At 40.0% G+C, this 71,024-nt stretch overlaps 5 protein-coding genes and 1 long non-coding RNA gene across 9 annotated transcripts in view; 3 read left to right on the forward strand and 3 right to left on the reverse strand.

The window, feature by feature from the left end:
* LOC129168137 (solute carrier family 2, facilitated glucose transporter member 4-like) overlaps nt 1-760 on the forward strand; it is a 17,507-nt gene extending 16,747 nt beyond the window's left edge. Inside the window, exon 11 of the mRNA XM_054753053.1 lies at nt 296-760. Within this exon, the coding sequence (XP_054609028.1) occupies nt 296-520 (225 nt within the window). The 3' untranslated portion in view covers nt 521-760. The remainder of the gene's footprint in view (nt 1-295) is intronic.
* A 3,439-nt stretch (nt 761-4,199) lies between these two features.
* Nucleotides 4,200-11,514, reverse strand: LOC129168003 (Y-box-binding protein 2-A-like). The gene is made up of 10 exons (XM_054752755.1): nt 11,368-11,514; nt 10,420-10,483; nt 10,311-10,344; nt 10,143-10,232; nt 6,742-6,990; nt 5,885-5,964; nt 5,634-5,808; nt 5,453-5,566; nt 5,312-5,388; nt 4,200-4,669 (listed from the first exon to the last, which is right to left on the reverse strand). The coding sequence occupies exons 1-9, from the start codon at nt 11,468-11,470 to the stop codon at nt 5,350-5,352; spliced, it is 948 nt and encodes a 315-aa protein (XP_054608730.1). The 5' UTR covers nt 11,471-11,514; the 3' UTR covers nt 4,200-4,669; nt 5,312-5,349.
* Nucleotides 11,515-15,711: 4,197 nt separating this feature from the next.
* Nucleotides 15,712-35,770, forward strand: LOC129195057 (eukaryotic translation initiation factor 5A-1). Of its 2 annotated transcripts, none has more exons than XM_054800766.1 (6): nt 15,712-16,030; nt 24,478-24,650; nt 26,653-26,757; nt 31,047-31,178; nt 33,425-33,501; nt 33,889-35,770. In XM_054800766.1, exons 2-5 carry the CDS (start codon nt 24,483-24,485, stop codon nt 33,485-33,487), a joined length of 468 nt encoding a protein of 155 aa, XP_054656741.1. In that variant the 5' UTR covers nt 15,712-16,030; nt 24,478-24,482; the 3' UTR covers nt 33,488-33,501; nt 33,889-35,770. The 2 variants fall into 2 exon arrangements, with proteins under 2 accessions (XP_054656741.1, XP_054656740.1); XM_054800765.1 differs by having other exon boundaries at nt 24,481-24,650.
* gps2 (G protein pathway suppressor 2) lies at nt 35,680-44,964 on the reverse strand. Of its 2 annotated transcripts, XM_054800764.1 has the most exons (11): nt 44,803-44,964; nt 39,943-40,060; nt 39,762-39,871; nt 37,798-37,910; nt 37,636-37,715; nt 37,432-37,511; nt 37,181-37,352; nt 36,537-36,620; nt 36,150-36,226; nt 35,965-36,060; nt 35,680-35,892 (listed from the first exon to the last, which is right to left on the reverse strand). In XM_054800764.1, exons 2-11 carry the CDS (start codon nt 40,034-40,036, stop codon nt 35,800-35,802), a joined length of 999 nt encoding a protein of 332 aa, XP_054656739.1. In that variant the 5' UTR covers nt 40,037-40,060; nt 44,803-44,964; the 3' UTR covers nt 35,680-35,799. The 2 variants fall into 2 exon arrangements, with proteins under 2 accessions (XP_054656739.1, XP_054656738.1); XM_054800763.1 differs by having other exon boundaries at nt 35,680-36,060.
* A 704-nt stretch (nt 44,965-45,668) lies between these two features.
* gabarapa (GABA(A) receptor-associated protein a) lies at nt 45,669-47,775 on the reverse strand. The gene is made up of 4 exons (XM_054800767.1): nt 47,551-47,775; nt 47,008-47,086; nt 46,337-46,455; nt 45,669-46,247 (listed from the first exon to the last, which is right to left on the reverse strand). Exons 1-4 carry the CDS (start codon nt 47,638-47,640, stop codon nt 46,164-46,166), a joined length of 372 nt encoding a protein of 123 aa, XP_054656742.1. The 5' UTR covers nt 47,641-47,775; the 3' UTR covers nt 45,669-46,163.
* A 5,367-nt stretch (nt 47,776-53,142) lies between these two features.
* LOC129168070 (uncharacterized) lies at nt 53,143-56,567 on the forward strand. Of its 2 annotated transcripts, XR_008566217.1 has the most exons (4): nt 53,143-53,246; nt 53,734-53,866; nt 54,006-54,089; nt 54,182-56,567. It is a non-coding gene; the product is annotated as an uncharacterized LOC129168070 (long non-coding RNA). The 2 variants fall into 2 exon arrangements; XR_008566216.1 differs by having other exon boundaries at nt 53,734-54,089.
* The last annotated feature ends 14,457 nt before the right edge of the window (nt 56,568-71,024 follow it).

A 71,024-nucleotide genomic window follows, 5' to 3' on the forward strand; every position in this document is an offset into this window, starting at 1 on the left:
AAGTGGTTCATATCATTCACAAATAATTCACAATTCAATTCAATATCAATAAGATAATTACACGTAATTCCTCAATAGGTGGAAAATAGCTACGTAGCGTGCCTAACACAGCCACCCTACAGAGGAAAGTCAACCCAAAGGTCATGACCATGGACAGGTGAGGGTGGGATCAAAGAACGTACAGTAACGCACAGTATACTGTACAAGTATATACACATGTATGCGCGCATAGAAAATGTAAATGGCACAGAATAATTCCACATTTAAAAACAAAAGTATTCTGTTTTTATTTTAGGATCTTTGTGGTCCGTACGTCTTTTTGATCTTCGCTGGTCTGCTGCTGTTCTTCCTGGTATTCACGTTCTTCCGTGTTCCTGAGACGCGAGGCAAAACATTTGACCAGATTGCGGCCAACTTCCTGCAGCACTCCGCTGACGGCATGATGGACATGAATCTGGACCTGAATATGGACAAGGCCAGCACGGAACTGGACTACTTAGGGGAGGAAATCATGGACTGAGAACGTTGCAGAATAAGAGAGAAAGAGAGACTCCCTTGTAGTGAAAATGTGTTTCGCATTGTATTGTTTCTAAATGGTGTGTGGTGTTCTCCAGATACTTAAATATTCTTTAATTCCACAAATGGGATTTCCTGCACTTTAACGCCAGATACTGGAACTTATAGCAGCTTTTTCAACTTATGCATGTCTGCCTATTTTTTGTATTCCATAACATAGCAAATAAAGATGGGCATCAAACCATACGAGAATCTTACTGAAGCAGCACTGGCATGGAAACAGGAGTTCAGAACATTGAAAGAAATTTTACTTCCCCTTTAAATACGGTATACACGCATACATACACTCCCGATCAATATTATAAGACCAGTTGAAAAAAATTGCAAAATAGGTATTTTGCACTGTTGGAAGTAGCGCTTCAAAATGCAACATAACGAAATTCCAGTGAGACGAAAAATGTTTTTAGTACGTAAGCAATTTATTGCAAACAAGCATCAAAGTTCAATAGGCTGTTCATCAGCTGATGAAAAGTTTAAAACCATAGCTAAAAAAAAAAAACCAAAACCCTGGAATCCCCCTATAATAGAAATAAAACGCATTCAATAACGAGTAGCTGTCCCATTCTTGTTAATCAGCTCAAAAATGGCTTTGGGCTTGCTTGATGCGACTGTTTCCAGGAGGCTAGTGGGAACATTGCTCTAAGTGGTGAAGATGGCTTCACGTAGGGCATCCACGGTCTGGAACTGATGGCCATTTTTCCTTACCACCCATCCCCAAATGTACTGAATTGGATTTAGATTAGGGGAACACGTAGGATGGCCCAAAAGAGTGAGCTTATCCCTCTGGAAGAAGTCCTTTGTCAAGTGCAGCGTTGTCCTGTTGAAAAAGCCAGTCATCACCACACAGACGAGGGCCTTCATGAGGGATGCCCCCTGCAACATCTCCACATAGCCAGCTGCCGTTTGACACCCCTGCACAACCTGAAGCTCCATTGTTCCATTGAAGGAACATGATGGCGCCCCCTCCACTGTGCTGTGTGGAAAACATCTCAGGTGGGATCTCCTTGTCATGCCAGTAACGTTGGAAGCCATCAGGACCATCAAGGTTACATTTTTTCCTCATCAGTGAATAAAACTTTCTTCCACCGATCATCGTCCCATGTTCGGTGCTCTTGTGAAAATTCTAAACGGGCAATTTGGTGCCGTTGAAGGAGACCAGGCCTTTGAAGACTGTTTTTGTTCTCAAAAGCCTTGGCTCGCAGATAGTGTCTGATGGTTATTGGACTGCACTCGACACTAGTAACAACCTTCATTTGGGCTGAGGATGGTCCCGTGTCTTGATGGACAGCCAATGGAATCCTCCAGCTCAGGGCAGGTGACAATTTTTTGGGTCTACCACTTGACTTTTTTGTTCCATAACCCTCAGGATCTTTGAAGAACTTTCCAATGATGACTGTCTTACTGCGCCCAAACTCAGCAGCAATGGCGCGCTGTGAGAGGCCTTGCTTATGCAGCTCAACAATCCCACTGCATTCAAAGAGAAAAAGCTTTCGCCATCAAGGGATCATGACAGTGTGAATACCTGACCGAAAACTACATTGAGTCCACAGATTTTGGCTTTTAAAGGCTGTGCACTTAAACTTGTGATCAGCTGAACAGCCTATTTTACTTTAATGCTTCTTTGCAATAAAATTGCTTACTCAAAATTGTTTCGCTCCCAGTTTTAAAGCTGTACAGTGCAACCCGCTGTGATTGGTCACACTCCCAAGCGCTCCCGAGGACCTCTGGACAGCTGCCTAACCCCTTTTGTCCGATTGCTTACACAAAACAGTCATAAATTGTTACTTCCAGCTTGCTCTTCTGACTCTTCAACACGACCAAGTCACGTTGGAAAGGTGTCGGACTTCAGCAACAGTGTGGCGGATAGTCCAGCTTCGTATTGGCCCATGTTCACAAAACAGTCCCATGTGAAAACAGATGAGCGTATTTTTCTTTTGCTGGCTGGGAATCAGCAACTCCAACCACTTCTGCCTGATGTCTGCCTCTTTAAGCACACATGAACAAACATTTCCTGGGAGCCTTACATGCTAACAGTTAACAGAGCAAAGCACACTACATGTACACACACACACAGGATGTCAGATATTGGCGATATTTTGCCGGTAAGTGTCAACTCAATTTCCGATAACAGACCACATAACATCCGTCATGAAATTAACACGACCCACAATGTTGTTTTAGACATTTCTCTTGGAGATTAATAATCTACCCACCAAGTGTACTTCCATTTCAGGGTCATGAGGTTGTTGTAGCCACTTAGCTATTACTCAAGAGTTGTTGCGGAGTGGAGCGTAAACTGATTGGTGCCACCTACCTCGACTCCCGTCTCGTCGTGAATCGCATCTCCACATTTGGTGACCCTCCATGTGGACAAAAATGTCAACTGAGAGACGAGACCGTGCCGGCGCCGCTACAAGCTAACAAGTTAGCTAATGTCGGTGCCATCTGCGGCACACCCACGGTCGTGGTTTCAACATATCAGGCCCAGCTCCGACTGCGAGGAATAACAGGACGTGACGAAGTATTTCCACGTATCGGCACCGCTGGATGCCTCGGTGACGCAAGTACGGGAGCCCATAGATATACAGCAGTTTATCGGCTGTCATTACAGGTAAAAACCCAATACAGATAAACAGTTTAGGACCACAGGCTATAAAATCTGCTAAAAATGTTCATTTTCTGTCAGGCATTCACACTGCCATGCCCTCCTGATGGCTAAAGCTAAGATACTCTCTTTTTCAACGTGGTTGGATTGTGGAGCTGCATAAGCAAGGCCTCTCGCAGCGTTCCATTGCTGCTGACGTTGGGTGCAGTAAGTCAGTCATTCTAAATGTTTTCAAAAATCCTGAGCATTATGGAACAAAAAGTCACGTGGTAGACCCCAAAAATCACATCTGATTGGCTGTCCATCAAGACACAGGGCGGTCTTCTACCCAAATTAAAAAGGCCGTTACTGGTGCCGACTGCAGCGCAATAACCATCAGAATCTGTGTGAAAAGGGTTTAAAAAAAAAAAAAAACCCAAACAAATTCAAAGACCTCGCCTCCTTCAACGCCACAAAACTGCATGAAGCCATCTTCTCCACTTGGAGCAACGTTCCCACTAGCCTCCTGGAAACACTCACATCAAGCATGCCCAAACCCATTTTTGTAGTGAAGAACAAGAACATTTTTTGTTCTGGTTTGTTTATTTTTTTTTGAGCGATGGTCTTAAACTTTTGATCGGCTGATAAACAGCCTTTCAATTTTTTTATTTTGGGTTTTAATTAGAAGCTCCAAATGTTTTTTGTCTCACTTCCCCTTCTTGCTTTTGCATATTGTAGCTCTACTTAAAACCTCATTAAGATCCAAATGTGCAAAATGCTAATTCTAGCAATTTTTCAACTGCTCTTAAGATTTTGATCAGGAGTGTTCCTGTATGTATACGTGTGTGTGTGTGTGTGTGTGTGTGTGTGTGTGTGTGTCCTGGATCTTAACATTTTCTGTTGTATAGAAATATTTTACAAGCCTAACCATTTCATACATAAATTGAAAATATTCTTTAATAAAAATTGCCCACATCTGCTCAAGGAAAAAGAAACAAGCAAAATGGTCACAATTGCAAACATTTATTCACATGGTTTTGTCATTGCACATAATCCCCCCCATATAAAGAAACAAAACATTCACAAATAAGCAGAAAAGTAAATAGTCGGGCGGTGGTAACAACTAATCCAAGCCCTTTAAATGCACCTGCTTTGTCCCTTGTCCCCCCCATTTTTTTATTTTATTTTATTTTTTTTTAAACAAAATTTAAAAAGTGAAATAAAAATCAAGCCTCTAGTTGCTACTTGATGCGTTAAAGAAAACAAATATTTAAATAGGGGGATAGGAACAAGCGTCTGTTTAGTGCATATGTTTTTTTTTTTTTCTCTTCACCTTTTTTCCCTTTTAAAGATTTTCTATGTAAACGCACACCCCTCCACCCACCTGTGTTGCCTTTAAATGGCGAGGACACAGGTAGCAGGGGGTGGTGGGGGTGAGGATGGGGGAGTGCAAGGAGGGGAGACACGTGCGGTGTCCTCAAAATAAGGCCAGACCTTCAACCCTGGAACCTATTGGGGGGGAGAAAAATAAATAAAATCATACACGAGGTGCAACGTTACAGTAAAAAGGTAATTTCAGTAGTATATCTATATATACACACACACACACACACACACGATCCTAAAATATTTTAACTTCATTCTCATATAACATTTTTCCATCCCTGAAAAAAATCTGCATAATATGCTTTGTGCTTTTTTCTTTTTTTTATGCCAAACTTAAAATGAGGTTCCCGAACAGTTTGAATGGGAACTCATAGCTAACTTGCAGTTACTTGTATTTTGGCAAAAACTGTTCGGAAATTATGGCCGGAGATGTGGGAATGGGTAATGCCAACAAGGCTAACAAGCTGGTACGCCAACATGTAGCATGCTAGCAACTTGCTAATGGCGAATCTCGTGGAAATGTGTGTTAATGGACAGGTGCTCATGTAGCACTTTTGTTTACTCAAGATAAGATTCATCTTGCGATGATTTCTAGTAGTGATGTGCAATTTCAGGTATCATTTTTCAAAAACGCTATGCTAAGACAAAAACGCTAAGTGCAAAAGGCCCATCAGATGTCACATGGGTACTCAAAAGGCTTACGAGCGGCGAAAACGCTAACTGGGATGCTAACATGCAGCAAGGTACTAACATGCAAATGCCCACCTCTTCCCACGGGTCACATGACTGTCCGCTAGGGATTGTCACTCAGTTGGTGCCGGAACAGTTGTGGTGGCAGGTCCCTGTTTGAGAGTTAACGTTTGTTTTTGTTTTTTTATTAGCTAGAAGTTAGCTTTAGTACCTTACCTCTGGTGATTTTGGCCTTTTGGGGGAGCGTTTTGGGGATTTCGACTTCAATTCGACTGACTTTGACATCTGAGGCGGGGTACCGGGTTCTGAAGCGGACTTCTCGGTACCGTTCTAGGAAGACAAAAGCGATACGTTTATATGAAGTTAACTTCCTGTCCAGGTTATCATGGTGACTTACTTTAGAAGCTGACGACTCAGAGTTCCTTGGCCGGCGCCGTCGCATTTGGCGGCGACGTTTGGCGTCTTCGCTGTTTGACGTCTGGGAAGATTCCGGTTGCTCATCCGATGTCGGTGGAGGAGGCGCAGTCGTAGGGACATCAGTCTGTTCCAACGCGGGACGTGAACGGAATGGTCTGGAAACAGCAACAATTAGCAAGTCCAAGGCTTTAAAATGTAAAAAAATAAATAAAAATAACGTCTTCTAGTTACCGTCGATACGGCCGCCAAAATCGACGCCGCGGTGGTCTTTGCATTTGATCGCCTTCTGTTTTTGTTTCACCCGCTTCCCCCTGCAAATAAATAAATAAATAAAATTATTCACTACCGCTGCTAAACTCTAAAGCTAAAGATATTTTTGCAGTATAGCGCCAAAATTAAGACGGATTTCCACAAAACCGCGGCGTGGCAGTGCGCGTGCCGAGCGACAGCTCGTCCGGCCCGCGCTTTGACCACATGTGCGCTGAATGTTTAGTTTTGCCCCCTACTTTTGTCAATAACGTAGCATGCCAGCTACCGTGGATTATTTTTAACATTAACAAGAGCCCATCCCTTCCTAGAATGACAACCGTATCGTCCCGTCTCCACCGCTTAATCGGCATGGACCACTAACTAATGGAAGCCCGTTTCCGCCATGAATAGAAACAAAATATCCAATAAGTCATTATTAGATAAAAACCTGAAGTGATGAGAAAGTCCCAATGATACGAAAAGTTGAAATGATGATCTAAAAAGTTGAAATTGAGGAAAGTCATAATTATGAGGTAAAAACGTCATAATTATGACGTAAAGTCGTAATTATGAAATGTCAAAATTCTGAGATGAAAAGTAATGAGTCAATTATGAAGTAAAGTAATAAAATTGAGAAGTCAAATATGAAATATGAGAAAAATATTGATAGTCATTATGAACTAAAGTCATGATAATTGGAAAGTCATGATATACAAAGTTGAAATGATGTGAAAGTCAATTATGAAACAGTAAAAATTCAGTCATAATTATGAGGGGAAAGTCATGATTTAAAAAAAAAAAAAAGGTGAAATTATGAAAGGAGAAGGCATTTCGCTCACATTTTGCACTTCTGGGTGTGGTCGGCGAGGTCTGCGACGCTGAGGTTGAGGTTTTCCGTTCTCCCCCAATCCTGCCTCCGTGTCCTCGCCGCCTCCACTGGGGGTCTGGCCATCCGCCACCTTGCCATGGTCGTCGGGCCAAGGGCTGCGGGGGAAGAACCGCCGGCGGAAGCGACGTTTGTTGGGAGCATAGCGGCTACCCTTGACCGGCACGCCACCGGGACCAGTCACGTTCGCCGCTTCTGAACCCTGCAGTGGGAGGGAGGGGTTGTACAAGTGGAAAAATACGTATTTTGTACAGTAAATACCCTCAGAAATGTAGGAAAAAAACCCCCCAACAACCTTGAACTAAAATGCAGCATAAATTCTTAAATGATCCATCCATCCATCCTCTATGCTGCTTCTCCTCATTAGGGTCGCGGGTATGCTGGAGCCTATCCCAGCTGACTTCGGGCGACAGGCGGGGTACACCCTGGACTGGTTGCCAGCCAATCGTGGGACACAACCAAGCATTCATACCTATGGACAATTTAGAGTCTCCAATTAACCCAACATGCATGTTTTTGGAATGTGCACGCATGCACGGGGAGAACATGCCAACTCGATTCGAACCAAGCGCTTCCCGATCCGATTGTGTGGCCAACATGCTAACCACTGGGTCACCATTTTAAATTTCAAATGCTAAAATATTAGCTTTTTTTTTAAAAATAAAATAGCATGTCATGAAATATACGTCCCAAGTGCATTTTAGGAGGAACTTACGGTATTTATCAAGGAAATGACATAACTGCACGCTACGGTTGGGCAATATGGACCTTAGCATGTATCACGATATTTTTGGGATGCATCACCCTGTAATACAGCGAAATATTATCCTTTTCAACTGAGTATAAAACATGTAGCGACAGTTGTGTCTCATTCTAGTCGCTTCTGGGTGCGGGGAATCCAGGTAATGCGCTCCAATAATGCAATGTCCTGCCGGGTGATTATGTTGGAATTAATATTGCGTTTATTGTATACAAATGAAGAGATGAATTATATGTCCAAGACGGCAAATGTTAGGGTTGGTTGAATAAATGGAGGGTGTGAAATGATGTGCATGAGCGTGCGCGGTAAAAACCGTGTGACCTCCCGTCACCCCAATTCCATCCGCACCTGTATACACTGTACGTATATGCAACACCTCCATACCGCCTCCAGTGGTCAACCAACCAATTACAGCACTCCACAATTACCCGAACAAACCAGGTGAACTAAACCCAAAAGCAGCATAAATGGCTCCTACACGTCTTTGGCTTAAAAAAAAAAAAAAAAAAAAAATTAGTTGCATTAGTCAGTTCATGCAAGCGTTTAGTTTTGTCGTAAGGAAGGCCATGAGCAAAAGGGTTTTGTGTTTTTGACTGGCAAGTGTAGACGTGCTCGCCAACAGTCCCACACCTACTCTTCGTACTCCACTCTGGAAAAAATTGTCACGTTCCCACCTTTTGCCGTCACCGTTGCTTTGCAAATTATGGTCTCTTGCTCCACCGCTGCTCTATCAAAACCAAACCACATCCATATTACACAAGTGCCTCTCCGTTTAGTAACATTTTCGTCGTCTATCGTCTCATCTTCCCCTCCACCTTGAGCCACGCTCATTTTCTTTTGTCTTTGCTCTACCTTTCTTTCCACCGCTGGACCATGCTGTGGTACACTTGAGGCGCCAATACGGCGGGCCGCGGCGCGCAGTTGCAGGAAAAACGAGTCAGATTGCTTCCCCCCCCCCACCCTTACCGTTTTAAAATTTATACCGGTATCTAAAAATTATAAGCCAACCCTACTGCATGCATACAAATGCATAAATGAAAAATTAAATATCAAAATTTGATACAGTGGATGTCATACAACTTCATGTCAAAGAATCTGAACTATCCCTTTAATTCCTTCCAGAAAAATGCAACTCCAACCGAAACGGATGTTAACCAAATCCATTTTGGCCACAAGAAATGTCAAATTAATCCACGCCAAGAAAATGTTAACACAAACACGTTTATGGTTGTGCAATTATAGTTTGACATGCAGAAAACTATTGGAAATGCATTCAAATACACATAAAATGACTGAAAAGGGATAAAATTAACATTTAAGGTTATTTTTTACCATCATTGAAAACGTGATTCTTGACGTGACCGAAAACAGGAAGGTGGTGGTGGTTGATCTCGCTGCCACATCGTGTCTTTGGGAACAGTCATGTCTTCAATGACGGCAAAAGTAACCTTAAAATCTGGGGTGTCCAAAGTGCGACCTGGGGCCATTTGCAGCCCACAGCACATTCAAAATTTTTGTATTTATTTTTAATAAAAACGCAGTGTATTAACTGGAGAACACACGCAAACCAAGGCAAAATTGTCAGCCGAAAAACCGGTGTGGACGCTAATCCATGTTCCACTGTATAAAAACAATTTAAACAAAATGAGCCCTGAACTAGAAAAGCACGCCGAGCACAGACCTCCGCCAAGCGCTATAGTTCTTCTCGCAAAAATTGCATTTTCCGTAATGGCTGTTTTCTTCAGGATCTAGCTCCATAGCTTTTGAAGATACAACCAATCCGTTGGCACACTCCAGATTCCACAGTGTCTTGGCTAATTAGAATGTGTTTGTTGCACGTTTATAGCTTCATATGATGATTCTAAAAGGTCCCCTCTTTTTTCATATTCAGGATCATAGTATCCAGGATGATTCCATTGTCTGGATCAGTCTTTGATATTTATATATCCTGTATTCTCCCCACTCCTCCGACCTCCAACCTCCGACCCCCCCCCCCCCCCCCCCACACACACACACACACACAGACACACAAAATGCTAGTCGGACCAGTTTGCGTGCAGTTATATGCACAAATGCCGAAAATGGTCCCATGTTAAAGAATCCTTTAAAAAAAAAATTCCTGAAACCAGAGTGATGCGGATCACCCCCAAAATTGTATCAGTTCTTCCAACAATTCCTGAAAATTTCATCCAAATCCATTTCAAAACTTATTTTGAACAAAATGGCGGAAAAAAACGACCTCCTCGGCAGAGGTAAACATTCAACTTACAAAACCATCAAGTCTAAATGAATTATTTTAAATTTTGATTACAAAAATAAATAAATAAAATGGTCCAAATGTACAAGTTAAAAGAAAGCCAAATTAAAAACGGGTTGCAGATGCTCCAAAAAACAAATGTTGACCAAATATGACCATGAGCACTTCAAACTCCGACTTAAGAGGCCCATTTTCAACTATTTATTGGGACGTGTATAGCAAATTGCTCTATTCATTCATTCATTCATAGCACAATTCCTCCCACATTGCATGTTTTTGCAATGTGGGAGGAATTGTGCTACAGTATATCAACTCTTAATTTGAGCATCTAGCTCACCTTTGCTGCTTCAATGACATCAAACTCGACCACTTCTCCATCTCCGACGCTGCGTAGAAATTTCCTAGGGTTGTTTTTCTTGATAGCAGTCTGTGGGGAGCAGGGAGGGGCGTCACTACATACAAGTCTTCGTTTATATTCCATATTTGAACCACTTCTTTGCTTTACCTGATGGACAAACACATCTTCTTTCGTGTCATTCCTTTAAAGACAAACATAATGCAGTGGATGTCATAGTCGCTCTATATGCAGTTTATCTACAGATCTAGTGCATTACCTGTTGATGAAGCCGTAACCATTACGCACGTTGAACCATTTCACTGTGCCTTGCACCAAAGTGGCTGCAGGAATGAATTAAAAAAAACAATACAAAAAACAAATATGCACAATGTAGGGTAGGAGAGGTCATGTGATCACACATACAGGAAGTGGAAGATGACAAAAAGGTGTTTGTGTGAAAGTGCGTGTCAATTATTAACAGCAAGACTTTGAAACCAGGGTCATAAGGGAAGGAGGGCAATCAAAAAAATGCCTTAAAATATATACATGGATGCAAAATTTGAGAAAAAAAAGAAAAAAAAAAAAAACTTTGAACAAATTTGTGGGCATTTTTAATTTGATGTTTTAAAAAAAAATCCTCAAAAAATAGACATCTGAAAAATAAGTACAGTATACAATTCAAAACATTAGAAAGAAAAAACGTTTTTAATTATAAAAAACTTCTACACCATCTACTGCAAAACAAGGACACATTTTTAACCCATTTTTTTTTATCTTATCAAAGCACGTATGAAAAGGTTTCCAACACATTTAGTCAGATTAAGTCCAAATTAAAAATCTTAAAATATTTTTTAAAAATGTAAAAACTGAAAAAAAAATCTTAGATTTCCAAACTCCAAAAATAATTCAAATATAATACAAACATTCTTAAACCGCTTTTAAAAATCACTCTTACAAAATGTTAATGAACTGGAGCGTTGCACCTGAGCATGCATACACACCCTACTCTACTAGCACAGTGGAAAAGTGGGTCAAAACACACTCGTTTTGTGTGTGTTTTTAAAACAATATTTCTGTGTCCCAATTACTTCATATTGTCATGTAAACCGGATCTAGATGTCGTTATAGCGCTATAAAGAATAAAAGTGAGATGTGTGTAGCGGCGTAGACCTGCTGTAGTTGTTAAACGGTGATTAGTCAATTAGTGCACACGAGGTTCAGTTACCTATGACTTTCCGCTCAGTTAGCGGCTTGTCTTCCGCCGATGGAACCGATGATGGCGGTGCCTGTGACTGCGGAGGGGGGCTGTGCGCCTCGGCGTCCGTCATACTCGCTGTCACCCTGTCTTTTTTCCCTCGGCCACGCCGCCGACTTTTTATCCCACGAAAGCAGGTAGCCATTGGTGGAAAGGAGCAGGAAGTGGGCGGGGTTTCATTGACTGGAGCCGGGATTGTTGCTTCCAATAGAAGCAACGGTGATAGGAACAATCCGTTCCAGGGTCAAGCTGTGGCCACCATAAATGCTTTATTGATGCTTTTAAAGTCATGCTTTAACATACTTATCAGTCACACAAGCGTAAAAAGAAGTTAATCATGATCAATATAATTTTTGTTTATCTTCCTTGGGGGCATTTGTGAATGTTTTTTTTTTTTAACAATGATAATAATAATGATAAAATCCTTCCAAACAATACAATAATAAATAACATTTCAAAAAGGGTTTATTAAAAACAGTTTTTGAAAGCTTTTCTCAAACGATTAAATTATTTTAATCATTTTTAAATAATTAAATGTTTTTTTTGTCCCCCAATAATAAAAAAATAAGTCCTAAAAAAATGTTCACGTCATAAAAAATGTTTTACAGTAATCCTATACTATAATATAGTAATACTATATGCCGTGAACATCGGTCTGTCACTTTATCTTGTTTTTTTCAGAAATGAATTAATAAAGGATTCCTGTTTTGTCGTTGGCGACAGCCTATTATTAGTAAAAAAAAATATGCATATTTAAGCAAATTGTACATATTTTTTGCCCAAAAACAATTTTTGGCTAAATCAACTAAAATAGAAGTACAGTGCAAGTACGCCTGTCACAATAACAAATTTAGCTGGACAATAACAATAACAAATTATTGCTGATAAACGATAATATTGTCAACATAATTTTGAGACGATTTTTTCATGAATGTAATGATAATATTTGGCATATAAATGCGAGAGCGCCATATCAAAAACAATAAACTGTCATTTCTCAAGAGTATTTCACTATGTAATTGGAATGTCAAGAGCGCTAACTGGAGATGTGTGTCATTTTGCATTTACACTTCCTTGATTCACTTTTAGCAACACTGCGTAGAATGCACTGTTCACATTTAATGAGGTGTAACGTTTTGCGGGAGTTTGGTTAAAGTGCATGTTTTCTGTGCATGAGGTGTTAGACTTCGGGAATCACTGAAACATTAGTTGCACCTTATTTATGTAATGGTCTTTGTCACAGACTTTTTAATGTTACAAAATGACGATGCGCAAATTGACATCAGATCGTGTTTCATACACAACAGGCACAAAGAAAGTGTTTGATCGTGTAGCACACGACACACACAGCTAGCAAGAAGTGCACTCGCTGGCGCGTAGCACGCCTCTCCTCATCGGGAGAAAGAGACTGAATGACTGACAGGAGGGTTCACTCGCTCCGTTCATTCCGCCCAGAACCAACGCGCCCAGGTGCTGCGACAGATACACACGGTGAATCCTCTTGTCGTCCAGCTGGTTTGGTGGACAGAGGGGAGGAAAACAAACACGCCCCCCCTTCCTGATTTATTTTTTTTGCATGTTTGTCACACTTTAATGTTTCAGATCATCAAAAAAAATTTAATATTAGTCAATGACAACACACCTCAACACAAAATGCAGTTTTTAAATGAAAGGGAGAAAAAAATCCAAACCTACATGTCCCTGTGTGAAAAAGTGATTGCCCCCTAAAGCTAATAACTGGTTGGGCCACCCTTAGCAGCAACAACTGCAATCAAGCGTTTGTGATAACTTGCAATGAGTCTCTTACAGCGCTGGGGAGGAATTTTAGCCCACTCATCTTTGCAGAATTGTTGTCATTCAACCACATTGGAGGGTTTTCCAGCATGAAGTGTCTTTTTAAGGTCATGCCACAGCATCTCAAAAGGATTCAGGTCAGTAATTTGACTAGGCCACTCCAAAGTTTTCATTTTGTTTTTCTTCAGCCATTCAGACGTGGACTTGCTGCTTAAAATATTGATATAGCATACAGAAAGATTGAAGGATGTTGTGGCCCCTTTGATATGTGCATAAAAGATGCTAAAAGCACTCCAACGTAGATCAATATATTGTACCATAAACTGGATAATCTTTGTGTTATAGATGACAAAGTATATTAGAGTTTCTCACTGTTGTAACTAAAAAGGAGATCACTGACATTGTCAAACATTTTAAGGCAAAAACATCAAGTGATTGTCATGGACTTGAAATGGAAACAGTTAAAAGGGTCATCAATGAGATCGTAGACCCGTTAACATATATTAGTAACTTATCATTTCAGACTGGAATATTTCCAAGCAAAATGAAAACAGCCAAGGTGATTCCAATTTTTTAAAAAGGAGACAAACATCAATTTACAAATTATCGACCAGTTTCCTTGTTACCTCAATTCTCTAAAATTATGGAGAAGCTATTTAATAATAGGTTGGACAAATTTATTAATAAGAATTAATTACTCGCTGGCAGTCAATATGGTTACAGAGCCAACATTTCAACTTGTATGGCACTGATCGAAATCACGGAGGAAATCACTACTGCTATAGACAACAGAAGATGTGCAGCAGCAGTATTCATGGATCTGACAAAAGCCTTCGATACAATTAATCACAATATCTTAATTTCAAAATTAGAAAGGTGCGGAATTAGAGGATTAGTTTTGAATTGGGTTAAAAGCTATCTAGCAAAGAGGAAACAATTTGCAAACTAGGAGAATATACATCTGGGAGTTTATACACCACGTGTGGAGTACCCCAGGGGTCCATACTGGGACCAAAACTGTTCAATTTGTATAACAACGACATTTGTAGAGTAACAAAGGACTTAAAGTTGGTCTTATTTGCGGATGATACCACCACTTTCTGTTCTAGTGAAAGGTCAAGGATGAAATGGTCATATTAAAATCATGGTTTGACAGGAACAGATTATCCCTGAATTTAAGTAAAACTAAAATAATGCTATTCGGAAATAGCAGAAGGGAGATGTACCACCAAATACAAATTAATGTAGTGGACATTGAAAAAGTGGAAGAATATAAATTCCTGGGGGTCATAATAGACGAAAAAATGAGTTGGAAATCTCATATTAAATATATACAACAAAAGGTGGCGAGAAATATCTCTAAATTAAAAAAACAATACAAGCAGTTGGTGTTTACTAAATACAAGGCAGAAGAGTATTGATCATCACAATGATTGTTGTGTCAGGTTCATTTTTTTAAAGTTTTGTTTTTTTTATTTATATTAATTTATATATATATATATTTTGTCTTCTTACTGTTATTTATTACTCTGATTATCATAGAAAACATGACATGGAATGCAGGAAATGAACAACAGGTGTTGTACTAGATGTGGAATAGTGGGGGGGAGGATTAAATAAGCTTTTCTTCTTCCCACTCCTTTTGGACATGTGGGACTGTGAAAGAATGATTCATGAGATGTATTCCATTGTAACCTTCATGTTCAAATAAACTAAACCAAACCAAACCAAAGAGTAATATCTAAGAGTAATAATACATCTCAATTCAAAGAACAAAGAATGAGCTGTGGGACGTAATTGGGCTCTGGGCAGCATTGTGGTCACCCCTTTTTTTTTTACAGGGTTTCCTTTGAGGAATGTGCAAGTGCAACAGTAAGAGTTTAAAACAGGCAGATCCACCGTGCCTCACGCATGCGTGATTCATGGATGTGTAGCTACTATGCTCTCAGTGTGCAGACTGACTGACTGCTTTGGGGCGGGGTGGACCTCTCAGCAACATCAGCTGCTGTTCAGTGACAACAAAAACTGCAGAACAATAATGCTTTCACTTTTAAGTCCTCAAATACCACAAAACTCTCCAACGACGCCACCAGATTTGTCCCTAGTCGCTTTTGAAAAAATATGTCGCCAAGAGGGTTTGGAATGTTGCCAGATTTAGACAAATTCGCTAAATTGGCAACATCAGGCCTGAATATAAGTTATAAACTGCGCATGCGCACACGAAGCCATCAGTTCCCAGGGTTGAGCAGGTGTCAAGCCATGTATCGCCTCAACAAAACAGGATACACTATACCTTCAAATTAAAAGTATATTTACATTGCATTCACTTGAATTCAAACTTGCACTGTCTTTGAGTAAAATATATGGCTATTAAATTCCATTATATTCACTTTTGAATACATTTTATTTAATTAAACGTGTGAAAACATACCCAAGACACCACAACAGGTGAATAATAGTGGTTTTACTTTGATAGTTATAACCGAAAGTGGAGTAATTGCTCTGTCACAGACCGGCTGGATGAGAGAGAGGGCGGGGTGTGGGTAGTTGAAGCCGCTGACGCCACTCGAATAACGGGACCGAAGAGGCTGTCTTTTTCTGTCCGGGCCGGCTGTGGCAGCGGCGGACTTTCACGCTTAAACAGCCTTTGGGTTTATTACCAAAAAAACAAACAATTGGGAGTGCCATGAAAAAAGAAGAATAACGACGAACACAATTAGCTACTAGCAATAACGGAAGAGCGACGAAGAGCCTAGCTTAAACGGCTCGGGCCAAAACAGAAAGGGGAGTTAAAGAGAGTGAAAAGTGAAGCAAGAGAGGGGATTTATTGTCTCTAAAGGTGAGTTTTAAATGAATAAACCCACATAATGTTGTTTAACTCAAGTATATGCTGAGAGGAAGAACCTGAGTTTAAGCTCATTAAAACATCGATCTCGTGTGCGCTCAACAATCCAGCTAGGAATGATTTTCCCCTTACAGCACGTTTTATTATTCACTGTTGTAACATTTGACTAAATATGGAATGATTTTGTTTATATAACAAAGCTGTTCGTTCAGTTAAAAATAAGTGTCAGCTGGTGTACGGCACCGCAGCCTTCCCATTCCCAAGTAATGGCTTAGTCATTACAGTTAGCTAGCTGCTAATATAGTAGCTACATCAGCGGACCAGTATTCAAACAGTAATGTAAAAACAGGCAGAATATTAACACACTTTTGTTGTATTTTTTATGTGGTTCCTCCGTAGTCTGAGTTGAACGTGTTGTGTGTAAACACTCGGCACTGGATGGATGTAGCCAGGCGGGACCGCCCTGCTAGGCCGCAAGCATCACTATTACCATGAACTTCCTGCTAGTATTTTTGTACGTCACATTTAACCGCAGTTGACATGTTTTGTAAGTTTTTACAGACTGTTTGGTTAATTCATTTTATATTATATGTTAATAATAGGTTAATCAGCTACCTTATATGACTGAAGTGTTGTTATTGTATTAATAATGGCTGATTCATCCGTTACAGGTTCAAACTATGTCCATCAGACAGCATTATATAGGGTTTGAGTAAGAAGTTTGAATTCCATAAATTCCACAAAGCAAAAGTGCTTTTGGCGAGAGAGGTGGGGAAAAACCGACGTGTCCTAAAAGTATAACGTGAACTACACACACTTCCTGTTAAAAAAAAAAAAGCATTGCGTCTCTTTTCCATGTTGTGTTTCAAGCCATAACTTGTGTTATTCTCCAACGGCGGGACTTGAACAGGAAGTTGCACCCGACATTAACTACTCCCGCCCTGTTGTCGCGATATTGGGTATAAACGTCACTCTTTCCGTTACATGCAATTGATCATGGCACAGCGCCATGATAAAATAAAAGCCGCCACACCTTAAAAATAAGGTGTTTTTTTTAATGAAAAGGGAGAAAAAAAATCCAAACCTACATGGCCCTGTGTCAAAAAGTGATTGCCCCCCCCCCCTTAAAACATAATTGAGATGAATTGAGATCTGTCAGTCTGGAAGAGGTGACAAAGGCATTTCTAAAGCTTTGGGACTCCAGCGAACCACAGTGAGAGCTCGGTCATCCGGTAGGAGCTCAGAGTAGAGCCGCTGCTCCTTCACATCGAGAGGAGCCAGCTGAGGTGGCTCGGGCATCTAGTCCTGATGCCTCCCGGACGCCTCCTTAGTGAGGTGTTCCGGGCATGCCCAGCCGGGAGAAGGCCCCGGGGAAGACCTAGGACACGCTGGAGGGATTATGTCTCACAGCTGGCCTGGGAACACCTTGGTGTCCTCCCGGTGGAACTGGAGGAGGTGTTCGGGGACTGGGAAGTCTGGGCTTCCTTACTAAGACTGCTGCCGCCGCGACCCGTACCCGGATAAGCGGAGGAGAATGAAATGGAATGGAATGGAACATCTTGATGATCTCCAAGACCTTGGGGAAAAACTCACTTGTATGTGTCCCATTACATCTGGTGTAAAAATAACGCCTCATTTCTGAAAAAGAACATCATACCAGCAGTAAAATATGGTGGTGGTAGTGTGATGGTCTGGGGCTGTTTTGCTGCTTCAGGACCGGGAAGAAGACTTGGTGTGATAAATGGAAACATGAATTCTGCTGTCTCCCAAAAAATCCTGAAAGAGACTTGCCGGGTCATCAAGCTGGAGTTCTACAGCAGGACAGTAAGTCTACCTCTGAATGGCTGAAGAAAAACAAAATGAAGACTTTGGAGTGGCCTAGTCAAAGTCCTGACCTGAATCCTATTGAGATGCTGTGGCATGACCTTAAAAAGGCGCTTCATGCTGGAAAACCCTCCAATGTTTGAGTAGGCCAAAATTCCTCCACAGCGCTTTAAGAGACTCATTGCAAGTTATCACAAACGCTTGATTGCAGTTGTTGCTGCTAAGGGTGACCCAACCAGTTATTAGCTTTAGGGGGCAATCACTTTTTCACACAGGGCCATGTTGGTTTGGATTTTTTTTCTCCCTTAATAATAAAAAGTTTTATTTAAAAAGTGAATTTTGTGTTCAGTTGTGTTGTCATTGACTAATATTTAAATTTGATCTGAAACATTTAAGTGTGACAAGCATGCAAAAAAGTAAGAAATCAGGACTTTTTCACACCACTGTATAGCTTATTATTTACGCACATACTGACCACAGTTAGTTTGAAAACAGTGTAAAATATCAAACATGGTTCATTGCACTGTATTTTGATAAACATGCACCGGAATCACCTGTCTACCCTGATGGCACTTGTGCATATGTGACCAGATAGACGTTCATTTTGTACTTTTGTACTTGTTACATAGTACTATTGGACTAAATAGGTGAGGTAACAAAAGGAGGCTTGACATTTTAGACTTTCACTTTAAATTAACAGCTTTGCAATGTTCTTGGTTCATGTTCTGCTGGTTGTTGAAAAATATTAAATAAGTTAATAAATAAATAAGTCATAAAAATTTTTATTTGTCATAATAAAAAAAAATTGCAGACGCAGCAGCGGCACGACACAGTGGCAGCGCCCTGCCATGCAGCCCACTACCACAGCTTACAAAAATCCTTGGGGAAACCCTGAATGTAGACCTGGAATGTTGGGGGACCAGTCAATTTTCTGTCTTCCGAGGTAGCATCATTAACAGTAGCTTATCCCACTCTGTTGTCGCTGTTCGACAAGTATTTTGTACATCAGAGAAGATGCTAACATCGTCTCATGATGCCGTTCTGCAGTTGTGGCAATAATTGTTGGGTTCTGTGTAAAAGGCACAAGTGGATACATGCAGGGTCTACTGTTATGGCTCTAATGATATCAGTGTTACCGTTGGGGTTACAAGTTGACCCAGCAAAGGCTAGTCCCAGTAACAGCACCCTTGCTATAGTCTGAATGTGTGAAGTGCTGATTAAGTTCTTTACCTGCTTTGAGACAACTAGACCTGCTGCTACATCCTTCCATCCCACTTTTCATGCTTTGTCTTTGCGGGAACTTGATGTAGAAGTGTTGAGGTCCGTGAACCCCAGGAAAGCTGTCTTAATAGAGTACTTGGCAAAGTACTCAGGGCCGGCCGCAGGGGTTTTCACTCCGATTGTCAACTCCTCCTTATCACAGGCCTACGTCCCTTCCTGCTTAAAATCTGCTACTATAACCACTTCTAAAAAAAAAAACAAAAAAACAGCCTTTTCAGACCTCATCAACTACAGACCAGCTGCGCTTATTCCCATCGTAATGAAGTGTTTGGAGACGCTGGTTCTGCATTACATCAAAAAATCTCCCCCTCCGTCCCTTTTTCCACACCAGTTTGCCTTCAGCAGAGGATGCAATCTCAACAGCCGTGCACACAGCTCTGAGCCACCTGGAGCAACAGTGGGGCTAGTGCTGGCTTTGCTCTGCTTTCAATGCCATCATCCCTGATATCCTCATAGCAAACTGATGGAGCTGGGCCTCAAACACAACATATGCCCCTCGATTAAAGACTTCCTCACCAGCAGGTGAAAATGGGCCCAAACACCTCATCTATCGTTGTGATTAACACCGGCATCCCCCCTGAGGCTGCGTCCTGAATCCCATTTGACCAAACACCATTAACACCACCAAGTTCGCCGATGATACCACCCAAGGTGATGATTTTAGATTTCAGGAGACGGCGAGACTCTGACCCAGCACCACTCCACATCAGCGGGGAGGTTGCTGAGAGACTGAGGTCTTTCAAGTTCCTTGTCATGTTGAAAAACCTCTCCTGGTCAAGCAGCACCACAGCCACAGTGAAGAGGGCACAGCAGAGACTCCACATTTGAGAGTTCTCAGGAGGACCAACATGGAGAGGAGACTGTAAATGAGTCTGTTTTCCCATATGACCTGACGGTGTGGTACTCAGGGTGCTCTGCTGCGGATAAGAAGTGTCTCCTGAGTAGGGTTGAGCATTGAGTCTCAAGCATCGATGGGAAACTGGGATTAACATTCCGATTCTTCCGGGATCGTTCAAAAGTTTTTATTTTGATTCCTAGTTTTGATGCTCAATTCGCCGACCAGACCGACGAAGAAGAGGCCGGCGAGCACCAGCCAAGAAGAAGCTAGCTTCTTCTGTTTGGCTTAGCTTCATAAAAAAGAGTGGTCGGCTCAGTGCAAAATTTAAAACACAGTGATATGCAAAGGAGGCTGCACGATCAACATGATTAATGTTCACACATTCATGGTGTAGAAATAACAGAGTACCTCGTCTTTGATGCGCTACGTCGGACTTCCTCCACACGGTCGGAATCGGGGAAGTCCAACAATAGGATGCTAGCTGATGTGGAAGTTGGGTGTAAATAAAAGACAGGAGCTATGGCTAGGCAAGTCTATTTACAGTACATCTCTGTTCACAGCATTCAAGGGGCCTTCTCAACCCCCACAACACACTTCCGGCCTTCAAAATAAGAGCGCTTTGGGTTATATTCTGTTAATTGCGTTAACGAAATAAGGGTGTCATAAAAAATAGTTTACACTAACACTGAGGCAGAAAACAAAAAACAAAAGTATACTACTTGTCAAATGTAAATGTCTTGTGTCAAAGTGTACTCCTGTAAAAAGAAACTTGATAACATTTATATTCAAGTTTAATGCTTTGATATTTACAGTATAAACTGTACTGGTTGAAAATAGCTCTCTAAGAAATTCATAGTAAAGTTGATAAAAAGTTCATGTCATTAAACAATTCATGGAAAAGTTTAGACATTTAATTCAAAATAATTCTGGTTAGCGCCCTCATTTAAACCATGCAAATGTTTACGACCCTGCCTTTTAGAAGCATGGGAATCGAGAATAGTTAGGAACCGGAATCGAAACGGAATCGGAATTGTTAAAATTACAACGATGCCCAACCCTGCTCCTGAGTGTGGCAAGGGCAGAAAAGCTCATCGGCTGCAAGGTGCCACCTGTGGAGACATCGCCACCTATTGGTTCCTTACTAGAGCACAGACCTTTATGTCAGGCAGCTACCACCCAGGACACCACCTCTTTGAGCTGCTGCTGATGCAAAAGCTTGGACGGAAAAAATGGAATGACGGTTTCTTCCCCGCGACCTCAACATCCACGGACAAACTGAATGAAGGACTGAACAACTGCATCTCAATCATTTATGTCACATGGAATGACATGAATGCGGTAGCTGAAATGTTTAATGAATATTTTGTAAATATTGGACAAAAACTGGAAGAAGAAATTCCAAAACAAGACACAATTGATGAAGGGAATGATATTATTGATAGGAATCTTAATTCTATGTTTCTCACTGCTGTAACCAAAAAGGAGATCACTGACATTGTTAACCATTTTAACATATATTAGTAACTTATCATTTCAGACTGGAATATTTCCAAGCAAAATGAAAACAGCCAAGGTGGTTCCAATTTTCAAAAAAGGAGACAAACACCAATTTACAAATTATCGACCAGTTTCCTTGTTACCACAATTCTCGAAAATTGTGGAGAAGCTATTTAATAATAGGTTGGACAAATTTATTAATAAGAATGAATTACTGGCTAGCAGTCAATATGGTTACAGAGCCAACATTTCAACTTCTATGGCACTGATGGAAATCACGGAGGAAATCACTACTGCCATAGACAACAGAAGATGTGCAGCAGCAGTATTCATGGATCTGACAAAAGCTTTCGATACAATTAATCACACTATTTTAATTTCAAAATTAGAAAGGTACGGAATTAGAGGTTCAGTCTTAAATTGGGTTAAAAGCTACCTAGCAAAGAGGAAACAATTTGTAAAGCTAGGAGAATATACATCTGGGAGTTTACATACTACGTGTGGAGTACCCCAGGGGTCCATACTGGGACCAAAACTGTTTAACTTGTACATGAACGACATTTGTAAAGTAACAAACAACTTAAAATTGGTCTTATTCGCCGATGATACCACCGCTTTCTGTTCTGGTGAAAGCACACAAGAACTCATTAAAAAGGTCAAGGATGAAATGGTCATATTAAAGTCATGGTTTGATAGGAACAGATTATTCCTGAATTTAAGTAAAACTAAAATAATGCTATTTGGTAATAGTAGAAAGGACACGTACGACCAAATACAAATTAATGGAACGGATATTGAAAAAGTGGAAGAATATAAATTCCTCGGGGTTATAATAGATGAAAAAATGAGTTGGAAATCTCATATTAAATATATACAGCAAAAGGTGGCGAGAAATATCTCTATATTGAATAAAGCAAAATATGTTCTTGACCAAAAATCACTCCACACTCTGTACTGTTCCTTAGTATTACCATATCCAATGTATTGTGTGGAGATATGGGGAAATAATTACAAAAGCAATCTTCACTCACTCACTGTACTGCAAAAAAGATCTGTGAGGATAATTCATAATACCAAGTATAGAGAACATACAAACCATTTATTTTTAAAATCACATGTATTAAAATTTGCAGATTTAGTACACTTTCAAACCGCTAGAATATATGTATATGTATAAAGTTAATAACAACTCGATACCCAAAAACCTAATAAAGTATTTCTCAATCAGAGAGGAGAAATATGATCTTAGAGGAAAATTAAACCTAAAACATTTATATGCGAGAACTACGCTGAAAACCCACAGCATTTCCGTGTGTGGAATTAAATTATGAAACGGATTGAGTAAAGAACTCAAACAATGTACAGAGATGAGCAAATTCAAAAAACAATACAAGCAGTTGATGTTTGCTAAATACAAGGCAGAAGAGTCCTGATTGTTCTGTCAGGTTTGTTATTTTATTTTTTTTTATTTTATTTTATTTTATTTTTTATTTATTTATTTATTTTTTTAAATATTTTTTTTTTATAATTTTCTTTGTTGTGTTTAAAAAAAAAGAAAGAAAAAGCTTTGTTCTTTTTTATTTATTTATTTAGTATTGTCATCATTATTATTATTATTATTAATGTTTTTTCTTTTTTTGGGGGGAGGGCTATCTCACCGTTATCTATTATGTGTTATCCTGACTACCACTGAAAACATGACATGGAATGCAGGAAGTGAACAACATGTACTGTACAAGATGTAGATTGGAAGGGGGGTAGGATTAAATAAGCTTTGCTTCTTCCTACTCCTTTTGGACATGTGGAACTGTCAAAGAATGATTCATGAGATGTATTCCATTGTAACCTTCATGTTCAAATAAACTAAACCAAACCAAACAAACATGTTGTTTTTGCTGCTGCACCTTATTCATTTATATTACATGCTAATTTTGTTCCAGCACTGTATTTATTTATTTCACATGTTATTTTTGATAAGCATGTATGGAGAGTGAATGATGCCAACAGAAGGTTGACAATTTTGTGGTAATGTTCTTGTTACAATGATAATAAAGCTGTCAGAGTCTGTCAGTCTGTGTGATAGGGTATTCTGTGATGTCGGGACTTGGGCTGGAAGTTTTAACACCTCTCCCGTACTGTTGTTGCTATTTGACAAGTATTTTGTAAAGTCACACAAGATGCTGCCATAATTTATTGATGCTGTGTTGGTGTCTGATAGTTGTTGTTAATCCCCTGTAAACCTATTTCACACTTTCACCAATTAAAGATGGGAATTTGGCACTTAGATGGGACGGTGACCCTAGACCTTTCACACTACCTGTCAATTCCGGGATTTATACACCTGTTTTTCCATGTCACTGTTGTATATAAACAGCACTGATGCTGAATGCGGGGTATAAAGTCAACCTGGCAATTTCCAGCTCTTTGAGGTAGTATCAGAGCTGTAACAGATGGGACAGCACCGGTAGCCCTTTCACACTGCCTGTAATGTCACTGTTCTGTGTGAAAAGCACCGACCACAGTGGGGTATGCAGTCATCCTTTCCTTACCTGTTTGAGTTACTATCGGAGCCGTAACATTGACACAGTCTAATCAATTTGGAATTTTTCCACCTTTTTTGAAAAGGATGACAGTAAAAGCTTCGTTATGATCCAGCTTCACGGCGCTGGCGTAAACAACACCGACTGGCTCCTCCCCCTCTGGAGCTTGACACGCCTAAAAACGTGACTCCAAAAAATGTTTGCTCACTCTCAGGAAAACACTGCCCCTAGAGTGTTGGCAGAGAACTTCAAGTCAGACATAAAGCGGTAACAGGATCACGATGCCCATCAACAGTGATTACTCTGGAGCATAACAAGGCCTGAACGTTGCCATGTAATTACTCTGTTTTGCTGTGCCAAAGTCCATTCAGCCATCTTAACTAGGGTTCTGTATGAAAGACACAGATGGAAAAATGCCAGATGTACTGTCATCACTTAAACTGAACTGTGTTCCTCCTAAGCAGACATGGCAGATGCAGAGCTGGATTTCCAGACAGGCGATGCCGGGGCATCTGCGACCTACCCCATGCAGTGCTCGGCCCTGCGCAAGAATGGCCACGTTGTGCTTAAAGGACGACCCTGCAAGATCGTTGAGATGTCCACCTCCAAGACGGGCAAGCACGGCCACGCCAAGGTTGGAAAAAATATTTATTTACAGTGGTGTGAAAAACAATTTGCCCCCTTACTGATTTCTTCTTTTTTTGCATGTTTGTCACACTGAAATGTTACACATCATCAAACAAATGTAAATATTAGTCTATGACAACAAAACTGAACACAAAATGCAGTTTTTAAATGAAACTTTTTATAATGAAGGGAGAAAAAAAATCCAAACCTACATGGCCCTGTGTGAAAAAGTGATTGCCCCCTAAACCTAATCGCTAGGGGTGTAACGATTTGTTTTAGTAACGATTCGACTCGTGTCACGATGAACTACGCTGTTAATGGACTACAATACTGATGGGGATGTCATACAAGTTAATGTAAAAAAAGTCAAAATATCCCTTTAAAAGGAGTTTCAAATAAGGCCAGATTAGTTAAATAAAAATACTGAATACATTGAATGAACTGACCAAAAGAAGAAGCAGCGAATCAACTGTATTTCACAGGTCAACTACAACTCCCAAGACCACCACATACCCGGAAAATAGTGACGTCACCGACAGGCAGACTGTGACGTTTAAAGGTATCATTAAAAGAGATAAAAAAAAAGCACATTCATATAAAGTCTGCCGTGCTTAAATCCAATACTTCATTTCCTAGTATTGATTCAATCGATTGATTACCTTTTAAACAATGTTAGATCGATATATATGTCGTCCTGAATGGAAAGTTGAGAACCCAGATTGATGTTGTTGAATGCTAGGAATATAAATCGATGCATTGATGTAGTGAATTAATCGCTACACCCCTACTATTAACTGGTTGGGCCACCCATAGCAGCAACAACTGCAATCAAGCGTTTGTGATAACTTGCAATGAGTCTCTTACAGTGCTGTGGAGGAATTTTGGCTCACTCATCTTTGCAGAATTGTTGTCATTCAGCCACATCCAGGGTTTTCGAGAAGGAACCGCCTTTTTTTTTAAGGTCATGCCACAGCATCTCAATAGGATTCAGGTCAGGACTTAGACTAGGCCACTCCAAAGTCTCCATTCACAAGTGGACTTGCTGGTGTGTTTTGGATCATTGTCCTGCTGCAGAACTCAAGTTGGTTTCAGCTTGTACAGATTTTTAGGTAAACAGCAGAATTCATAGTTCCATTTACCACAGCCAATCTTCCAGGTCCTGAAGCAGCAAAACAACCCCAGAACATCACACTACCACCATATTTTACTGTTGGCATGATGTTTTTTTCTGAAATGTGGTGTTATTTATGCCAGATGTAATGGGACACCACATACCTTCCAAAAAGTTCAAATTTTGTCTCATCAGACCACAGAGTATTTTCCCAAAGGTCTTGGGGATCATCAAGATGTTTTCTGACAAAATTGAGCCTTAATGTTCTTTTTGTTCAGCAGTGGTTTTGGTCTTGGAACTCTGCCATGTACGCAGTTTTTGCCCAGTGTCTTTCTTATGGAGAAGTCATGAACACTGACCTTAACTGAGGCAAGTGGGGTCTGCAGTTCTTTGGATGTTGTTGTGGGGTCTTTTGTGACCTCTTGGATAAGTCGGCGCTGCGCTCTTGGGGTAACTTTGGTTGGCCGGCCACTCCTGGGAAGGTTCACTACTGGTCCATGTTTTTGCCATTTGTGGATAATGGCTCTCACTGTGGTTTGCTGGAGTCATAAAGCTTTCGAAATGGCTTTATAATGTTTTCCAGACTGATAGATCTCCGTTACTTTGTTTCTGGGGGTGGGGGGGCAATCACTTTTTCACACAGGGCCATGTAGGTTTGGATTTGTTCTCCCTTAATAATAAGATGTTTCATTTAAAAACTGCATTTTGTGTTCAGTTGTGTTTTCATTTAATATTTAAATTTGTTTGATGATCTGAAACATTTAAGTGACAAACAAGACAAAAAAGACAAACATGAAATAAGAAATCAGGAAGGGGGCAAACACTTTTTCACACCACTGTAAATATGTCAGAAAACTGGAGGACACCGACCTCGGTTCTTCTTCCTGTTCCTGTGCAGGTCCACCTGGTCGGCATCGACATCTTTTCCGGGAAAAAGTATGAAGACATCTGTCCTTCCACTCACAACATGGATGTGCCCAACATCAAGAGAATGGACTACCAAGTAAGGAATTTTCTAAGATTATAGAAATCTACAGGATTGTAGATTGTGAGCCGAGTTCTGGTCAGTTTCTGGTGTTTAAGACAGTAGTTCCGCCTAGTTGGTGGGGTCACAAAAGTAACGTGTTTGGCTTCTCAGAACAATATGCCTTCAAAAGAGTAATACTTTTGCATCACAAAACTGTTTTCTGTGAAAAAGGCAGACATTGTGCTATTTTCTCGCCCTTTGTTTCACTGCACTCTGCCCCCGTCAACTGTTGCGCACCTTTCCATCACCTCTTTCCACAGTCTTTACATCAGTTTACATGGGAAAAATGAAAGGATGAAAGGGTCGCTTTGATATTTTGCAAAGCAACACATATGCTAATTATATTTCAAGAAAAAAATGCATTTCAGCTTTGTGATGTAGATGGGAAGCCTATTATTAGTGTGAACTTCAGTCATTGCGATTTTTTCCTAAATTTTTGCTGTTTTTTTAATTTACTTTCCAAATATTTCAAGAATGACTTTATTCCCATCCATGTATTTTCTATGCCGCTTATCGGGGTATCACATATAGACAAATCATTCACACCTACATTCATACCTATGGACAATTTAGAGTCCCCGATTAACTGGTTAAAACCCAATCTCTTGACAGTGTGGCTAAAATGCTCAAGTTAAAAAAAACAACTCATTTTTTTTTTTATCAGAAATATTTTTATTGAATTTTGACAAAGTAAAAAACAAATGCACACAATGTTTGCTGGTAGTTTAGGCAGAGAACGAGAGTGTGAGAAAACAAAAACAAAAACAGCAAAATAACAAACAAAAAACCCCAACACAAAAACACCCACAATGTAAGCCACACACAGCCCAAAAAGACAGAGGTCCGAGTTTGGTAGGACAACCAAATGCAAAACAACCAAAGCAAATACACAAGTGAGTTAAACAACAGATGACAGCAAATAGGCCAGAGCGGGAAAGCTATTGGGGAACTCAGGTAAATTTAAAGTTGTGGAAATATACTAAGAAAGGTCCCCAGACATTTTGGAATTTTTCTTTGGCATTACAAATTGAGTAATGAATTTTCTCCAGATTTAAACAAGACATGACATCTCTCAGCCACTGAGCGTGGGTGGGCGGAGCGGCATCCTTCCACCTTAACAGAATTGCCCGTCTGGCCAAGAGGGAGGCAAAAGACAAACTTCGTTGTCGTGTGGGGGTCAAACGCAAGTCGGGTTCACCTGTGGTGCCAAACAGTGCTATTAAAGGGTTGGGTTGCAAGGGTAAATTGCTAATTACAGAAAGTGTCTGAAAGACTTCCCTCCAATACTTCTCCAGACTAGGACAAGACCAGAACATGTGGATAAGTGTGGCATCCTCCCTCTTACACTTGTTACAACAGGGATCCACCTCTGGATATATACGGGCTAGTTTGGATTTTGACATATGAGTCCTGTGTACAACTTTAAATTGTAGCAAGCTATGGCGGGCACAAATAGAGGTTGAATTGATCATTTTAAAGATTGTATGCCACATGTCACCTGTCAAAGACATATTTAGGTCTTGCTCCCATGCTGTTTTAATGTTAGTAAGAGAGGTCTGTCTTATGTCCAACAGTTTAACATAAACAGTAGAAATTAACCCCTTACGTGATGGTTGCAAGTCCAGAAGTGCATCAACAATGTTCGTACCAGGAATCTCAGGGAAATTTGGTAATCGACTGTAAACATAGTGCCTAACCTGAAAGTACCGAAAGAGATGGGACTTTGGAAGCTTATATTGTTCCGTTAATTGCTGGAATGACATGAACGTATTATCGATAAACAGGTCTCGGAGACACAATATGCCTCGTCTACGCCACTCCCGGAACCCCAGATCCAGCAAGGAAGGTTGGAAAAGATGATTGTCTGAAATGGGGCTAAAAAGGCAGAGATCTTCAAAACCAAAATGTCTCCTAAACTGGGCCCACACCCTCAACGTATGCCAGACCACCGGATTATCAATACGTTTGCTTGACGGAAAAGGGAGTGCAGATCCAAGTAACGCTAGAATAGAAACATTTTTAGCCACATTCAACTCCATCTAAAAAACAACTCATTTTTAAGGTATGGCAGCTGTTATTTAGTCATGGCGCTGCTCCACGATCAATTGCATGTAGCGGAAACCCTGGAGACTGTTTACCATTTCATGCTGCAAATGTATTTATGCATGCCATGATATTCTCTCGTCTGAGTTATTGTGTGACATCCTGGTCATAAGCAACAGCCACAATAATAAGCCATTGACAATGATTTATAACTGAAGATTCTAGACAGAAAGCGAGCACACCATTGCAAAGTTCTACAAAAGTTTTGTGTCACAGGGCCGGTAACAGGATTCCAAGATGCAGAGTTGACACAAAGTTATTGTGTGACAAAAATTTATTATGAGTCAAAATAATTACAAAAATAGACAAGTCCAAGAACAAAAAACACCGGGCCTAGCTGCAGGAAAAAATATACAAATAAAGGCGCTGCACAAACAAGTAGGCAGGATGAAAGAAAAACACGAATGGTAATTAGCAAAAGGAAAAATAGAAAAACACTGGAACAAAAGTAGCTGCTGAAAAACAAGCAGAGAAGACTAACAAAAAATCACTGCTGCTAACGAGCAAACAGGAACAGAGCATGGGTACTTCCAAAGACGTAAAGCACATGTGTCAAACACGTGCCATGGAGGGCCGAGACGCTGCATGTTTTCTCTCCAACCGGTTTCTTCAGCAGGTGATTTAATTGATGAGCTCCTTCTCTCAAATTGAAGGTGTTGCTCATTAACATCACCTGCTTTAGTGACCGGCTGGAAAGAAAACCCGCATTGTCTCGGCCCTCCATGGCACGAGTTTGACACCCTTGACGTAAAGGGTAGACCAGATGCTAGGGAATAAGGTACTGTAGACTAAACAGGACGCAAAATGGAACAGGTGAACATGAAGAGACAATCTGGCAATGAGTGAACAACAAGACAGGGTATAAGTAGTCCCTCTTGATTGCCAGCAGGTGTGTCTGAGCTCCTCCCCTAGGTAGACAGGTGTGCTGCAACAACAGGCAATTAGATGGCAGCAGAGCAGCACCCAAGTTCATGACATTTTGAACATTTCATAAAATCCTGTAAATTAAATTTGATGTATAAACGTTTGTATAAGCTGTTCTTAGCAAGCTCTAAGAGGCTCACATGAGGAGCCTCCGTTATTCCTCTGAGGAAAACACCCTTAGGACAGTCAGCATTTTGGCTCCATGGTGCCAACCTGTGGAATTCCTTGAGTCCTGAACTCAACTTGGAATCAGATTGGGGTCATTTTAGATACAAACTATCAGATTATATTTATATATATATATATATATATATATATATATATATATATATACATTTATAAATCTAGAGTCCTACGCAGAACAAACAACCTCATCAAGGACAGCACACATCCACAACACTCATTATTCACACTCCTACCATCAGGCAGACGCTACAGGAGTTTGAAGTCCAGGACCACAAGGCTGGCAAACAGCTTTTACCCACAGGCCATCAGGCTTCTCAACGAAGCAGTCACACACACCGCACGCAACACACGCATACACACATAGCACTTTATTTATTTATTTATTTGTATATGTATTAATGGCTCTTCTGTTGTTGTTGCTTAATTTATTGGTATTTATGTTTCTTATGTTCTTATTATTTTTCTTGTGTTTTCTTTCTTTTCTTGGGAGAATGAACAGAATAAGAATTTCATTGCATAGTATAACTGCCTGTTTTGCTATGCATATGACAATAAAAACTCTTGAATCTTGAATCTTGAATTAGCAAAATTCAGATGAGGGACTTGATGAGGTGGTTGACATAGACGAGTTGTCGACATACTAAGTGGGAGCAATTTAAGTGAGTTCCACTTTATTCCTTGTACTTGCTGTACTTTTCACCCTGACAATCTACAGGGTCTGTTTGTTACCGCTGTGATACTACCTCAGAAAATGGGATATAGTCCTTTTTGGTACCTTTGTTTTTCACAGGGAAAATTTGCAAAAATCTGGGAATTGATCGGCTGCTTGAAAGGGTGACAGGCGCCGCCCTGTCTCTGTTACGGCTCTAACTTGTGGACATTTTGACGTTATCATGGCAGACAAGCTTCTTTAGTCAAGACAATGCATGCTGCATGCTCCCGTATGAAGACATTTGACCCCTGGATGGACACACTGCTGTCCAATGATGATAAATGTTTTTCAAATGGTATTTTACCTTTCCTGTGTCCTTGCTGTTTTTCTCTCTCTATAGCTGATTGGTATCCAAGATGGCTACCTGTCCCTGCTCCAGGACAGCGGGGAGGTGAGAGAAGACCTGAAGATCCCCGAGGGGGACCTGGGCAAAGAGATAGAGAACAAACACGATGCCGGGGAGGAGATCCAGGTCAGTATTACTATTAATTTAGCATAATTAGAAACTCATCTGCAGAGCGTATCAGGCATACACTGAAGAACATTATATGAAACATATTTTTTTGAGTTTTATAAGGGGGTGATGCACACAATGATTAATTGGGGTAACGCATCTATTATAACAGAGACAACTCTTTGACGTATATTTATTTTATTTCTTAATGTATGTTTTATTCATGTATTTTTATATTTTTTTTGTATTAACTTATGTTTAATTTCTATTTAAAAATAAGTACAGAAAATGTAAGGTATACAATGAAGATGTACAATGTACGATGCTCAGGAACGTGAAAGGGTGCACGGCGCTTTACTGCATAGGCACTAATGCGTTACTACATTGCGCTGGAATGACCCAGATGCAAGAAAATGTAGTGTTGCAAAGAGTTTTTTCATGCACATGCCTCCTCCTCACTACAATGACCAGCCCTGCGTAATCACTACGACATAATCAATACTGCAAGTCAATGAGTCACTGGCACATAGTAAGTTGATAAATCCCATACCTGGCGTGGGAGTGTTCTTGTGTGCTCGTTCCGCACACAACCAGATAAATGAGGCCCCAGGACTCCCAAGGCAGTGAGTAGAGGCATTCATGTCTGACACATCACACTCGTACAGTGGTTCTCTATTTATTTGGGTCATGCTCCCCCAGGGGACAGAATTTATGTCATGCCACCCCCTAACTTGAAAAACAATTGAGAACTTTTATTTATTCATCTGTACAAACCACTGTATGAGTGGCCGGAACCAGCATTGTTGAAGCATGAGTAAAGACACTAACAATTTTTTAATTTTTAAATATTTTTTTTACACTGTTATGTAAGTCATTTTTATTTATTTTATTGTATCATAAACTTTGTGTAAGTCATTTTCTTTTACTGTCATTTAATTATTTTTTTACACTATTATTTAAGTCATTTTTACTTTTATTTATTTTGCACTTTTGTTTGTCTTTTTCATTTTTAGATTTATTTTATTTATGTTTTTAAAAAACCTTTATTTAAGTCAAACCAAGCAAATGTATTTGTTTTTCAAAATAACCTATCATCTTTTGAAACATTAGTAGACGTAATTTCATGTCGTCATTCTCTCGATAATAAGAAACAACGTGAAAGTCAGCATAGGACGTGTTGCGTAGCTGGTGACTGGTCAAGTGCCAGCAAGGCAGACAGGAAGTTCCGGTGCATGCTTATCAAAATAAAGCGCAGTGAAACATTTTTATGCTATTTTAAATGATTTTCAAACAAATTGTTGTCAATATGTGCATAAATAATAAGCTATATGTGTATCTATATAGCATATATATGCATTCATACAATATATTACTTAAAATAGTTTTCAAGTTTAAAAAACCCCACTAATTTTTAAGGTGTGGCGGCTTTTATTTTGTAGTGGCGTACCGCCACTATCAATTACATGTAGTGGAAACCCTGATATTACGAGTTTATTCTCGTCAAATTATGACTTTTTTCTCATTAGAATACGCCTTATCTCTTCAGATTTGGACTTTATTCTTTTAAAATTTCAGTTTTTTTTTTTTCATTTCTGCTGTTTTTTTCCAGCTTGTTCAACTTTCGTCTTTTAATATTTTCATCTTCAATGTAATTATTTACATTATATTTTGTTTTTCATCGTGTTTTAACATCTTATTTCATTGATACTTCAGTTTTATGATAGTAAAATTATGTTATATTTAAATATATGTATATGAATATATATAGAAACGTTATTCTCTTTTTCTATTTTTCTCTTAATATTTTCACTTTTTTCTTTTAAAGTTAGTGCAGATTTTTCCATTTTTGCTGTTTAGTTATTTGTTTAGTAATCTTGTTGAATTATATTTTTACAATGTGCTGCAGGCCAGTAAAAAAACAACCGAGGACCACAAGTGGCCCCTTGTGGACACCCCATTGTTAAGGGGACGGTGCACCTGGCGACTTATTGGGGCTTGGCGTCCATTAGATCACAGGCCAATACGTGAAAAGCTTATTTTAGTAATGCCTTATTAAATGTACAAATGCTTTAATGGAGGTGTCTTTTTGACGTGAGACGTTCGAGCGGCATCTACGAGAACAGCGGCCACTATTTGACATTTATTTGATGCAATGCCTCAATGCTTTTATATGATGATGCCTGTTATATTCTCAGTGACATGTCTTCTTATCTGGAGTAACTTGAAATTTTCCTTTATTTTGACATTTTGTCTGGTCTTTTCAGGTGACTGTTCTCAATGCGATGGACGAAGAAGCCGCCATTGGCATCAAAGCCTTGGGTAAATAAGCCGGCCACCGCAGGTAAATACCAGACCACATCCAACGCTGTATCCACAAAGGCCTGCCTACTTACCTGTGTTTTAAGCGCCAAGCGGGTGCATGTTCACCTTTGAAAATAGCACTGCATACTGGAATGAAACATACTGGAAGGCATTATCATATATGGTGCACATAAGAACTGGACTTGTAACAGCGATTTTACTAATAATTTAACCCAAAAATAATATGGTTACCGGGTATATGACATGCTAACACTATAATTGTATATTGCCGCTAGCGAGCAATATTTGCTGTCATTTTATTATGTACAACCAACACATGGCTGTAGAATAAAAACACACAATAACCTTTTTTCTTCTCTTCTCTTTTGGGCGTCCCTTCCCGTTTCTTCTTGCACCTGTCTTTCAGGGGATTGCACTGGACACCTGTGGGGGGAAAAGAAGGGAGGGAACTCGACGCTATCCTCTCCGTCTTTTTCTTCTGTCTTTCTTTTTCCACACTTCTTAATGGGTCATTTTCTAGAGATGTATTAATGAGAAATAATTGCAAGGCGAACGAGGTCGAGCTACTCCTTTGTGAGCAAAGGTGGCACTAATGTTTTGGGTTTTTTGTATCATAAGGGCTGAAGAGTTGCTCATTTTATTTTTAGCACTTTTTTTTCTTTTTTTTTGCGATTTATCTCAAGTAAGCCCTTACCACCTCCTCTTTGTTTTATTTTCTGCAACATTAATAATCACCTGGAAATTAAAAACGGAAGATTACCAACATGGTAAAAGCAGCGTCTGTTCATCCTCATCCTTCTGTCTCAACCTTAAAAATAAAGCTTGACATTTTTTTAAATTGTTGACAAAGACAGCTATAAAATACTTGTGTGGAAACTTTGACAAGTGAAAATCATTTTCAGAAAATACTGTAATTTTATACTGTAAAATTGATTAATTTAGAAAAATATTTCATCTTATTTAATTGCCTGTTAACTTCTCTTTGCCTTTAAAAGAACATTTAGCTCTTTCAGAGAGACAATTAAATAAAAATAAAAAAATAAAAAATGGAAATAGACAGTAAATTGTCCTCATAGCAAATTAAAATTCATAATAAAAAAATTGATTTTAAAAGAAGCAGTTGAATTAGCAGTTTTTTGCGAATGCTACATAAAGTTAATATATAAATAGCACATAATTTAATTGACTGTTAATTGTCACCTTAGCAATTAGAATTAATGTAAATATATCAGCAGCATTCCAGTTCTATCAGGTGGACACTAAGGCGTTCCCAGGCCAGCTGTGAGTCAAAATCCCTACAGCATGTCCTAAGTCCACCATGGGGCGTCCTTACAGCTGGGCATGCTCCAAAGACTTCACCAGGCTGGCACCAAGGAGGTATCTGCACTGGATGCCCAAGCCACCTCAACTGGCTCCTCTTGATGTAACAGAGCAACGGCTCTACTCTGAGCTCCTCCCGGATGACTCACCATCTCACCATCTTTTCTTAGAGCAAGTCCAGCTCCCTACGGAGGAATCTCATTTCTGCCACTTGTATCAGCAATCTTTCTTTGGGACACAACCCAAAGGTTGTGACCGTAGGTGAGGATAGGAAGGAAGAGCGACCGGTAAAACTCTTCACCACGACGGCACAGCAATGGCAGTACTACATAAGCTGCACTGACTTGCCTGTCGAGCTCACGCGCCAGCCTTCCCTCCCTCAAGAGCCACACAATATCCCAAGATACTTGAACTCCTCTGCTCCTCTACGAAAGGTACTTCAGTGGGTTTGAGAAGGGCCCCTTGAATAACCGTATTTCTGGACTATAAGTCACACTTTTTTTTCATGGTTTGGCTGGTCCTGCGACTTATGTATGTTTTTTTTTACACTGACAGCCACGAGAGGGCACTCTACGCTTGTGTGCCAGTATCTGCTACTCCTTTAACTCCTGCACCACTGAAAATTGTATTTTTGCCAACTTTAATTTCATTTTTAGTAATATATTAATTGTCCCAATAGACAATTAAAATAAATCTAAAAATATTTAAAACAAAATATGTTCAAAAATACATCTTCAGTGGGAAAAAAATAAGTAAACTGGTGGAGTTGCTCAGCATTTTAATAAGCAAGGTGCAGTAAAAGCTTTGAAAACACTAATTCATATTATGCCTATAGAAGCAGATGATACAATTCACGATTTTATCCAACCAAGGCTAGTTTGTTGGGGTTTTTAAATGTTTTTTAATTCACAGAAATTCAGTGTAAACATTGGAACAGTGGACTTGCATGAAATAAAATACAAATGTTATGGAGGAACCCATGTGTTAATTTGAAGAGTCACTTGGTGTGATGGTAGAACCTCTGACCGCTCTGTGCGTGAGGGAGAAAGCCGTGACGAGGGGTGGCTGTGGTCGAGCTCTGGAATGAAGCCTGGGCGACATAAAGGAGTTGTTCCGAATATCTATTTTTTGGACTTTCTAATGTCAATAAGGACATTAATACCTTAGCAGTGGGAATCTGGACGGTCATGGACGGCGTCGGGAGCAAGCCTTGAGCCGAGGGATGAATTGTAGAAGGGTGCATGGGCCTCAGAGCACCCTGGGAGGATGGAAAATCGAAGAAGTTGGTTACACAATTCATGATTTTCCACCATATGAGGGGGGAAAAAACAAAAACCAAACACGTACCGCGTCGGTAAAGCCTGACTGCTGGTTAGCGTGTTCCAACTGCTTCTGGAGAGGGATTCCTGCTCCTGGTATATAACCTGACTCATACAGTAAGTCACATTGTTTTTAATTCATTGGCATAAAAGTGTAAAAAGAAGTTAACCACTGTTAATAATACAACATAAAAATTACAGCCACTATTTTATTGTTCTTCATTGTCATATATATGTCAAATACTACCCATCTAGATAGATAGATACTTTATTGAGCCCCAAGAGAAATTCACAAATCATATCGGTAAGTTTGACCCTGGAACAGACTGTGTCTTAAATTCACCTCTTAACATTCTGACTGGATGTGAAATAAGTGGTATGATGTTGACAACAGTGTAAGGAAGAAAGGACTGACCGGGCTGAGACGTGAAGTGACCGTGGACAGGGTAACCAGGCTGCTGGTGGGGAAGATACTGCATAGCCTGGAATGCTGATGCTCCTGAAATCATACAATAGCGTGTGTGTGTGTGTGTTCTCTTGGAAAAGTAAGTCAAATATTGTATATTTGTCTAAATGAAGGTGATTTTATGGTTCTCTTTTTCATATCATGTAGCCAATAGCAGGGGTGCAAACAGGAATTCCCATGAAAAATAAAAATCACGTTGGGCGTCCCCAGTTTTTATTTTTTTTTAATAATGACCTATTTTTTGGGCCCCATGGCAGTCAGGGCACCTTGGAATTGGCCTAACCGTCCCCCCTTATGTGGCACCCCTGGCCAATAGCACTCATCATGAATATATTGAAAAATGTACACTTAATCTATGTGATCGGTATCGGCCAATTTCACTCATGGATGATCGTAGTCGGCAGCATAAAACCCTGATCAGAGCATCCCTAATGTACAGTATGTACAGTATATGAGTATATGTGCCAGCATGTCCACAAGTAAAGGATTGGAGATTTACAACATGAAATATATAACATTAAGGGTATCATATATATTTCAAGAGTATAAGGAAGTCCCCTGCTTCCTTTTGACTGGCACAGTGCATTACGTACCTCTGATCTGAGAGTTGTTGGCAAAACTGACTGGTACAGACGGTCCAGGGGCGTAGGTAGCGGGATGCTGGGCCTGTGCCACCCCGTAGGGCTCATGGACCCCCTGGGCCCCGCTGAACTGCCCGTGCTCCGCTGACCCGGAACTGAATGCAGGCGTTTGATAATGACGAGTCTTTTTTAAAAAAAAAAAAAAAATAATAATTTACAACATATTAATGACGAATCATTCAAAGAGATTGGCTGTTACTTACAGGAAGAACAGCGGTTGAGAAAAGTTGTTTACTCCGTTCTCCGAGCAGTGCGCCGGGTCGACTATGGCTGACTGGACTGCCTGAAAGATCAAATATAACAAAACAGTCACTTTTTAATGTTCCTAATGGTCATACCGGTGCAATACGATGTCACAAGAACCAGTGGTAAAAGTCAAATGTAGTACATTTTAAGACAGGACTTACCCTGAATGCTGAGGAGGTGCTGGCCCGCGTGCATGGGGAGACTGGGTTGGTAGCTAGCTGATGTCAATGTAGTGATGTCACTAACAAAACAGGAAGTACAAAAAAAAGCTACCTTAAACAGTACATAAAAACATTTGCCATTTTTGGTTAAGCCCCACCCACCTCTGCTCCTTCCTGCGTCTCTTCTCCTCTTCGTGGAGAACTTTCTTGAGTTGCAAGAACAGCTGATGTTTCTCTTCTTGGAGACCCTGAAGCTTCTCGCCCATCTTCATCACCTGAATTGTTAAATTATCATAATATTTTTTAAAAACACTTTTTAAAGATATTTTCATCACAAAAATATTATTTAGATGATTGTTTTATTAATTTTTAGGGCTGTCAAAGTTAATGCACGTGTTAACGGCAGTTCTCTTTAAAGGCACTATTTTTTTGATGCGCGAGTAACATGCGCACGTCCTGTTTGACCCTCGGCCGATGCCATAAATATCACCGTGTAGCTCCAAGCTGGAGCAAATATTGAGCAGAAATAGAGACAGAAAGGGGTATTTTGAAATTTAGTTTCAAAGCCCTGGCAGATGGCTATCGCAACAAGACCAAAGTTATTTGTATCTACTATCGCTGTGATTGGAATTTGTCACAGACTTCGTCGACTTGCCGGAGAGAAACGGGAAGGTACTCAAGCACTGCCGGTATTTTTTAAATTGTCATTTATACAGTGGTACATAGACATATGAGTGCCCCAACTAACTAGTGTTTTTTTTTTGTTGTTGTTGTTGTTTTTTTAGAAGCAAGCCATCTCTGGGCTAATTTTTTGCTTGGGACTGTGAGCTAAAATTTGGGTACGAGCTGCTTGTTAACGGCAGGCATAGCCGAAGACAGCTATGTTGGGGCTTCTGTCAATTCAGCGCTAGCAGTGCTAGCATTAGCTAGAATTAGCAGTGCACTAGCTAGTCATCAACACACCAATAAAACACGTACATTATAGTGATCTAATTTATCTTATTTATTATTTATTGTGTAAAACTATGAAAGAAACATCAAATTTAAAGCACAAAATGTACAAATACAGCCTGGATTTGTTTTTCAAAGAGATTGGATACCATAAATATGCACATTTGCACTCAATAAGGTCATCAAATCTGAACTTTTTGCATTCCCAGAGTATTTGGGAGCAAATATGAAGTGAGAAAAAAAGGGGGAAAATACAGTTTAGTAGTCCATCTGTGTGAATTTCTATTGGAGATGAATAAAGGGTGCAGTGTGTGAGAAGGTGCATTCAATGATGGTCAAAGAGTGGGACAAATTGCCGCTCAGGTGAAAATACAGTTTAGTATTCCATCTGTGTAAATTTCTATTGGAGATGAATAAAGGGTGCAGTGTGTGAGAACGTGAGAAGGTGCGTTCAATGACGGTCAAAGAGTGGGACAAATTGCCGCTCACATTAAGCATTCAAAACCTGGAGGATTTCTAACTGTATATTATTTTTGAGCCCACCATCAACCAGTACAAGCCTGGACTCTGATTTTAGAGAGGTTGTGTGTGTGTGTGTGTGTGTGTGTGTGTACATAAAGTATATATATTTATATTTAGAATTATATTATATTTAGAATTATATGTATATACATTTATATTATATATATATATAATAAAATAATTCGATAGTTTTAGCATTTTAATATACTACAGTTGTATATTAACATCACAATATAGAAATTCAAATACTGAATAAATAATGTAAGAAATGTATAAAAAATAATACATTGTAGAAAAAAAACACATTAATATAAAAATCATAATTTACATTTCTAAAATACATATTCTAAAAATAAATCTTATTTGGATGTAACTTCAGTAACCTTTATATAATTACAATTATTACAACCCGCCTTTTTATTTATGATCTATATTTTTATATCATAATATTTTTAACTGAAATGTATATATTATATATCAGATTACTTGAAATTATTCATCGAGGTCTAATTATCAAAACCCTTAAAAATCTGATTTGATTTGAAAGTGTGTCCACATTTTAGGTCAAATACTGAATCACATTGAAATGTTGATTTCCTACTATATTTATGGATTTATGTCGAGGACATTTTGATGCTTGTTTTTTTTTTAACCTGTTCTTTGGTCTCCTCCAACGACATCCTCTCCTCGATTTCTTTGGTCCTCTTCCTCTCCTCCTCCTCCTTCATCTTCTGCTCCATCATCTTGTCCACTTCTTCCTCCTCTGGACAAAACGGCGTTGATAATAATGAACGTAACGTAACGTAATTTCCCCCCCCGCGCAAGGCTAAGTACCTTGTCTTTTGCGTTCCCTTTCCCTCATGATGTGCTTGTGGAGGGCTCGTGCCATCGCGTTGGACAGTTTGGGTCTCTCCAGCAGCGCAGGCATGGTGACGGGTAGTGGCGGGGCCAGCTAAAAAGAATAAAAAAAAGCTTAGGCTTTCTACGTTAATAGCTAAATCATGCACAACTTCCATCAGTGTTTTTGTCCAACCACTAAGGTTGGGCATCGTTCCCGATCCCAGGTCCGATTCCGGTTCCTAACGATTCTCAATTCCGATTATTTTAAGAGGCAGCTTCATAAAAGTTTGCAAATGGGGGCGTTAACCAGAGTTGTTTTTGGATGAAATGTCTTTTTTAAATTACAGTGGAACCTTGGTTAGCGCTATTAATCTGTCCTAGAAGGTCCGACTCCGAAACAGACGCTGACCGAAATAATCCGTTCCAGAAAGCCAAAAATGTTAACACAAAGCACGTTTTAAATGCAGAAAACAATTGCAAATACATATAAATGATGAATGAGCATATTAAGGTTACTTCGTACTTCCCTGAAGACGTGATTCTTGATGTGACTGAAAACAGGAATGCAACTTTTTTCCCCTCATATTTTCACTTTATTCTAGTCAAATTACAGCTGATTTTTAAAATATGTTTTGTGTTGTTTTATTTTCCAATTATTTCAACTTTCTTCTTGAAAATTTTCATTCTCGTAATTATGACTTTATTCACATATTTGGACTTTATTCTCGTAACATTATAACTTTTTCCACAGCCTAATTTTCCAAAAATTACAATAGTTTGTTGTTCTGTTTCTTATATTACAACTTTAAAAAAAAAAGTCTTTAATTTTTAATTTTTAAGTGGTTGTTGCTTGTTATTCAGTGGAGTATAAATGCTTTATACCACTCTTTCTCCGCTCATGCCTCGTTCTGAGTCACACCTCCATATTTGAGGACCCTCCACGTGAGTAATATGTAAAACAGCGTGGCCATACCGGTGCGGCTCAATGTTGACGGGACAGCTAAGGACATAGGCCCATGCCTTTGTACATGTATACATGTTCTTCTGGATATAGCCTTTCAAATATTGCACACCATAGTCATGTCGTCCCTCGCAATATCGTGGTTAAATTATCACTCCCTCGCACTAGCGTGTGTTTTCAAAAATGAATTAATAAATGCTCACTGTTGAGTGGTTGACTATGGAGTATTATTATTAGTCAAACAAAGATATATGTAGTATTCTGGCCACTAGGCGTCAGTAATGACACAAAACATTGATGAGACATGACATTAGATTACCGTTCTGGGGTCAGCCATGGCACGTCTGGCATGATAAGATTGGAAAAAAAGTTCTCCTTCCATTCAGTGTGGAAGTGGTAAGTTTTTGGCTTCTTTCTCTAGGGAAACCAGTTTGAAACCAGTTTAATTTTTTTTAATGTTTTACATTTCAGACTTACTTTTACCAGCATCGAGTGTGTGCTTTTTGGGTTAGTGAATAAAATGCAAATGCAAAAATCCTTACTTACTTTATTGATGCAATACATCAATGCACGCTTTTGCCCAGTAACTGAGAAATGGATGTAACTTGGCTACAAAACCTTCAACAAGCTGTAACGCCTGTGCTTGTGATTAAGGAAGATGGAGTCACAGATGCAATTCCAACTGCATATGTAATTTATTTTTGTATGACACTCTTATTTTGTTTGTTGTACAGTTAGACATGGGGCAAACAGCTCTTATTTTGAAGGCCAGAAGTGTTTTTTTGTGTTCTGTGTGTGTTGAGAATGTCTGTTTACGGCTAAGACAAGCTGGGTGCAAAAATAAACGTGCTCCTCTACTTTTTTCCACTCAGCACCTGCATGTCGTCATCAGGCATTGTAAAACGCTCCTTACATAAAGTAGTAAAACACAACGCGGTGAATATATACTCGTCTAGCCCGAGTAGCACACACACAACAGCACTAGCATGCTGAACTAAGCTAACCCCGCTAGCTGCCATTCACACGCCGTGAGGGGAGGGAGGTTGCGCCAACTTTCGGCGGTGTTTATCGCCATTTCAACATGTTTAGATCGGAAGGGGCGGTTTTAGGAAATTCCGCCAAGATTGAGCCATCCGCCGGGGAAATACTCCCCCACACGAACGTTCCGAACCTTCTCCTGACGATGACAACACTCATTGACATTATGTCGATTTTCCACGAGATTCTGCATTAAACAGTAAATTCCGTTAACGTGGAAATCATAATGTCCTTCTTCCCCACCCCGTTTTAAACTTTAAGTTTAGATTAGAGTAAATAAATGAGAAGCTAACTAGTTAGCTAGCTTGCTAATAGTTAAAGCCATGGCAGTCTTGTGTTCCTACACTGATCCCGTAGTCTGTGCATTACAGTTGTGCAATGTAATGTCAACAAAGAAAAATAGGAGTGTAAAGGTGACTACAGGGGTGTTATTTCATGTCTGTAGGACTCTAATAATGGTAAAGATGGTATTTAGAAATTCGTAAACAGATTTTCTATACTCTTAACTACGAAAATGTTCCATTTATTAACATTGAATTCTACTTTGAAATTCACTTATCGCAGTCAAGTCAGGAAACAATAACCACGATAAACGAGGGATTACTGCACATATCTATCTACGCCAGCCATCACCAAATGGCGGACATCGGTCCGTATCCAGACCCAGTGATGGCCCTTTACGGACCCGTGACCAATTAAAGTGAATGGGAAGTATAATAACATATAATCATGCTCGCGAACATGTTGCGAGCATGATTACTGCAGTTATTATAGTTAACGTGACAGCAAACGCGGTGACTCAAAATGAGCCGATGAAAGCGTCTGTTTACTTGCCGAGAGAATCCATCCGTTTTCGATGCCACTTAGGGGGTGTACGGCGAAAGTGGCTACACAAACCCAGGCTTTGTGCTCAAGATGCAACTCGACAAAACCCAACATCCGCAATCAGACTCAATTGGTCCCGCGACGGTGGTTATCAACTTACTTTGTCAGATCCGCTTTTCGGCTGTGCGCGCGTTCACATGAAAGGGGGCGTTTGACGTCATATTATTGTTTTGTTTTTTTTAAATATATATATTTAAATTTACTGTCTGTAATAATGTCAACATTAGGGTTGTCTCCACAGGCTTTAACAACTGCATTAACTAACTCTAAATGCCTTTCTCTCAGCCTTTTCTTCCACTCCTCATCTGTCAAGTGCCAACAGGGCACACAGGAGATTCCAGTGCATGTTTTTCAAAATAAAGTGTAGGGAAACGTTTTTATGATATTTGATAGATATTTCATTTCAAATTAAGTGTGGTTAACATGTAATTTGAAATACGTTTGAGAAACTGGTAATATCTATTTATTTGCTGAAGTCAAAACTGAAACCAGCAAAATGGAGAGCAGTGACGCATACAAGAGTATCCAAGAGTCAAATTGCATGCTGAGTATGACAAAATCATACATGCCGGCAGGTCTGCACTAATACTGAAAGTCCTCCCTGTCTCTCACGCCCCCTGCTGATAGTTCAATAGTGGGCCCACCCCACTATTTGAGAAGCACTGGTGTAGGGTGATGTGCAGGGTTTCATTACATTTGATATTCATATGAATTAGTCTGTTTCACGCACTTTAAGGCAAAATAAGGCTCGGACCTTACTCAGTTTTAACTGAAGACCCCTGATCTAGTCTAGACAGTGACACGTTGATGCTGTTGTTGAGATACGTCAGTGTCCGCCATATTGGATGTGGCAACGTAAACCAATGCAAGGAAATAAACTGAACTTCATAAAGCGCCGTTCTACAAAGCGATTCAATATCAGGCCTTTTATTCGCCACACACATCCATCCATTTTCTATGCCACGGGGGTATGCCGGAGCCTATTCCAGCTGACTTTTGGGCAAGAGGCAGGGGACGTGTAGCCAAACAACCGTTCACACTCACATCCATACCTACTCGACAAATTAGAGTCACCAATTAACCGAGCATGCATGTTTTTGGAATGCGGGAGGAAACCAGAGCACCCAGTGAAAACACACACCCACGCACGGGGGAACATGCAAACGTCTTCCCGATCTCCTGACTGTGTATATTTGGGAAACGAATAATTTGGACTGCAAACCGGATTAAGAATGTGTGATACTAGATGCCTTCAAGATATATATGCTGTGAATCGCCGAGGGAAGTGACAATGTGCTAATATTTTTACATAGTTTTGTTTAAATCGTGTTTCATTGCTACTAAAATACAAACGGGGTTGTAAATCGTTCAGGAACCTGATTTAGAGCTGCTCTTATTTTACTTGTGTATTTTTAAATATTGTTTTGTTAAAGGTTGTTTACTTATATTCTACTACTTACAGAACGAGGGGATGTGGACCACTCAGGAATCTGATGTACAGCTGATCTTTAGTTTGCCGGAAAAGATTTCCGTTGTTGAATGAAAGATTGAATAACCTGTTTGTCACAAAGTTAGCTCCTTTATATAAATATTAGTTTAAAATGTTTAAAATGTTAGTTTAAAATTTTAAGATGACGACCTTAAAATGTTTGTTTTTGCCATTCAATTCATTGCAAATAACACATTGACATTGTAAGAGGCCTACATAGACGACCTAGCTGCTAGGCTAGGCTAAGGTTAGCACTCATACATTAAGCTTTTGTTCCATGTACTACGCCACAGCGACAACAGTAAATTGAATTTAATAAGATAAACATGGACGACGCTTATCATGACATAACGGCGACAAACAAATGAAACACCTGAAGAAATGCAGCGAAAATAGTTAGCTTGAGGTAGCTAGCTAGCAACGCTACTAACATAAGTACGGCAACTAAGGGTGTGCAAAGTAAGTAAGTCCAAAGACTTACTTTTGATGCTGTATGTGTCCTTTAAAGTGAAGTTAATCCCCCTATTGTTTGGATTTAAGTTCTCCCAGCCAACTCTAATGCGGCTGTTAAATCAGACTAACAAAACGGTAAATGTTTACAGGCGATGATGGCGCTGGTTCACTTGACGTAGACAGCTTTCTTGGCAGGTGCATTGTGGGTAACGCAGTTCGTCTTCCTGTTTATGGAGGGCCGGGTAACGTAGTTGTACACAGCACTAAATATTCATTTAAAAAAAAGTTCAATACCTAATATAACTAAACTTTAAACGCCTTAAAATAATGTATATGTTAATGACCAAAAATAAAACCGATAATATAAATTCTAATTAATATACAAATAAAAAATATATTGGCAGATGAATTTCACAAAATATATTAAAATGACACTGCAACAATAATTTAGTAAAGACTAAATTACAATCTTCACAAAATATATAATTAAAATGGCATTGCAACAATAATTTATTAAAGACTAAATTACCATACAATCTACGATTACAAATTACATTGGAATGTAGAAATATGAACAATTACAATGTATGGGTATTTAAATGCCCCAAAATGGATGAACTATTTTAGTGTCAAACTAATGGTACCAAGTGTTACAAAAATTTGGTAAAGATTTAAAATAATTCATATTAAATTATCTATAAACATGTGCCAAAAAACAGACCATTAAAATTCACTAAAAATTGTATATCATATGTAGTGACTTTTTTTTTTTAAACACAACAGTAATTATAATAAACAATGGCAATATGAAAAATTATAATATAATGGAAAAAAATGCACTAAGAACAATTAAAAATGCAACTTGTTTAACAAAAAAAATGAAGGCGAGACAACTAGCTTTTCATCACATTTCATTTTATCACGTAAGCATGAGTGGAGACAAAAGCGCCAGTAATGCAGCTCTATACAGAGTTCTTTCAAATAAAAACAAAGGAAAATAACAGAAAAAGAAGACAGGCAGAAATTTCAACAAAAAAAATTGCACTCCGCTTTACAACACTGTAAATAAAGCTGAATCTAAAAATAAACAATAACCACTGACAATAATAACAGAATAGCTCCACCACTTAAGTACAATTCATTGTTGTTTTTTTTTAATGCAGTGCATTCATCTCATTAATTTTATTTGTATTTTTGAATTAATATTGTATTTTGGATTATGACACTTGAAAACTGGCCATCAAATTAGAGCAGAGAGAAGTGGAAGGCGACGTGAACTCTAAAGCTGCTTAGCTAAGGTTGAATATTTAAATGAATGTATGCATGTATGTATAGGTTGGTTGGTGGGGGTGTGGGGGGCAGGAGCGGGGCTTAGTCGATTCGATGGGATCATATTTCCCTTTGGCTGTTATTGCCGTACACACTCTCGTCACTGTAGGCGATGTAGAGGAAGAAATCCTCTTCGTGATGCTCCTGGAAAATAACATATGAAATGTTCCAATAAATAATGACAACGCTGAGGAAGATCGAAGAACTAGCGTGGCAAATAAAATTCTGGGTACCTGGTACAAGAGCCCCATGGTGGCTGAGGTGGGTGGAATGACGTTGTTTACGAAGAAGAAGAGCGCGTCCTCGGCTCGCAAGTGGATTCGTTTCCGGATGAGGAAATAAAACTGGCCCACTAAATTTATGAAAAAAAACCCCATTTACTTCACATTTATCAACAAATATATATATATACACATGTATGTACTATAGTATAAATTATTTGCAAATTACTTTAAATCTAATGTATTGAAAACAGAATTAAGTACATTAAATCATTTTATTTTATTAAATCGTTTACATCAAGTTATTCAACTGCAGATTTTTTTTTTAATGTAGTTTTATCTATTCTTTTTCACAATTATTTTTCCACAAATAAACTGTCCAACTATTAAATATCTTATCTCAAACATTATATTGTAGTTTACCTTATTATTCAAAAACATGCAACAATTACATAATTTAAGGTACTTTTATTATTTCTAAAATATTTTCAACATACACACATATACAGTATTTATATATATATATATATATATATATATATATATATATATATACATACACATACACACACACACACACGTATATCAATAAAATAATTTCACATACAAATATTTACTCAACAATATTGAGTTTTAACCAGCTTTCCACTATTAAATCATGACAAACAATGTAATGTAATCACCTGTCAGGTCGGAGGGGACAAGATATTTCTTCTTGTCCAGGTCGCCTATTCTGGCTTTGGGTGCTTTTTCCACAATAACCTATTAGAAAAATAATATGAAAACAAACGAGTTATAGTTAAAACATGTGGGGGAAAAAATATAAATATAAGACGTGTTAAAGCACGTCTACCATGACATGAATGCCAAATTTAAATACATATAGCAACAAACGTCCTAATTGTGTACAAATTACACGATTATTTGGAGTTTAATGCCCACTTTAAGGTTAACTTGAACAATATTACAACAATATTTCCACTGTTATTGTTGCTAACAATAAACGCCCGAATGCGGAAGCTCATGCTACCTAAAGCAAGCTGATCTAAAGCGTGCAGTGTTTATTAACTAGGATAAAACATAACACGTTGTTTACAACCACTTTGATGAGAATACAGTAAATGCATGCGTATGTGAAGTGTTAAAAAGACAAATAAAACCTATGCTGCGATAGCTGAGCTCAGTTAGCTGCGAGGTTGCTAACAACATCGAGCTTAGCTACTTACAGGAACCCTATCCGGGTACTTCTTCCTTATTTTCTCTCCTTCGGACCGCCTTTTCTCAAAAGGGTGCTCTTCTTTGTATTGGAACTTCATGTCTGGAAACGATGACAAGACGAAAAGTCGTTTTTTGTCACGTCGAGAAATCGCTGACACACACGCGAAAACAAGGACTAGCTAACAACTCGCTTACTTTAGCATGCCGCAGCTGTTTTTCCCCTATACACCTCGACGGCGGCGGAGGGATACAATAACAACGTGACGTTCGTAATACCTACGTCACTCTGTTACGAAAACGTGCTATGTTAGATGCCGTCCATTAAATGTTACAACATTCCCTTTCATTTTAAATCGCTTGAACTCAAGTATGTTGTTTATTTTGTTGTGGAACTACTTTATTTTTGTCATCCGCTGCGGCTAATGACGTCAGAGGAAAGCGGTGATTCGGCATCTGTCCTTGTCATATGACCGAGGCCCAAAAGACAGCAGCGTTTTTTTAACGCAATTTTACCACGTTAAGCAATAAATACTATTTTAAAATCAAAATGGCCTTATATATGCGTCACTAAAACAACACGTGTCTTTCTGTCCAGGATTGGCATTTTGTTGCTTACACGACAAAGATATAACAAGCAAAAGCAAATGTGGGCAACAACATGACAGTACCCGGATATTAGATGCGGAAGTCTTTCCCAATATGGAATACGATTACAAGCCACTGTAGCACTTTTGTTTTACACCACAAGATGGCAGCGGATCGCAATAAAAACACTTCTATTTAAAAATACGGTTCATAGAAAGAAACCGTCGACTTTTCTTTAACTTTTTTGTGAAATAAAAGAACAGAAATGTGATGCTAACTATAGAACTGGTAATGGATCTGTTATTGGGTCCTGGCATCTCAGTGGAATATGACTAAACTTTACAATAATGATTATAACAAGGGTTGAAAAAAACTTAACGTAATGAATGTCAAAGGGGTTGTGTGCAGCGAGTTCCCCAGCTGCCCAGGGGGAACTCGCGTTGGAATGTACTGCAAGCATCATACCTCTTCCTGCTTTGCGCCCGCAAAGAACGCTAGACCTAACGCGCATGCACACTAGATATGTTTATTGTCATCCAACAATAGCAATTTGACAAAGTTTGGCTACTAACATTAGCTAGCATTGAATGTATTGCTTGCCATAACAGTAACATGAATGTAAATTGTTGATCACCTCTCTGAGACTGCTTTTGTGTGTGTGGACATGCTACAAAAATGTACATGAATACCAGACAGTGGCGAGTGACCAATCATTTGATTTATTTCCACCAATTTTTATCAAGTTTAATTCATAACAGTGATGTTATGAATGTTAAAAGAAAAAACACGTTCGACATCAATGTTGAAGTCCTGTCAGGTTAGCTTCTTTTTAAACTTGTTTGACTTTTATCAATGTTAAAAGTGCGTGTCTGTAATTAAGGTCGCAAAAACGTATTTTTTTTTACCCCTTTACATTTCATTTTAGCAATGGTTAACTCCTTTTTATACTTGTATGACTTGTGAAGTTGGGAAAAAAAAAACTTGCAACACCCGTTTGTCATCAGCTATAAGAAGCATGGGTGCTAATCTTCCGCATTGTTCATCAATATTATACAATGGAACCTCGGTTAGCGGCTGCTCCGGTAAGCATGTTTTTCAGTTAACAGAGAAAATTTACGCCACAATTTTATCTCGGTTTGTGTGCATTCTCCGGTTATGGTGTGTTATTGTCGTGTTATTAATAAACTGCGCGAGTCCAGCTGTGTTCGTAATTTTTTGCCACAAAACGTTGATAGCATCCTATTAGCTAGCTAAACAAAATGGCAAACGGAACCGGAAGCTTGTCTATGATGTCATCAGCGGTTGACTCTCAAAACACGTTTAATAGTTTTCTAATTATAGATTTACATCCATAAAACAATTCTAAATGCATGTAAATGATGAATGAAAGGGCTAAATGAACATGTAAAGTTACTTTTACCCTCATTGAAGACTACCACGAGGTGCATTCAGGGACACTCCGAACATCACAATAACGTCTTTATTAGGTTTGTACATGTTGCCTAAATAAACAGAAAGACAAAGAAAAACACTGAGTGGATATTCTTATCACTCGCTAATGTAACTCTTACTGCGGAAGTACAACTTGCTGCATTTAGGTGTACTCGGAAACCCCAGGAAATACATCGACACTCAAAATATGTAAAATGACATGGTGTCTTTCATTGCAACGCCTCATGGCTCATTATAACGCCGTTAAAGTGTGATTTTTACAAAAGAGCCACGATATTTTCAGACATGTGTGGTATTTTTCAGCTCATTTGGAAATGTCAATATTACAAGTATATATAATCTTTATATATATAATCTATATATAATCTTTCTTTAAACTTTCTGCTCATAAAGTACAGTAAAAGTAGGCATATTTCACACATGGTTGCAATCATGATTCATTCATTTGAAAACTTTGACTAATTTGCTGAAAATTTTTAATCATTTGACAGCCCTAGTAAATAGTAAAACCGTTTTTGTTGTACCATCGACTCTTGTTTGGTGGTTTGTATGGTTGAAGTTTGATGAAACAAGACATATTGGCAGTTTATCAAATGTAGTCATTCTGGTCACCAGCCCTGGTCACACAATGCTGTGGGATGGCATCCCATTCTTCAACAAGCAATGGTTGTGCTGGTCATTCTGGCAAGAACAGCACACCCAAGCGGATCCCACAAGTGTTCAAAAGGGTTGAGGACATTCCATCCTCTCCACTCCCACTCCTGATAAACCCCGCTCTGTGGGGACAAGCATTGTCATCTTGGAGGACAGAGTTCGGTCCCAGACTGCATTGAGATTGCCTCCAATGATGAGTCAACACTGAAGAGTCAGTGATTGCGTTTTCATTGTTTTTAACAGTGGTTAATTGATTTTCACACTTGCAGTCGTCCCTCGTTCATCGCGGTTAATTGGTTGCAGACCCGACAGCGATAAATTAATTTCCGCGATATCGTGTTCAACGTTAATTAATGGAATACTTTCGTAGTTAGAGCAAAGAAAACCCGACTTTCTCAATACGTTTGTTGCCATTATTAGAGCCCTGTGGACATGAAATAACACCCCTAGAGTCACCTTTACACTCCTATTATTCATTGCTTGCACCGATTCCACACGTGTGTAATGCTACAGGGACTCTCTAGACCAGGGGTCACCAATGTTTTTCCTTGTGAGAGCTACTTTTACAAAATAAAAATGGCCAAGAGCTACTCATTTTTGTAACATTTATTTTCAGAGCTTATTTTAAACCCCAAAAAAGCGAATATGCTTGTTTTACCAGAACATGAACAAAATGCTGGTGTCCACAACTCACATTTTGGATTTCAGAATGCATTTCTTTCTACTGTTCTTTCATTATTAACTGAAAACCTGAATGAAAAGCAGGCTTGCGGGCACCTCATGTGGTTATGGGGGGCTACCTGGTGCCCGCGGGCACCACATTGGTGACCCCTTCTCTAGACAGCCAAACTTAAGAAGGGGTTTCAAAAAGAATGGAGAAGAAGGACAATGACGTCATAAACTTACCACTTCCACGTGGAATTGGAGAAGTACGACTTCTACATTCTTAGAAACCGTGTCAGCGACCACCAGCGCGGATCCAAAGCATCCAAAACCTCCCGCGGGGCCAAGGGCAAGTCTGGATCCTGGAAATGAGGATGCGGAAACTTTTCACAGACTTTTTAGGCTTGTTTGTAACCAACTTTATTGTAAGAGCTCTTCTGGGGAATGCTTTAAGTCGCTGCTGGGGGCCAAGGTCATTGATGTCAACCCAGCGAAGACAATTTATGCTATGTTATGTCACATGCTGCTGATTTATTCACAAAATGAATATTCAATTTGATTATTTGCTGGCAATCTGCACTCTCCACCACAAATAATTTTGTGACAAAAACGTTTTTATTCTTTTGAAAACCTATTTAAAGGTAGATTCTATTCAGCTGTTTGTTATTAAAAAAAATAACATTTACTTGGAGAATAACCTGTTGCAAAAATTCTGTTTTGAATAGAAAATCATGAAGTTTAATTATTAACCCTGTGATAAGTAATTATTGTGTTGTCCACCCATCATCCATCTATTTTCTGTGCCGCTTTTCCTCATTAGGGTTATGCCAAATTATTATTAGGTGGATAATCTCCACATGAGGACGCTAGAGCACCTGGGGATAGCCCACAAGTGGTGGAAGTAATATTCTGTCTCTTTGTGTGAGTGTGTGAGGGGTGTATTTTCGAAAACAACACTTGTGGTGTGTGTCCAGGCTGAAGGTGTCGCCGACGGTTAAGTGCAGCCATTCCACCCCTGTACTTTTTGATTGTCACTCAGCAGAGGCACTCTCAAGGCTATGACAAGCCATTAGGAGCCCTTCCCAAATAAGACTGTATGACAGCTGGTTTCCATGGAGACTGGGAGAGGCCGTCCTTACTGTCAGGCCTTTATGCCCCTTTCAAACACCAGGTTCTACAAGATAGTACCTGTGAAATGTAAGTCCCTTCTCGCGATTTTCACGAGTATCACGATTTGTGCAATTAATAGCAGCATAAGACGGCATCTCGATCATGGCGACTTCTATACTTCCGGTGGCTTCAAGCCTCCAAAGCGCAGCAAGCGATCGGGGCCATTCTAGTAGTAGAGTTCAGTGATCGAACCACGTGAGCCAACTGGTTCGAGAAAGGGTTCATTTGTCGAGGCTTCATGTGCACACGAAACCACCTACTGGCCAGGTGTATAATCACAGGCAGCTGTGTCTGAACCACATTGTGTAGTATTCATTGAATTGTTGTGTCCATGAATAACAAAAACTGTATGACCAAATCATGTCTCTACATAAATGACCACATGTGTGTAGAATAAAATATTTTTTGAATGTATTGTGTTTGTGTACATTTTCCCCAAATGGTACTATCACTATCACTATGACATGGCGGGTTGTGTAATAATGTTTCTCTGTCACTTTAGAAAGATGGCATGGGCTTATGCAGGCAGAGGACGGTGGAAGTGCTTGTGGAACTATGAAGGCACTGAATATGCTTGTGTAACTAGGACAATGATGTACGGGACAGGGTAGATTTTTACTCATTCAGAAATAACAGTTTCTCAACAGTTTTTGGTTTGAAACGATTTCTTTTTTTTTTTTTTTAAAAACAACTTCTCCAGCCTTTGAAAACACACAGAAGACGCTGGCGTGCACAAAGATGTAATTGCCAGTTTATATAAATCACAATGTTCCCACACAGCGGAAATCCTCCTCTTCCTCACTGGCTCCATCCTCTCTCTAGTATCCAAACTCTATATAACCTCTATCCAAAAGCTGAAATAACCGCAACTCCTCATCAAAAACCCACATTTTGGATGGAGCCTGAGGGGTTTCTATTGCTGTCAAACCTCGCGCCAAAATCTGAACCACTGCCCGAAGCAGTCACGTGGTACAGCCGGGCAGCGAGGCTTCAGACGTCATCATTTTCAGCTCCTCCCCTAAATGAACCCAGCCTGGATACGCGCTTCGCGGAAACGCCCCCCCATTACTTGACACAAGCTTCGAAGCCTCGGCACATCTCGTAACATCACGACTGCAAAGTTGTTTGTGTTTGAACACTAGCAAAAAAGTGAATGCTAATACCAACGACTAGCAAAAAAGTAAATGCTAAATACAGACCGACGACTAGCAAAAAAGTAAATGCTAAATACAGACCGACGACTAGCAAAAAAGTGAATGCTAATTGCCGACTGACGATGTGTTTGAAAACTAGCAAATTGGCTTTTTTGGAATCTTTTTTGTATGCATAAATCGAACTTTACTAGCTAGCTAAGAACAATGACCAAAACGTTCTTTTTAACAATGTGTGTTTGAATACTAGCAAAAATGTTGATGTGTTTGAATACTAGCAAAAACGTTCATGCAAATAGAACTAAATAGAATGACTGCAAAGTGTTTTCTAATTACTTTTTAACAATGTGTGGAATGTGTGTACTAGCAAAAACGTTCATGCAAAGCAAATATCGAACTAAATGTTATTGTAATTGTGTTAATGTAATTACAGTTTGAAAATCTTAACAAGTATATTAATATATTAGTATACTTGTATGTATGTTTAACACCTTATGTTTGTGTTCTGGCTGGTAGAAAATGGATTTTCATCCTAAATTTGTGTTCCGTGGTGCAACCACCAAGCTGACTCTGAAGTCTTCATTAGAAGCGTCGCGGCTGGCTCAAGCCTACGGGTCAAGGTGAGCTGCGGCCCATTCGATGAAGACAGGTGAGAAGGTGAAGGAGGAAGCCCGGACACGAGTTGTTGAGGCTGGAGGCGACGCGGGGTTGCAGCCACAAGGACGCCCTGGCATCCTATGCACAGCTCTTTCCTGAGATGGTGGGTTTTATTGCTGTAATGTGTTCAGGTACTTGCAGTGGGTGAGGAGACAGAAAATAAATAAGGGGTCCCTCATGCATACCCTCCAGCAGCTCAAGGCAACGCAACTCAAGTAAATGCTAATACTGACCCCAAGACGGCACATTCAGTAGGATGTTCACACACTGTGCGAACTAAAGGCTTTTTTTTTTACTTTGTTCACAGCGCAAGAGGAACCATCAGATGACATGCTCATTGAAGATAGAGCATGTCTCCAAGTGGAATTATATATATTACACATCCCCCAACATGTCTTTTCCAAAGCCCACAGTAAAGAGAAGGGTTGGTGATGAGCACAGACAATTTCAGGGAAGGTGGGGAGTGCAATATTTCTTTGTTGAGCACAGGGGCATCCCGACTGGTCTTATTTGCACTGAGAAAGTTGCAGTGCACAAGGAATACAATTTGAAACGTCATTACATAACTGGACATGCTGAGGAAAATAAAAAATAGATGAGAGAGCCAAATGGGGTGCCACTCTTCAAACAGGTCTACTGAGGCAACAAGATTTCTTTACGAAAGCAACCAAAGAGAATGATGCAGCAGTCGAAGCTAGCTACGTGGTTAGTGAAATGATTGCTAAAGCAGGAAAGCCATTCACAGAAGGTGAATTTGTAAATACGTGCATGTTACAGGCTGCAAATATTGTCTGTCCAGGTCAGTTTAGCAACATCAGCCTTTCTGCCAACTCTGTGGCAGAGCGCATTTCTGACCTGTCAAGTGACATTTATGATGAACTGTGGGAGAAAGTAAAATGTTTCCGTTCGTATTCAGTTGCCCTTGATGAGACCACAGACATCACAGACACTGCCCAGCTCGCGATATACAGGTATGTCCGTGGTGTTGATGACCATTTTGAAGTGATGGAGGAGATATTTCACCAGCTGCGTGATGCCATCGATAATGCCGGTTTGCCATGGAAAAAGTTTGTTGGAATAACAACCGATGGAGCCCCATCAATGACAGGGAGGAAAAATTGACTGGTGGCACTTGTAAAAAAAAACTGGAAGAGGAGGGTGTGGAGGAGGCCATAGCTCTGCACTGCATTGTCCATCAGCAGGCCCTTTGCAGCAGATGCCTGAAGTTTGACAATGTGATGTCTGTCGTCGTGAAATGCATCAACCAAATCAGATCCAGGGGCTTAAAGCACAGAAGGTTTCGTGCTTTTTTAGAGGAAATGGAGTCCGAATACTGGGGATGAGCTCTACTTCACCGAAGTACGTTGGCTCAGCAGGGGAAACGTATTGAAGAGATTTTTTGAGTTGAGAGCAGAAGTGAAAGCCTTCATGGGGAAGGATGGGGTGGCTGTTCCTGTGCTAAGTGATCCCAAATGGCTCATGGACTTAGCTTTTCTTGTTGATATCACACATGAGCTTAGTGTGATGAACAAGAAGTTACGAGGCTAGGGGCAACTTGTCAGTGCAGCCGTGAGAGCATTCTGCACAAAACTTGTGTTATGGAAAGCCCAGCTCTCTCAGACAAACCTTTGCCATTTCCCAGCATGCAAGGCACTGGTGGATGCAGGCACACCATTCAGTGGTGAGAAGTATGTTGAGGCCATTTTGAAGCTACAAGAGGAATTTGATCAGATTTGCAGACTTCAAGACGCACAGAGCCACATTTCAAATTTTTGCGGAACCCTTCTCCCTTGGTCTGCAAGATGCCCCTCCTGTGCTTCAAATGGAGCTCATTGACCTGCAGTGCAACTCTGAACTCAAAGCCAAGTTCAGGGAGGTGAGCGGAGAAGCAGACAAGCTTGGGCAATTTTTGAGAGAATTGAGCCCCAGCTTGCCTCAACTTTCCCGAATGTTGAAGCGGACCATGTGCCTTTTTGGGAGCACATACTTGTGCAAAAAGCTCTTCTCCACCTTGAACTCCAAGTACAGGTCCAGACTTACTGATTAGCATCTTCAAGCTCTACTGAGAGTCTCAACTGCTTCCTCCCTCAAGCCAAATGTGGCTCGGCTATGTGAGAAAAAGCGCTGCCAGGTCTGTAGCAAGAAGTAGGCAAGATAAGCCATGTTCAAAACAGTTCATATTCAATGTTCCATTCATGTTCAGAAAGTTAAAGGTTAAAGAACTGTAGGAGCAAAGGTTCGGACAGCAGGTGGCAGCATTCAGCTGGAGGCTTATATTTTTTGACTCAAGTAAACCCAAGAGGCTGACCCACAAGGTGCTGCTGCAGTGAATTGGTCCACCAGACTGCTAGAGTTTGGTAAGAGTTTTCTTCCTCACATGTCATTCTGTTTATTTTTCACAATATTAAACAATGAATGGTGATATTTCATGCAAGGTTGGCGTTCACCGTTCATAGTTAAGCTTTGCTACGTTGTAGTTTTAATTGACCGCCATTGTAATTTCCGTGTTTACTGAACCTAAACTAAGATAAGTAAACTACTTTCTGTGGAGAAAGACGCAATTTACGTTTCGTTTGTCATTTGTCATTTGTCATTCATCGTTTTTGACAATACAGAACGGTAAGTGCCTGCTGATTATATTAATAATCCTCCGAGATGGGCGACATGTCTTTGATTTGATTCAGAACGGTTTGTGGCGCCACTCGCGTCTATCTAAAGCAAGAAAATGTAGATAATTAGTGGTTTGCTGGAGGTCTCCACAGGCTGTGCAGATTTCTGCCTAAATACAGTCAAACTTGTCTACAGCGGCCACTAGAGGGAGTCTGCAAAAGTGGCCGCTATAGACAGGTGGCCTCTATAGACAGGTTGGTGTCCAGTTTGAATGTTGAACAGTAGAGGAAAAAAAAGGGAAAAAAAAAAAAATAATGTTGACCAGTAGATGGCATTGCGGACTGCTGATAAAAGTTGTACAGCACTACTAGGCTTGTTATTATCATGGTTCATGGTTTTAATCCTGAACATGCATGAGTCAAACAGTAGCACATCACGTAGTACAATTCACAATTTTGCATGTCCAAAAAGGAGTAGGAAGAAGCAAAGCTTATTTAATCCTACCCCTCATCAGTTTCACATCAGTTGCAATACATTTATTCACCTCTTGTTCTTCCAAGTGTACTTTGTAGGTCTACATGACAATGTAGTGCAATCATAGCCAAGGTTTTTACTTACTAAAAGGAAGCTAGAGGCTTAATAATAACTGAAAACTGATAAAATACTTCAGTTAAGTACAACCGAACTCAGTTTTGCTCCCGCTGCCGCATGCATGCTAGCATATGTTTTTTTTTTTTATTGTAGCGTCGCTGGGAGCACGTCCTGTTCCCAGCCTACTTTGCGGTAATGTTTTGGTGCAAATGCTCTTAAAGTTACATGTTTGACCAGGAAATAGCAAGCTCAAAAGAAGACGGCTTTTTTATGTGGAACAACTGACAGTTTGTGTGGATCTTGTGAATGATTGTGACTGAGCTAGGACTCAGTAATTAAAGTCTACACACGACGGCTTCATTGATTGAAAAACAAAACTTTTTCGTGCATGAAGCTTCTACTTGAGTTGGTAATTTGGCCGCTATATGCAGTCAGATATTGACCAAGGGAGACAAAATGGGTAGCCGCTGGCTGCGTTGGACAGGTGACTGCTATACACAGGGTCTATAACATGTAAATTTGCTGGGGGGGATTTTTCAGTGGCTGCTATAGGCAGGTGGCCCTTCTATAAAGGTGGCCGCTAAGACAGGCTTGACTGGACTACGAATAGCGGCGCTTTACTGAATATATATTAGTATTAGTTACTAAAATAGAAAATAATGATTTGCAGCACTTCCTGTGTACTTTTCAAAGCAAGAGCTCAGGCGGAAGGATATCCTTTTGAAGAGACCTTCTTTCACATAATACGAATTTGTGTCCGGGGAAGTTGTTCGATAAGTAAGTTCAAGTACAAAGCGCTTATTCAAATCTCCGCCAAACGTTTATTGAATAAAAGTTGTCCATAACTACGTTGGCTGCTGGTGAGCAGTGTGTGCTATAAGCTCGTTTTAGCTCTTTTCTTCCTCTGCATTCAGCTGTCGGCTCCTGTCTCTGCTCAGGTTGTGTTTGTGTACGTTTAGCACACCTCTAATGGTGTAAACAAGATCTTTTGCTGAAAGAAAACCAAAAAAAAAACGCCGAAACTATTACATTACAACTTTAAGTGATGTTTCTACCTCATTTTATTGATCAAATAACATCAAGAGCGATCGCCTCCCTCGTCTGTGCTGCTGCGCGCGCGCACACGCACACACACACACACACAGCTGCTTGCACGAAAGATGCCAAATAAGTTTTTAATTGTACGGACAGCCCAAAAGTACTCAAGTATAGGTTAGGCAATTAACCTGTTCAGTGAAGGGTAAGTAACGTGTGTATCTTATTTGCCTATATTGACTAATTTACAGGGCCGCACGGTGGTTATCATGTTGGCCAACAAACACAGTAACAGTCTGGAGATCGGGATTGGGATTCGATTCACCCTTGGGCAGTTCTGTGTGGAGTTTGTGTAACCCAGCCTGCTTCGCACTGTCCGCACCGGGGCTCGAATACAGGACCATTGCAACGGGAGGCAAGAGCGCTGACCACACGACCAAAAGCCCGGATGTTCGACCATGTGTTCAGCGCAGCTCTTAAGGCAGAGGGAGTGAGGTTTACCAGCGTTCACTTGCACAGCCTCACAGACTGGCATCCGTTACATTTGCATGTTCTCCCCGTGCGTGCGTGGGTTTTCTCCGGGTACTCCGGCTTCCTCCCACATTCCAAAAACATGCATGTTAGGTTAATTGGAGACTCTAAATTGTCCATAGGTATGAATGTGAGTGTGAATGGTTGTTTGTCTATATGTGCCCTGCCATTGGCTGGCGACCAGTCCAGGATAACTATTGAGAACCACTGATTTACTTTAAAAAAAGCATGAAATATATACGTGCAATATATACAGTGTATATCTGAGTAGAGTGAAATTACAGACTGTTATGTTTTATTGTTGTATTAGATTTGTTTGTTGTTATGGGTCCATAAATTGCATGCTTGCTAACCTTCAACATTCATTTTCTCTTGTAGGTAGCCAACCCTGAACTGTATTTGTCTTGCCGTGGGCACACTGTGCTCAGGGCAACCTCTTTATGGTAGTAAGTATCACTATTTTTGTTTATATCTTTACTTCACATTTACTTTTATGATAAATGGGAGCGGGGCCGCACGGTGGTCTAGTGGTTAGCACGTTGGCCAACACAGTAACAGCTTGGAGATCGGGAAGACCTGGGTTCGATTCTCCCTTGGGCATTTCTGTGTGGAGTTTGCATGTTCTCTCCGTGTGTGCGTGGGTTTTCTCCAGGCACATTTCTCCTCCCACATTCCAAAACCATGCAGTGAGGTTAATTGGCGACTCTAAATTGTCCATAGGTATGAATGTGAGTGTGAATGGTTGTTTGTCTATATGTGCCCTGCCATTGGCTGGCGACCAGTCCAGGGTGTACCCCGCCTGTCGCCCGAAGTCAGCTCCACCATGCCCCCGCGACCCTAATGAGGAAGAAGCGGTATAGAAAATGGATGGATGGATAAATGGGAGAGAACTCTCTGTAGCATTATAATATTACCTTTAACACAGCTGTTATTTATTTAAAAAGCTATTGGATTTAAAGTTGATTTCATGGCCAGAAGTGCATTTTTTTGGCATGTGTGAACAGCAGCATACATACGTTATGTCAAAGATCCCCAACCAGTGGTACACGTACACCTGGTTGTCAGCATCTTGTACTTTATTTTATTCTCAGCCATTTCATATTGAGCCAGACAATAAGGTGGAACACATGTGCAACAATTAGTTTCTTCAGGGAGACATTAACCTGTGGCACAGCTGTGCCGAAATCTTAACAATTGTTACGTTCTACCTTTGGAGAATTATCAACACGTACTGTAAGGGGGGGTGAGGTGGTTGAGTGAGGGGCTACTCATGGTGTGGCAAAAAGGCCCTGGGGTACACAAGACAAAAAAGGTCGGGAAACACTGTTTTATGTTATATGCTAAATTATAATAAGATTTCTATGGATGTGGTTGGTAGGAAACAAATCCATGGTCATCCATGTGGCCAGGAACTTGTGAAAAATAGTGTTTATTTTTAAATTGTGTTTATTTTATTTGTTTATTGGCAAAAGTGATGATTTTCTCCTTTTATTTTACTTGCAGATTTTTGGATGTGGCAGTGTAAAGTGTGTGTGACAGATTATCTAGTAGGTATGAGTTACTGAAACATTTTAAGCTTAAACATTGTCAATGTGGGCGCAACGTCAGATATCCATGTGTATATTGATCGTCCATGTACTTTCACGTTGTGGAAAAAACTTCAAATTCATGTTCATCGAAGCCATTCCACGCAAACAACTCAACAGCTGTCAAAATTGGCCACATTCTCTTGTCAGATTTGTGCCTGCAAGGATATTTCATCAGAGGGAGATTACTTTGTTCATATTAATGATCATCTGAGGCAGCATGAAACCATAACTTGTTTTTTTTCAGTAAGTTTCAACATGTAACAGGTCAGTAAACACATACAGGGCACCTACTACTATGGAGCATAATGTTGCACTAAAACAGTCTCATTCTTTTTGCAGCATGTCCTCTTTAGGGTCAAGGGTCACTGCTAACAAACCGATAAAAACCTCAAAAAGTGTGTGTGTGTGTGTGTGGGGGGGGGGGGGGGGGGGGTACAAGACATAATAAACACTAAACATTCTTTTAAAAACATGTCAAAAGTGACTTTATTGTCAAGCTTGGCAGTGTTTGGTTATCAGTCCAATACGACAAAAGCTGAAGAGTGATGTCAGTGTTTCCCACAGGACTGCAATCTATTTGTGGCAATTGGACTTCCTCATCTGCTTCCTGATCTACTACGACACATGTGCATGTCATTTTTATGGACGCAAGCAAAACAAAATATGTTTTTTTTTTTCATGTCACAAGCAAGACTGAGCCACCTGTGGGCGTGTTTCTCCAAACGTGTCCAAAGGGACCAGAAAAAGTCGCCGCTTTGAAAAAATAACCAAACGAGGCGCAATATGAGGTGTATTAAGAAGCAGAGTTGTGACGCCATCTACTGTGGCGGTGCAACAACAAAGCTACATTCACAGCTAGTCCTGGCAAGTTCACGGTTATATTATAATGTGAGGACGAACAGGTAGTGCCAAATCTGCTTGAGGCGTTCCAAATAAATGAATGTATGGGAAACACTGGCAGTTAGAACTCACATAAACGCTTTTCTTATTTACCAAGTACCTTTCAGCCCGTGATTGATAACACTGTGTGATATTTGGTGGCTACATAATATATTACGTCAGAAGTCAGTGAAATGTGAGGAAAAAAAAGCGTCACGCACTCCCACATCAGGTGTCCACTTCATAACTTCTCGTATTCGATGAGATGTGTCACGCTGCTGCTGTCGTAAGAGCGGAGCAAAGTGCAGGAGTCACCAAGTGAGCGTAGACGGCCGTCGGCGCAGCACCGTGTGAAATGATACAGCAAGTGGTTGTCATACAGAAAATAGATATAGATCACGAGGTCTTGTGTCGGGAAAGAGTCCTATCAGGACTCCAGCTGGGTCCTCGCTCGCCACGTAAACATCTGAAAGGCAAACACAAGGACGCCTGATTAAAAGGACGGGAAAAAAAGCTCTCATACATAAAGCTGCGGGTGTGAGGCTCACTTTAAACTCATCGATGTAGGTGAGGAAGAAGCAGACGAAGCTGAAAGGCCGCGATCCACTCGCACACGGCGCTGGCCACATGGAAGGGGTAGTCCTGCCAAACCCGTAAACATATTGTTCAATAAATAAATACATGCTTGGAAGATGTGCCTAATGTTGATGCCGATACCTTGCTTCCTGTGTTCCTGCGCAGGTCCATTTGGTCCCTTTGTTTCACCAAAAAGGCACAAATGACGGCTTGGTTTGTCCGTGTAAGGAAACCACTGGATGTATGGCTACTAGGGGTCTCACGAGACGAGACAATACATGAGACTGGGTGTATGAGAACAGGACGAGACAAAATTTTAACATTACCTTTAAGAAAAGTACTATGGAAAAAGTCACATCATAGTGTAAAGAATACAAGACATTAATTGATTAAAGAAATTCAATAAATTATTAATTTCAACAAATGAATAGATTAATTTATTTTTTGTCATTCAAATTTAAAAAAGGAATTCCTAATTTAAATAAATTAAAAATGTAACAATTAAATACATGTATTTATTTATTTCAAACCCAGAAGCATATTGTGGTAGTGGCGTGATTTAGCCAGAATAGCCAAGCTAATATACAACAACAGAAAAAACTGGACAAAATCATATCAAATGTGTGAAAATGCTGTTTTGAACAATAAAAACAGACAATAAATAAAATCACTGAAATAAATGACTATAATAAAGATGAAAACTTTATTCACAATTACCATTACTTTTAAGAAAAGTACAGTAAAAATATATTGCAATCTACTTATTTAATTTGTACTATGTTACACTCTTCTGCACTCTGTGTGTATGCTAGCGGGCCCGCCTCCACCCACTGAGACAAAGAGACTTCTCCAGATTACCATCTGGATTCAGGAATTTTTTAAAAGGATTCTTCAACATCACGAGATAGGACCATTTTCAGCATTTGTGCATATGACCACAAAAAATGGTCAGAGCACTTAAAAATAGAGGACCAGTTTCCCCCTCCACCCCACGTGCACCCTGCCACTTGAGCTTCAAGGTAAGCACTTGGATGATGGCATGGGGGGAAGGAGGGGTATCTGCTATAATGGATACATGAGGGCATTGTTGGGCTCCCTGACCACGTGCCCAAAGAAATAACGTGTTCCCTCAAGTCTGCTGTTGATGGAGCAACAGGTGGCCGATGTGATACACTTTATGTAGATGACCTGCTGTGTTGCCCTACCGACACAATGATTAATCCAATTTAGGTTGAAAAGGAAACACTGGTCTTGCAGTGATGCAGACAGAGTGTGTGTACAGAACAGCAGCTGCAGGGTCCTCAGGGGGGCTAACTCATTAGCGTCTTGCTGATAGTACTGTAGGTGAGTGTATGTGCCATACTGTATGCTTGACAGCCCTCAACTCTGACCAGAATCTCATTTCCCTCACTTTCCGAATCTAAATTCTGACATAGTTCAGCACAGTTGTGTTTATTTAAGTGTGACAGCATAAGAGATACCGAAGCTCAGTGATTATTGATTGATTTATGTCAGCTGGCATCTTGTTTTCCTGGCAGCGGGAAACTTGGCCATTTTTCCAACACAGTTTCCTTTGATAGAAGCTGAGGGGACGAAAAGCAGTTAATTGCAGTTTTTGGCAACCCCGCATTAGCGTAGCTTTGGATTTCCAATATGAACTATGAACTATTAAACATTCAGCGTCAGCACTGTGAACATCCCTCCCTCTTTACTTCGCACACGACTGCCTTGACCTGTTTTGCAGTCAAGCAACAAGCAAGAAACACGAAAACAAGTGGTAAATAAAAAACACCCAAATGTTTGAAAAAATATGAAATTTCTGCAGAACTTTCTCGTAGAAAGCTTGTTTCCCCTCTTCGCCACATACCCCCCACCCGCTCACCATCATCTCTGAGATGCTGTGATGCAGCCCCTATGATTGCCATAATGACCGAATTTTACTGGAAAGCACAGAGTCTCTAGTTTTAGAAACCATTGAAATTATTTCAATAGGTTGAGACTTACGGTAATTTGAAAATAGCATTGCTAATCCTATCATGGGCCACACCTTCGAAGGTAAAGCTTAAAAAAAATCATTTGAAAAAGTTCTGCAGGCCGAGTGAAAACGTTTATGTGGCCTTTGGACTGTTGTTTTCCCACAGACACGGGACCATCAACCAAATGAAGGTTGCTATTGGTGCTGAGATGGCATCTGTTAGGGAAGGATTTTAAGAAGAAAAAACGACTTAAAAGGCCTCATCTCCATCAAAGCCACAAAATTGCCTGTTTGGAATTTGCAATAACCTCACTTTTTTGAACATTTTATTTCTATTTTAGGGGGGATTGTGTTTTTTTTTTAGCTATGGTCTTAAACTGGGCCGCACGGTGGTCTAGTGGTTAGCATGTCGGCCACCCAGTCACAGTCTGGAGATCGGGAAGACGTGGGTTCGATTCTCCCTTGGGCATTTCTGTGTGGAGTTTGCATGTTCTCCCCGTGCATGCGTGGGTTTTCTCCGGGTACTCCGGTTTCCTCCCACATTCCAAAAACATGCATGTTAGGTTAATTGGCGACTCTAAATTGTCCATAGGTATGAATGTGAGTGTGAATGGTTGTTTGTCTATATGGTCTATATGTGCCCTGCCATTGGCTGGCGACCAGTCCAGGGTGTACCCCGCCTGTCGCCCGAAGTCAGCTGGGATAGGCTCCAGAATGTCCCCGTGACCCTAACGAGGAGAAGTGGTATAGAAAATGGATGGATGGTCTTAAACTTTTAATCAGCCGATGAACAGCCTGTTTCACTTTCACGGTTGTTTGCAATAAATTGCTTATGCAATTTTTTTGGGGTCTCATTCCCATTTCTTCTTTTTTCATTTTGAATCTCTACTTTGGACCTCCTACAAAATGTACATTCTTGCAATTTTTCAACGGGTCTTACCATTTTGATGGGGGGTGTATATGATGTACGTTTTACCTGTACTATCATGTATCTGTAAATGGCTTATGGTGAATGAGATGTGTTTAGACATTTTATTTTTTAATGTTTGACCAAAAATCTGCAAATTTGCTGAATGGTGACTGTGCGGGGGATCAACTGTATATGCACGTGTTGTCATGCAAACACACAAATAAACCACCAAAAGGAAACCAGCAGAGAGAAGCCTCCATCTCTCAGGATGCCTGTGGATAAATGACCCTACCCGGAAGACGGCACCGTTTGGGCTTAGACTTCAACCTCCTCCAAATTGAGATGGGACTTGGAGGCATCCAGGGGCATGAAGGGGATTTGGGCCTCTCCGACAGGGCATTCATCTTTGCACCACCTGCAACTTTTAAAGGCACACTCCCGAGGTCTTGTAGAGATTTTATGTGGCCGTGTCCTCCGAGGGCGACTACACCAGCATGTAGCCTGAGTCGCTATTATTCTGTTTTACTGGCTGGATGAGAATAGCAACCGAGACGGCTTAATTATCTCTGTGCTTTATTCTGCTGCTTTTTAGGACATTTATGGGACACTTGGTGGTCCCTAATAACGTAATTACCGATACTATTAGTCGACTAATGTTCATCAAGCAGGTCACATTTCGCACCGACTTTGCGTGGGTCACCAGCTTATGAATGGCGCTACCTGTGACGGGAAGTCACGTTTGATAAAAGGCTGCATTTAGATTCGTGCTCACATCCGCCACAGCGTCCCCTGGGTGATTCATGCCCACTCCCACACATGTAGCCCAAAGCGTCGCCAAGATGGATGAATCACAATCCTCCCAAATCATTATTACCACGTCTTACGCAGGCGGTGGTGTGGTAGTAGAACCTGGTGGAGCTGCAGTGACACGCTTTCAGTGGGGCTTGTGATGCTCTAATTGCAGTTGTTGAAGCTAATTTTGGGACCGGGCTTAGAGCATGAATGAGTCAGAGGAGCAGCAGACGTTGAACACTTAAGGCAGTAAGTGCAGTGCTATGCTACCTAAAGGGGCGGTGACTATGTGATGACGTCTGTACCACCAAAGACATCTTTTCTCAAACGCTTTATGTCCTCCATTGTTGTTACGGCGGACTGGAGTGCAACTGTTAATGGATCTCATGTCCAACAAGTGTATTTCTCGTATTGGATGGTGCAGTCATGGACATATAAGGTCATTTGTTCTCCTGCACACTTCCACATTGATGTTTAACACATTTAATCACAGAAGGCGTCCTCCTAAATGCCACGCAGCCTCCCTTGATTGACGACCAGCTTCCAAAGTTTGCCGCTGTTGGTTGCGTGGCTGCAGCAGTTATTTCTGAGTTGTGTACGTCAAGACGAATCAAGCCACGGAGGACGAGTAATGAGAGCGGATTCTTGTGCTCGCACCCATGGGGTAAAACGTCTATTTATAGGTACACATAGCCACACGTCAATATGTTTCCCCCTCTTGTGTCGCCTCATGTAAAGACGCGTTTTAGCTCGCTTACGATGACGCTATATTACATTTTGCCTCTATGGCCATGTTTTGAAAATGGCCGGCATCAAACAACCTAAAAGCATCCTTAAAGAGGGTTGATTCTGCTTACTGATGGATTTTATACAGTTAAACACTATCCAGTAGTAGTATTTATTGTATGTGTACAGGGCCGCACGGTGGCCGAGCGGTTTGCATGTTGGCCACACAGTCAGGAGATCAGGAGCGTTCTCCTCCCACATTCCGAAATGCATGTGAGGTTAATTGGCGACTCTAAATTGTTCGTAGGTATGAATGTGAGCGTGTCTGTAAATGCCCTGCGATTGACTGGCGACCAGTCCAGGGTGTACCCTGCCTCTTGCCCGAAGTCAGCTCGGGATAGGCGGCATAGAAAATGGATGGATGGATGCATATGCAGTAGGTCCCCGCTGCATGGCAAACTTGCAGATTTTTGGCAACAACAACAAAAAATTCATTAATTAGATTTTTTTTCCCGTTTTTTTTTTTCAAAAATAGGCCATTTTTTTAACGCAGACGTCTCTTTTTGGAAGGTGTATGTCGCACTCCATCTGGCGTAAAAGTAACACTGCATTTCAGAAAAAGAACATCATACCAACAGTAAAATATGGTGGCGGTAGTGTGATGGTCTGGGGCTGTTTTGCTGCTTCAAGACCTGGAAGACTTGCTGTGATTAATGGAACCATGAATTCTGCTGTCTACCAAAAAATCCTGAAGGAGAATGTCCGGCCATCTGTTGGTGACCTCAAGCTGAAACCAACTTGGGTTCTGCAGCAGGACAATGATCCAAAACACACCAGCAAGTCCACCTCTTAATGGCGGAACAAAAATAAAATGAAGACTTTGGAGTGGCCTAGTCAAAGTCCTGACCTGAATCCTATTGGGGTGCTGTGGCATGACCTTAAAAAGGCGCTTCATTCAAGATTCAAGAGTTTTATTGTCATATGCACAGTAAAGCAGGTAGTTATACTATGCAATGAAATTCTTATGTTCATCCTCCCAAAAAAAAGAAAGAAAGAAAACACAAGAAAGTGAATAAGAACAAAAGAAACATTAATATCAATAAATTAAGCAACAACAACAGAATAGACATTAATACCAGTGAATAAATAAATAAATAGTGCTATGAGTGTGTGCGTGTGTTGCGTGCAGCGTGTGTGAGTGCTTCATGCTGGAAAAGCCTCCAATGTGGCTGAATGACAACAATTCTGCAAAGATGAGTGGGCCAAAATTCCTCCCCAGCGCTGTAAGAGACTCATTGCAAGTTATCACAAACGCTTGATTGCAGTTGTTGCTGCTAAGGGGGGCCCAACCAGTTATTAGCTTTAGGGGGCAATCACTTTTTCACACAGGGACATGTAGGTTTGGATTTTTTTTCTCCCTTCATGATAAAAAGTTTAGTTTAAAAACTGCATTTTGTGTTCAGTTGTGTTGTCAATGCTAATATTTAAATTTGTTTGATCTGAAATATTTAAGTGTGACAAACATGCAAAAAAATAAGATATCAGGAAGGGTGCAAACACTTTTTCACCCCCCTGTATATGTTTACACTACTTAAAGTTAATGAATACTTTAAATCAGAGGTGTCTAAATCGTCCACCAAAGGCCACATGCTGAAAAATGAACGGGTGCAAGGGCCACTTTGATACTTTGTAAAGCAACACATAGATATGCTATGAAGTTAATATATTTCAAGAAAAAACTGCATCTCAGCTTTGTGATTTAGGTGAAACAGTGAATTTTGCTCTTCACTCGTTTTTTTCCCCCCATTTTTGATGTTTTTTGAAATTTTCCAAATATTTCAAGCTTTCTTCTTAAATACCGTAAAGCACCGTGTATAAACCGCACCCGTGTATTAACCGCACCCCCATTTTCAGGCTCACGGCGGGGGGGAAAAAAGTTTAGTTCATAAATGCTCGCCAACTCTTTCATCTCAAATCAACGTGCGTAAAGATACTAAGCAATTTCAAAAAGAAGAAGAAAGGAGAAATCTGAACTTCGGCATCTACATCTTTAATATTATGGCTAAGCACAGATTAATAATAATAATAATAAAAAATCAAAATAAAGAAATTTGCAATTTTCAGAGATGTTTTGATATCTTATCTTTCACTGCTTCTCTTTTTCTCTATTATTATTTTATTGCATTGCTTCAGTGGGAATTTGAATAAACTCCAAGGTTGTATTGTATTTTACATTGGAAGCTTAGGTTAGCTTCAGTGTATATAGAGATCCTTTCACTGTGTGAAAACACAGACAGCCGTCAGATAAGTTAGTTGCATACACAAGCATTTTCAGCAACTGTACAGCAGAGGGCGCTAAAGTCAAAGCAACTGTCTGACCCACAGACGGCTATTCTAAAATGGGCTTCTCGTCAATTTCTGCGTCTGGTCACAGGCCTGTCATCGTGTATAAACCGCACCCCCATTTTTTGCTTCTTACCAGTGGAAAAAAAAGTGCGGTTTATACACGGTGCTTTACGGTAATCTTTGTACATTTTTTGTGATGTAACGTTTTTCCCCAACCTAATTTTACAAAAATTCAGACTTTATTTTGTTGTGTTTCTCACAACGTTGCAACTTTAAAAAAACAAATGTATTTTTTCTTTAATATTTCAACTTTATATTACTAAAATGACATTATTTTTCTTCTTAATGTTATGACTTTATTCTCGTAAAATTGTGTCTTTTTCTTAAAATACGACTTATAAAATTACAACTGTTTATGCATTTCTGCTGTTGTTGTCCCCCCCCCAACTATGTCAACTTTCTTCTTGTAAATTTTCGCCTCATAATATTATGACTTTATTACTTTACTAATATTATAACTTTTTCTGCAACCTAATTTTCCCCAAAAATTGTATCTCATAATAAGGCTGTCAAAGTGAACGCGTTAATAACACGTTAATCGTCGTTTGAGGAAACGCAGCGGAGGATGTGGAGCTACCAGCGGGGACCAATAGAAACAGAAAAGGAGAAAGAGAAGGGTCATTTCAATGGTAAGTTTAGCTTCAAAGCAACAAGACAAAGCTATTTGTATCTACTGTTGCTGTGAGTTGAGTTTTATTGTCACTTATACGGTAGTACCTTGGCATACGAACGTCCCAACTAACGAGTGTTTTTTAGATGCAAGCAGTCTCTCGACTGTTTTTTTATTTTGAACTTTGAGTTAAATTTGGGTTACGAGCTGCTGTGCGTAGTCGGGGACAACTATTTGGGGCCTTGTGTCCGAAGACGAGAATGGCTGTAAATACCATTAGCTAGTCACCGGGAAAGATTTCCAACACATCAGCAAGACATACGTACATTATAGGGATTTAATTTCTGTTATTTATTATGTATTGTGTAAAACTGTGACAGAAACGACATCGAATTAAAAGCACTAAATGAATACAGAGCCATCATCCACCAGTATGAGTCTGGTCTTTGTTTTTCAGAGAGGTGCACCACACAAATATGCACATTAGCACTCAATAAGGTCATCAAATCTTACCTTTATGCATTCCCACATAGCATTTGGGGAGAAAAATACAGTATAGTAGTCTATCTGTGCAGTGTGGGACAAAGTTGGTGCGTTCAAGGACCGCCGAACACAGTGGGACTCATTAAACATGCAAAAACTGGGATTTCTAACTGTATATAATTGTTTGAATAAAATAATGGCCCATCCATCTTCTATGGAGCTTATCCTTACTGCGGTCACAGGTGTATGCTGGAGCCTATCACAGCTGACTTCGAGCGCCAGGCGGGGTACTGGTTGCCAGCCAATGGCAGGGCACATATAGACAAACTACCATTCACACTCACATTCATACCTATGGACATTTAGAGTCACCAATTAACTTAACTTAAAGATTGTCTACATCAGGGGTGCTCACACTTTTTCAGCCTGCAAGCTACTTTTAAAATGCCCAAGTCCCAAAGATCTACCTCCTACTGTAAACATAGAAAATATATATTTCCTGTCTTTATGAATATGAGTATTTATGTACATTGTACATGTATATCAGGGCGCACGCACTTTTTCAGCGTGCAAGTTCTAAGTCGACATGATCTATCTCTTACTATAAAACATATAACATGTACAAAAGTTAAACGGTCAACTTTTAAACTACTATACTAAATACTAATTTCACATTCAAAGTTTACAGGTAATCAAAGTAGTTCATATTATTCACAAATAATTCACAATTCCATTCAATATGGCAGTAAAGATAATTACACGTAATTCCTCAATAGTTGTGTACACAAGTAAGTAATATGTCAGTCAACATAGCTACGTAGCGTTCATCAGACACACACTTCATGTATTACGTCCAGTTAGCATTTGCTATCAAACATTCCCGATTCACAAGAAATGAAAATGATTATGAAAAAGGCACTGCAGCCGAAGTCAAGGCAACTTATTTCAAAAGCTCTCAGCAACGGGCCCATTTTCCATTCGTCATGAAATAATAGTTTAAGAAAGGGAAGAGTAGAAAAACATGCATTTCTATAGTGGAGTTCAGGACGTGACTTTTTTTCTACTTAACTAGCCGCTACAAGTGAGTGTATACCTTTTGTTACGTAAGAGGGGTGGATGAACAGTTTTAAGCATCGTGTATCAGAAGCGTTGATGCATGGTCAAACCGAGAGTTCCCTGAATGTAGTCAAACCTAGGATTTTTTTGAAAGGTTAACCTTTTGTAAGTATTCCTGCCTAATTTTAAGATTCTAACATGCTGCTTATATTTTTTGCAGATTTTTGAATGATCATACTGCTGTTTGATGATCACACCGTGAGCCTCGAGGACTCACCAGACACCACACTGCATGCAGGGGTCGCTACAGGCCGTAATGGCGCTAGCCACAGGTGATCTGCTTTTGTGATCGGCGTTAAAAGGCATTTATCGGCATATGCC

The sequence above is a fragment of the Dunckerocampus dactyliophorus genome, chromosome 15 (genome assembly GCF_027744805.1).
Source record: "Dunckerocampus dactyliophorus isolate RoL2022-P2 chromosome 15, RoL_Ddac_1.1, whole genome shotgun sequence".
In the NCBI taxonomy this organism is placed as follows: domain Eukaryota; kingdom Metazoa; phylum Chordata; class Actinopteri; order Syngnathiformes; family Syngnathidae; genus Dunckerocampus; species Dunckerocampus dactyliophorus.

What these genes read in the sequence shown, in the direction of transcription:
- LOC129168003 (XM_054752755.1), bottom strand. Translation starts at nt 11,470, where the DNA reads ATGACGGACGCCGAGGCGCACAGCCCCCCTCCGCAGTCACAGGCACCG. An exon ending in AACTGAGCGGAAAGTCATAG is followed by an intron (nt 10,484 to 11,367) that starts GTAACTGAACCT and finishes TCATTCCTGCAG; the next exon opens with CCACTTTGGTGCAAGGCACA. An exon ending in CACACCCAGAAGTGCAAAAT is followed by an intron (nt 5,965 to 6,741) that starts GTGAGCGAAATG and finishes ATTTATTTGCAG; the next exon opens with GGGGAAGCGGGTGAAACAAA.
- LOC129195057 (XM_054800766.1), top strand. Translation starts at nt 24,483, where the DNA reads ATGGCAGATGCAGAGCTGGATTTCCAGACAGGCGATGCCGGGGCATCT. An exon ending in GCAAGCACGGCCACGCCAAG is followed by an intron (nt 24,651 to 26,652) that starts GTTGGAAAAAAT and finishes GTTCCTGTGCAG; the next exon opens with GTCCACCTGGTCGGCATCGA. An exon ending in TCAAGAGAATGGACTACCAA is followed by an intron (nt 26,758 to 31,046) that starts GTAAGGAATTTT and finishes CTCTCTCTATAG; the next exon opens with CTGATTGGTATCCAAGATGG.
- gps2 (XM_054800763.1), bottom strand. Translation starts at nt 40,036, where the DNA reads ATGCCTGCGCTGCTGGAGAGACCCAAACTGTCCAACGCGATGGCACGA. An exon ending in AAGGGAACGCAAAAGACAAG is followed by an intron (nt 39,872 to 39,942) that starts GTACTTAGCCTT and finishes CGTTTTGTCCAG; the next exon opens with AGGAGGAAGAAGTGGACAAG. An exon ending in TCTCAACCGCTGTTCTTCCT is followed by an intron (nt 37,353 to 37,431) that starts GTAAGTAACAGC and finishes TTTTTAAAAAAG; the next exon opens with ACTCGTCATTATCAAACGCC.
- gabarapa (XM_054800767.1), bottom strand. Translation starts at nt 47,640, where the DNA reads ATGAAGTTCCAATACAAAGAAGAGCACCCTTTTGAGAAAAGGCGGTCC. An exon ending in AGTACCCGGATAGGGTTCCT is followed by an intron (nt 47,087 to 47,550) that starts GTAAGTAGCTAA and finishes TTTTTCTAATAG; the next exon opens with GTTATTGTGGAAAAAGCACC. An exon ending in TGTCCCCTCCGACCTGACAG is followed by an intron (nt 46,456 to 47,007) that starts GTGATTACATTA and finishes TCATAAATTTAG; the next exon opens with TGGGCCAGTTTTATTTCCTC.